The sequence below is a fragment of the Tenrec ecaudatus genome, chromosome 13 (genome assembly GCF_050624435.1).
Source record: "Tenrec ecaudatus isolate mTenEca1 chromosome 13, mTenEca1.hap1, whole genome shotgun sequence".
Taxonomy (NCBI): domain Eukaryota; kingdom Metazoa; phylum Chordata; class Mammalia; order Afrosoricida; family Tenrecidae; genus Tenrec; species Tenrec ecaudatus.
The window spans coordinates 127,788,964-127,861,052 of NC_134542.1; the positions used below are offsets into that span (position 1 = coordinate 127,788,964).

Here is a 72,089-nt window from a genome sequence, read left to right on the forward strand (position 1 = left end):
TGGAGGGCAACCAAGTTAAATGGCTTTCTAAGGCTGACCTCCTTCTCTCTCTCCCCCGCCTGTTGATTGGACCAACATGCTGTTGCCTGAACTAGTCCTTTGCCTCAACTGTGTGCTGCCCTACCTGTGGGCTGAGCCAACCCATGGATCGTGTCTGCTTGCCATGCATCACTAGAGCTTGAGGCTCCATCAGGACCTGCTGTGCTTCTGAGCTACTGGCCTGTGCTATGCCTCAACCTCTCATCTTCCTGCTGTTGTTGCCCCACCCTGCTGTGCCTGCTGCCTGCAGGCTCACTCTGTTCATCTTGCCTGAAGGTAGATTCTACTGTCTGTTTCCTTGACCTTGGACCAGCAACTGGTGTGAGTTGAAGGACCTCCAGTACATTAACTGTTCCATGAAAGTGAATTGAATTGAGGCCTCCGAACTGCTATGTGGACTAAATAGTTGTTGTATTGGTCATTATATAAACCTATTTTATATGTATGTATTCATAAGTGTTCTGGTTTTGTTAATCTAGAGAACCCTAACACACCCTGCCCCAAAAGAACTCCACATCCACACCCAGGCAACACACACACACACACACACACACTCACTCACACACACACACACACTCACGCACACTCACACACACACTCACACACACACTCACACACACTCACACACACACACACAGTTTGTTCCTTCCCCTTTTTCTGTCCTTTTCTTTCTTCTTGCTCTTCTTCCTTTACTTTCCTATTCTCCTTCCTTCTCTTTTCTTGAGTTTTCTATCTTCTTTAATTCTACTTCTCCTAAGCATATATAAGCACATGATGGCAACATATGTATAAATGTGCTTGACACAATGTTTGGATTGTGGTAAGAATTGTAAGAGTTCCCAATAAAATGAAATAATTTTTTTTAATTAAGCAAAAGATACCGTTTACAATAGCATCAGAAAACATGGACTACTTAGGCATATATCTAAAAAATGTGTAAGACTTGTATACTATAAAACATTCTAACGATCTAAAATTAACTGTGGTGATGATTTTAAAACTCTTCTTGTTATGATTAAACTGCTAATAAAACTGTTTAAAAAGGAAACACACACACACACACACACACACATAAATCCTTTCTGATCCAATCACAGGCTTACCCTAGTCTCTTGTCTGACCCACCATCTCTTTCTGCTCTCTTATTTTTCTTGTGAAATATATACCTATATAGATACCACAATACTAGTAATTACTTCTACCTTCTTGGAACACATTTTCCCATTACTTTTACAAGCTTCTTGATCCATTCAGATAACCCCGTATTATTCTTATAATACTTTTATTCTGTTCTCTCTTCTCCACCCTCATACATTCCCCACTTACCATCGCACTCTCCTTTTCTCCATTTCCCCACCACTCAACAGAGGCAACCACCCCACACCACCCAGAGCCTGCCCACGACTAACAGCTGCACCACAGTGCCATGCGAGCAGCAGTCAGCACAGCACATCCAAAAAATCAAGAAAAACAAACACAAACAACCCCAAATCACACAAACCCAGTGCAGCGCTCTAAAAAGAGGCCCTGGTGTGATCAGAAATGGAATTCAGAACAATGCTGTTCAGGTGGCGTCGAGACACAAGGAAACTCATGAGAACAGTGGGAGGAAAAGAAGGCATCATTTTGTTTTCCATGATCGTGTCAGGGAAGGAATTCACCTATTCGAAAACATACATTTCCCTCTACGTTTGTTTATCGCCTTGAATTAGGAAGAGTTGAGTGGCCAGAACTAATTGGCTAGAAAGTCCCCACCCACACTTGTCCTAAACCTCACTCTTTGCACAGCCAGCGTCTTTCCATTCATTCTCAGCGGAAACACCTTTCTATGGCAGAAACCTGCTGGTTCTAAATCAGCTCCATCTTCCTGGGATATGTCCCATCTTATTACTCTATTGTAACTCAACCAAAGCACTTACAACTTCCTGATACTTCCACTTGTTTGTCTCTTTCCTCACTGAGGAAATGGATGGTGTGGAGACCACCTCCGGCCTCCTCCAGCTCCCAAGGCTGACTGGCACACGGCAGGGGTCAGACCTGCCTCCACCCTTTAACTCTATTCTGGCACCACCTTTCCCCACAGTCTACTTTTCTTCTCGGTTCTATTAATTCATTGCATCAGCCATATAGCACTCACACATACGATACTTACAACTGAGGATGGTGAGGAAAGTAAATAGGTTATAATCTGTGTAAATGATAGCTCTTCAGTCAGGACCATTTCCTCTGTCCTACCTGCAGAAAGGCCTCTCTCTGGCCCTCAGCCTCTTGGCCTGGCCTCTGCCCAGCTTGGACAATGTGACAAAACTCTTTTGGGGATGAAAATTAAACAACCAAAGGACATGCCTTTCTGCTGTAAGCCTCAACCTGATGTCACTCCAGCCCCAGCTCTCGGGGTAAACAAAGCTCAGCTCTCCCAATTAGGTGCCCAGAGGCTCCCCATTCCACAAGCCTGTCCAAAAGCACTCAGCTTTACTTGCTATGGAAAGGGTAATCTCCTCTTCTGCTTCACTTCTCAGAAACCCACCACTCTGCTTCATCCTCTTGCTCCTGGCTCTGCTGCTGCTGCTCCTCTATCAATCTTCTGGTGCCAGCGCTGCCTCCCGGAACAAGGAGGTACAAGGAACACACATCTCAGGGTCAAAAGTACACAGTTTACTACTGGTTTTTCTTTCTTCCTGCTCCTGAGATGCTTCATTCAATACTCAGCAGGATAGCCATCACAATGAGCCCTGTTAACAAACCCTCGAAACGGAATCCCCCATCTTCTCTTATCTCTCAAGACATGGTCACTTGGTGGAAGTGATGGAGACAATGGTTAGAAGAGGCCCATCTTCTCGTATCTATCAAGACATGGTCACTTGGTAGAAGTGATGGAGACAATGGTCAGAAGAGGCTGTTAATAATTCACTGCGCTGCACTCACTGACGCCTAAGCATGGGGAGAGTAGATATCTTGCATGCCTTGTCCAGCACCCAGCACAGCACCTAGTATCAAATCGATACTCAACTATTTCTTGAATGAAGAATTTAGAAAAATAATGCTAAGATACAAATCTAGTCATTTAACAAGTAATTATACACCAAGTTTATAAATATCATTGCTTTATTATCCAAATGAATCTCATGTATGTTATTTTGATACAATCCAGTTTACTGATATCCAGTTAACTAATTCTAGAAATATGCTTATCGCATATACCAAGAATAAATTTTTATAGCACGAAATGATTCATACCATCTTCAATTAATTTTTGACTACAAATGACATCAAGGAGTTGGCACACCAGGCAGGGAAAAACCTTCTTTCAGGAAATTTAAGAGTCTAATGACCTTCAAGCTTTTAGGTTTTTAAATAAAATGAGCAGTTAGAAAGGATGAAGGAAAGATAAAGTTAAAATTACTGCTTTGCTGTTTATACGTATACTTTTATCCCCACAGCCCAATTCCAAGGATTGACAGAGCTAAGGCTTACCTATTATTGAACACCCAATTAGGAAAATAATGAATAACTTACTGCCAATTCCTTTAATATTTTCATTTCTCATGCAGGACAAATGATACAATAAAAAGGCAGGGAAAAGTGTACATATCTATATATTTTTATTCAAAAAAAGTCCATGATTTTTTTGGAGGGGATACAAGATTGTTTTTTGTCAGATCATAATTGCTACAATCCCTTTAATAACCATAAATTTGAAAGGTCCTGGCTCTCCCCACCCCAATTTCCTTTGGCACCCACACATGATATGTCACTTCTGAAAAGTATCCTGAGTATAGAGTTTTTATCACAGAACTCCCTGATGGATGACATTACTTCTGATTGCTGAATTTACAACACTGATATGAGAAATATTGGCGTACAACAATAGCTCACTGGTAAAAATCTTTTTCTAATTAAGCATGTGGCTCTCTCAGAGGAAAGCTACTGAAAAGAACAGCCAACTTTGAGCAGCTGCCGATCTTCAGACGTTGATGGGACAGGGGCCTGTCTTACCTTTTCCCACTTTTCTCTCTTAGATTTGGAGTGGCTGAGCAGCCGAAGAGGGGGGCACAACGTCTGGCACAGGCCTGGCGTCACGATTTTAGAGGACAACTTGAACTGAGCACGTTCTCCAGAAGAACTTGTGTTCCACTTTAAAGGAACAGAAGAGGGGCGGGGTATCTGCACACAGTGATGTCTCGGTGGCGGGCAGACTGCTATCATTAGGTAGTCACTAATGGAGGAGGAGGGCTCGACAGAATGTGGCTGGCAATTAGAAACGGATTTAGCCCAACTTACACACAAAAAAATCTGGATTAGAAAATAGTTTCATCTATAAAGTATACTACTCTCAAATCTTCACTTATCTACTAAAAAGAAGTTCTTACCGAAAAACAGGATACTACAGGAAACAAATATCCAATACTGTACAACTTGTAAATATAAAGGAAAAAAATGAAATTTTTTCATATTTTAGAAGGGTTTGTAGGCTTGGTGTTGACCGATGTGATCCAATTCGAATTTGTTTTTTAAGCTCTGCTTCAGATTCACAGAGTATGCCCAAGAAACTTGTTTTTAATCTTTGAATTTACTGTTAACCAGGGCTTGATGAATTTTCCAGATTACTGCTGAAGTGAAAAAGGAGCCCTGTCCACCCCCTTTTTGTAACATCTAATAAGATCACTTTAAAACAAAAGATGCCAATGTTATAAAACTAAGATAAAATACAATGTTGCGACAATACTTTTTCTTCTCCTAAGAGTACCTGCTACCTGTAGCATCACTCATGTGATTAGAGAGTTAGGAGGAAGTGAAAAACAAACCCCAACACTTCCTGGCCAAGCAGCCATTCCATCAAATTGTTCCTGGGTGGGAAGAAGTGAGCTGAGGGAGGTTGGGGAGAGCGGAGCACAATCAAGGAAGTCAAGCACAATCTTCTCATCAGGAACCCAGCCCTGTGTCCGTCGGGGCAACTGACTTATGTTCCACCTTCCGTCTCCGTGTTCAGAGTAAGCAACATCTTTCTTTAAAACTCTTCTTGTTCTTGCTGCTTTTCTTGCCATTCTTCTCTTTGTTTTCTGACAGCTTCTTGGCTCTGATTTCTCTCATCAGGTCAAAGAACACCTGGATGCGAGGAGGAGGAAGTGATAAAAAAACAAAAGAATAGGAACACAACAGCCATTTAATGATTTAACGACAGAATTCCACTGAGCAGGAAAAGTTAGTTATATTTTAAAGCATAAAGCTTTAACCATTATTAGAGACCATGTGTGATCAAAAGCAAATAGGACACAAAACAAGTAAGACTAACTAACCTTGAAACCGTATTCTAACTACTCAATGCAAACATTTCTGCTCACACTCTATCATCCCACTGGCCCGGCTAAGGGAAAAACCACCACATCATCTCTATCATCAAATGGGTCATTTCTAATTGATTAAGTCTTTTTGTACAATAAGCATAATCAGGGGTAAAACTATTTTAGCATACAAGAAAGTGACAACAACTTGTGAGAATTACAAATACAGAGAGTAACCAGATTTTCTAGCATTTCAAACCAGAAAAAGACAAAAAATGGTCTGAGTATCTGCTAATAGACACCACATATACTCAAGTACAAGCCGACCCAAATATCAGCCAAGGCACCTTATTTGACCACAAAAACGGCATTAAAAATATGCTGAAAAACTCAGCATATACATGAGTATATACGGTACTTTACTGCCTCCACTTCACAGTGCCACACTCCATCTCTATAATGATCCCATAATATGAAAGTCTTATTATGTGTGACAGTTTCCCAGAGAAACTTCCTGAGGGCAGAACCGGGGACGCTGGAGACAGGGGGATATGATGAATGAAATGAACGTGCCCCCACTGGGAAATTGAGAAGAGAGCTCCAGCCATAGGCACGGTGCTCCCCGTGGATCTACCACTACCCTGATTCTATTTTAGCTGAAGGAAAACTTTATCAGGAACTGAAGAGACCTGTTCTTCGAACACGTTTGCTATTTAGATATGAATTACAATTTGTTACAGTAGTTTGGATTTTGCCCTCTGCTGCTAGCAATCACACCACAAGACTGATTATGCCCAAGTAGACAAAATATGGCTCCTGTAATGAGACACTTAAGATTTCGCAGCGACAACGAAGAGATTGGGCAAGAGCTCTTATCGCTGGACATTCGCGCCAAACCACAAGCTCCTATCTCTTATTTTCACAGACATAATTTCTTCTTGGTGAAACACAAAACGTCTTTTCCTGTCCCTGGGACTGCGCTCCTTATGGGTGTGGGGCTGACATGCGGGCCCAGAGAAGTCTCTTTCCTTATCCTCTAGATACGGAGCCGTGAACAGTTTCGAATGTTACACGTTTTTCTCTTTTTGTTTGAACAATAAAAGTCAGGAGGGGCAGGGAAGGAATCCACCTTAAAATAAGGAGAGAGTCGATCATCAGCTGATCTGATCAACAACCCTCTTTGGTGTAAATTGTTTACAAGAAACTGTAACGCGGTCAGTCCCATATTTCTTATGGTTTTAGTTGGGCAAGTCAAGCAGTTACAACAGAGTGGGGGAGGGGGGGCGCAGATGACAAGCCACTGTGCAGTTGCCCCTCTTGTCCATTCCAGCCCTCTCTCTTTGGAGAAGTACACACTGATCTTTCCACAAAGAATGTCTTCCTGGGTTACTGAAAATAAAGTATACAGGGAGCTTCCCAATGGGGCTGCTAAGGTTTGAAATGGTTTGATAGAAAGGTGCACGGTTTCTAGGACTTTTAACTCAAATGTTAATCTTTCCGAGATAAAAAGTTTTTCTACTTAAAAAAAAAAGTAATGGAACAAATAAGTGTAAATAAGGGCATTTTAAAAAATCTGTGACACCCTTCTACTCCACCCCACCCTCCAAAAAAGCCAATGAAGAAGAAAGACAGACATGGAGACAAGCACCAGCCCACATAAAAGCTGAGGGAGCACAGGAAAGTGCCCACTGTGGACAGCAACTAGTCAGACTGTGGTGGGGTGGGGGCAGCCAAGACTACTTCTAGAGCAGTGGTCATCCACCTTGCTCAGCCGCCACCCTTCCATACAGCTCCTCATGCTGTGGTGACCCCCCAACCATACAATTATTTTCATTGCTACTTCACAACTATAATTTTGCTACTGTTATGAACCAGGAGACCCCTGTGAAAGAGTCATTCAGTCCCCAAAGGGGTCGCAACCCAAAGGTTGAGAACCGCTGAATCCAGGGCAGATGATACCTTAAGAATCAGGGGTGTGAGGGGTGATATGGGGAGGGTAGAGGGTGAGTGGGCTTGAAAGAGGGAACTGATTACAAGGATCTACATGTGACCTCCTCCCTGGGGGACGGACAACAGAAAAGGGGGTGAAGGGAGACGCTGGACAGGGCAAGATATGACAAAATAATAATTTATAAATTATCAAGGGCTCATGAGGGAGGGGGGAGCGGGGAAAAAAGAGAACTTGATGCAAAAGGCTTAAGTGGAGAGCAAATGCTTTGGAAATGATGAGGGCAAAGCATGTACAGATGTGCTTTATACAATTGAAGTATGTATGTATGGATTGTGATAAGAGTTGTATGAGTACTTAATACAATGTTTAATAAAAAAAAAGAGATTCCTTCTAATCCCATTGTCTACTTTCACTTCATATTGTTACGTCATTGACTCTGGTGCTTCTACCAAACTGTGCCAATGGGTAGAGCAACACGGAGATCTAGAGAGCACTTCAAGCTGGGATAAAAACCTGGTTTAAACCTCTCTCTCTTCAGATTTAGGAGAATTACATTCCCAAAAGAAAGGGAAATAGAAGAGACAGGGGGATTCAGAGGCTGCTGGTCACTAACACACAGTAGGCAGATTTGGAGCCCGGGTGGCACGTAGTCATGAATTGGGCTGCTAACAGTGAGGTCAGCAGACGGTCACCACCAGCCAGTCCTCAAGAGAAAGATGGGCTCTCTACCCCCGTAAAGAGTTACAGCCTCAGACACTCACAGGGGCAGTTACACCTGTCCTTTAGGGTTGCTGGGAGTTGGCTTGCACTCGATGGCAGGGGTGAAGTGAGGCACCGTTTGCTCCTTGGCTCCCCAGTGGAAAGTGGATAGGCTTTACAGCAGCATGGGTTATGAAGTAAAGGGATGAAGGCGGATGCCACAATCTCAGCTTTAAGGTTTAAGATGTGGCAACATCTTGAGCCCGAATTTTCCAAAGAAAAGACAAAGGCAATAACAACCAGGCCTCATAATAGGTGAGTTTGCAAATTGTGGCCAACATTTGTCATTGCCGAGGTCTCCCACTTACCAGTTTCAGAGAGTTGAGCAAGAAATGATGCCACAGGTGGAGGAGTGAGCTAGGGAACGAAAGCGAAAGAAAAGACTCCAGGGGGTGGGTGACGAAGTCATTAGGACAGCCGCTCAGAACCTAGGCTCTGACAGAGGACAGGCAGGCTAAAAGGAGATATCTAACCAGTAACTCACCAGGGCACAATCAAGAAAGCCATGTTTATGTCAGGGTCACTTCTAGGGCCGCCTCCTACAGAGCAACCTACAACAGCCAGCCCAAACAACCAGATTTGCAAGGATGAGAGATGCGAGCCCGAGGTCAGCCTTTCCAGCACAGTGCTGACCAGCCAGTGGTCTCATTGGATCACACTGCCAAGGACGATGTGAACACCAACTATAATCCAGCAGAGCCCCACGGCAAAGCAAAAAGGCTCTGGCTCAAGTTCCAGAGGCAAGCACACCCAGTGTGTCTTCTGATGAACGGCTTAGACAGCTAGAGAAATCAAAGTCCTTGCCTAGTGCCCATAAAATTAACCAAGTAAGAAGTAGACATTCTGCAGCTCCTCGGGTCTGTTTTGAGGAGATGCACGGAGTGCACGTGCCTACCTTGTCCACGTTGGCGCGCGTTTTAGCCGACGTCTCCACGTACTGCACACCCCACTCTTCGGCTTTACTTCTGGCCTCCTCAATGGGCACCTGCCTCCGCTCCTCTAAGTCCGACTTGTTTCCCACCACTAGCAGTGGAATTTTATCTTCTTCAGCCTTAACTCGGAGAATCTGTTCCCTGAGGTATGATATCAAAAATAAAACAGCAAAGAAAGCTGTCAGAAGAACCCAGCGTGGTCAGTGCACCTGAAATGAGAGGCTCTCCTACGGCATAAAGGAAACGTCCACATTTCCAAGGATGCATTCTTCAACTGCAGTCCTCGACAAGTGACTTCCCACCTGTGCTTTTCAAATTCTGGTTCCGCCAGCTTCCATCGGGATTGCCTGGTGTGCTTGCTATAAATGCACAGATGGCTGGACAGAACCCCCAATCTATAGAAGTTACTTAAATCAGACAAATAAAAGTAATCACCGGAGTGAAAATACGTGGTATAACTCTTCTATCCCCTGTGGGAGAATTCAACTAAGGCGTATGGGGCACGAAGGAGGGGACTGGTCAATGTGGCCATGCCGCTGGCTGTAAAGTGAAGCAGGTACAGTGAATTTCACAGCCACCAAGAAAGAAGAGCCATTGGAATGTGTGCACAATCCCTGCACAGGGCAGAACAGCGAGTTTCCTACCGACAGAATGACTCAAATTAAGTGCGCTCTGGCAGAAGAGTGGCTTGCAGGGTGGAGGACCCTTCAGGCACATGTACAAATGTGGTTGACACAATGGATGATTGGATTGTGACAAGAGTTGTACGAACCCCCAATAAAATGATTTATTTTTTAAAAAAGCAATTTAACTTAAAAATAGGCAGGAGACTTGAATAGACACTTCACCGAAGAAGACATTTAGGCAGATAGCAGCCACAGGAAGACATGCTTTTGATAAATAGCCACTAGAGAGACAGAAAGCAAAACAATGGGATATCTTCTAACCCCAGTATTTTTACCCAACAGTTTTATTGGCATATAATTTATATATCATACAACTCAATAGTTCAATCATTCAAAAATATCAAGAAGAGCTTAAAATCATTACCACATCAATTTTAGAACATTTCCCGCTGATGATTACACCTCCTTTAAATGAGTTGCGCAATCACTATCAGTTCTAGTGCCCCCCACCTTGCTGCCTTCATTGTTTACTCCCTAAATCCCCTTTCCTTCCTTATCACCTACCCCCACCCCTACATCCCCTGTAAACCCTTCAGTTATTATCACTATGTAGTCACTCTTCCTGTGCTTCACAAACTAGAAACCCAACAGAAACAATAATAATAACCATTTAAAAATCAACATCAAGTGGTAAGGATAAAATAATAATACAGAGACAAAAATACAAATTATGAGTAAGAAAAAAAAGACCCCCATCAACATTTTAAAAGTCAGGCAAGAGTGGCAGGGAGGGGGTAGGAGGACTGGTAGGGAGTGAGTGATCAAGGGCAAGGTAACCGAGAGGAATTACTGAAACCCAAATGAAGGTTGAACATGATAGAAGAACAAGAGGAAAATAAAAGGAAATAGAGGAAAAACCTAGGAGGCAAAGGGCGTACATATAGGCCTAAATACAGGCATATTCATATGCAAATATATTTATGATTATGGGGGAAATAGATCTATGTGTATACATTTATAGGTTTAGTAGGAGGGTAGCAGATGGACATTGGGCCTCCACTCATGCACTCCCTCAATACAAGAATGCTTTCCTCAACTAAACGGTCATTCCATGATACCCACCTTCCGACACGATTGCTGAAAACAAATATGTGCATAAGCAAATGTGGTGAAGAAAGCTGATGGTGCCCAGCTATCAAAAGATAGAGCGTCTGGGTCTTAAAGGCTTGAAGGTAAACAAGCGGCCATCTAGCTCGGAAGCAACAAAGCCCACAGGGAAGAAGCACACCCACCAGCCTGTGTGATCACGAGGTGTTAAAAAGGATCAGGTAGCAGACACCAAAGAATAAAACCATCACTGTGTGCTCACCTTCCCCATATAAACGCTGAAGACAATGTGTGCATAAGTAAGGGTGACGAAGAAGGCTGATGGTGCCTAGCTATTGAGAGAGATAGCGTCTGGGGTCTTAAATGCTTGAAGGTAAACAAGCAACTATCTAGCCCAGAAGCAACAAAGCACACAAGAAAGAAACACACCAGCATGTGTGATCACAAATGGTGGATGGGGCCAGGTTATCAAGCACCAAAAAAACCAAACCATATGATTGTGAATGAGGGGGAGTGCGTGATGAGAACCCAATGCCCATCTGTAGACAACTGGATATCCCTTGCAGCAGGGTAATGAGGAGGAGATGAGTCACTCATGGTGCAGTGTAGCATTGATGAAACTCACAACTTTCCTCTAGTTCTTAAATGCTTCCTCCCCACCCACTATGATGATCCCAATTCTACCTTACAAACCTGATTAGTGCAGAGGATGCACAGCGGTGCCGATAGGAACTGGAAACACAGGGAATCTAGGACAAATGAATCCCTCAGGACCAGTGGTGAGAGAGGTGATACCAGGAGGGAGGAGGGAAGGGGATGCAGAAAGGGGGAACCAATTACAAGGATCTACATATAACCTCCTCCCTGGGGGATGGACAACAGAAAAGTGGGTCAAGGGAGACATTGGGCAGGGCAAGACATGATAAAATAATAATTTATAAATTATCAAGGGTTCATGATGGAGAGGAGAGCAGAGAGGGAGGGGGGAAAAAAAGAAATAAAAATGAGGAGCTGACTGCAGGAGCCCAAGCAGAAAGCGAGTGTTTTGAGAATAATGAGGGCAACAAATATCTAAGTGTGCTTTACACGATTGATGTATGTGTGGATCATGATAAGAGTTGTATGAGCCCCAATAAAATGATTTTTTTTTAAAAACAGGGAAGAAATTTCTGTCATGGTACCAGTAAGACCCGAACAAATTCAGGTCAATCTATAGGGAGGTCAACTGGCCAAGTACCAAGTTTGACCCAGCATCATCAAGATGACAATGGTCTTTGCCTGACAGTGAGGCTGTTCAAGACTCTTGCCTGTGGCCAGAGCTGATCTGCCAGTGGCTCAGTCTGACTAGAAACTCTGCAGCTGGGTTTTGGACTCTGTCCTCGATAGCCTTCCACAAGTTGGGTGTTGACCCCAGTATTAATAGCGGTTTTCCTTTTTAAAAATCTAAAAGAGGACTTGATGCAAAGGGCTTAAGTGGAAAGCAAATTCTTTGAAAATGATGAGGGCAAAGAATGTACAGATGTGCTTTACACAATTGATGTATGTATGGATTGTGATAAGAGTTGTATGAGGCCCCTAATAAAAGGATATTTTTTTAAAAAAGAAATGTCTAGAAAAGAATGAGAAAAACAAATCTAGAAGACAATAAATGCTGGCAGGAGCGTGACGAGAGTAGAACCCGCATATTCCGCAGGATGGACTGTAAACTGATGCAACAACTACAGAAAAGGCAAGCCACTGCCTTGAAAATCATAAAATAGAAATACTACATGGATTTGCCCCCAACCTTAAAAAAAACTGTTCACTGGCATATAATTCACATATCATGCACTTCAATAGTTCAATCACACCAGGAAGAGTTGTACGATCGCCACCACACTCTAATTTAGAACACGTTCTTTCTTGTACTCATTGTTGTTAGCTCCCCATTTTCCCCCAACCGCCCTGCCATGACCAAGAAACCACTAACCCAGTTCCTGAATATACAGATTTACTGCTCCTGGATTCCATAGAAAGGAAAACATACCTCCTGCCCCCCCACCCCGCCAAAAATCGAACCACGATAAAGAGTAGTACAGGAGAAAGTATTAAACACAAGAAAGTTAACATAGGTCCAAAAGGAGATCAAATCACAAGGTGTTAAATTTAACCTAAGTGTACTTTCCAATGCATTCCTCACCATAGCAAGCCTATTCGCATTCCTGGTCTAGGGGCAGAGGGGATTCGTCCATGTGTATGACCTTTACTTTGTTTTGGTTTGTTTTTTAAATGAAACAACTTTTAAATTGGTCAAAAGAGAGCTCCAATGGTATCCCATCTGAACCTAAATGATAGCTGCTATGATGCTCTGTCTGATAACAAGGCTATTCGTACCCCTCACTACGCTCAGAGGGAATTCACGGAGGCCAGGTGTGGAGCCTGCAATTGGATTTTGGGTTTCCACTACGACCTATCGCCTCTGGAAATCAGGTGCTCATTGTGCCTATTTTCTATCTAGCCATCACACTAGTAGGCATACACCCTACAAAATGAACACATACACAAAGGGGGACCCAAAATGAGCCAGAAAAAAACTCTGCTGTGTGGAGCTTTCATAACCCTATGCATTGGTCCAGCTCGGCAAACACAGGGCAACCCGCTCTGAGTCAGTGCACCCAGTGGCGTCGCATGGGAAGGTTCTCTCTGGTCACAGTGAAATTTTTTGTAAAAGCAGTTTCACTTGAACCACGTTTTTTGTGTGTGTGTGTGTGATGGCTGATTTAAGAGAACGGTGTGCGGCTGTGAAATTTTGTTTCCTGCTCGGGAACAATGCTGCAGAGTCTGTTGGGATGTTGAACACAGCTTACAAGGACAACGCTGCAGGAAAAACTCAAGTGTACGAGTGGTTTTCTCGTTTCAAAAAAGGTGAAATGTTGACTGATGGCAAACCTTGCTCTGGACATCCGTCAACTTTCCAAATGGATAAAAATGTCAGCTTATAGTGCATCTGGACTTTGTTCCACCAGGTCAGACTACTAATCAAGCTTCCTAGTTAGAGGTTCTGAAAACACTGCGTAACTGCGTGCCACAAAAAAGGACTGATTTGTGGCACTGGTTTTGCCACCACAACAAGGCACCTGCTCACAAAGCCATTTCAGTGCACCAGTTTTTGGAATAAAATAGCATGCCTCTCTTGCCCGATGCACCTGACTCACCCTGACCTTGCTCCGTGAGACTTCTTTTTGTTTCCTCAAATTAAGAACAGAGATTTGATGACACAGAAGAAGTGAAGAAAAAACGAGCAAGGTGCTGTCAGCCATCTGAAGAGATGAGTTTGAAAAATGTTTCCAAGAATGGAATTGCAGATTTGACAAATGTATTAAGTGTAATGGAGAATACTTTGAAGGTGATAAGGGTGTTTTATTTTTTTAAAATGTAAATGCATAGCTCTGAAAGAAAAAAAACCTATTTTGGGGGGTACCCCCTTGCATGTACACCCATGTTTACAAAAGCTTTATTCACAACAGCACAAAGATGCATGGATGAATGGATAAGCAAGCTGGTGCATACACACACACGATACAATACTACTACACAATGTTAAAGAATAACAATGAATCTGTGGAACTACTTCACAGCACAGAAGAATCTAGAAAACAATACTATACGAAACCTCTAGTAGAGAAAGTCAAGAAGAGGTTTAGACTCGTGGAAAGGAACACTATTTGGAAATGATCAGGAGTGGGAGGGAAAGAGATTAAATCACAAACAGTACTCATGCCGACTCACAGTGACCTTGTAGGAGAGTGATCCTACAGGACAAGGTAGAACTGCCCCTGTAAGTTTCTGGGGCTGTACCTCTTTACAGAAGCAGCAGTCCCGTCTTTCTCCCAAGAAGCAGCTTGTGGCTTTGAACTGAGAACCTTGTGGTTAAAAGCCCAATGCATAACCACTAACCCACAAGAGTGCCAAGCAGGTAGATATGTGTTAACTAGGGTAAAGACAAGATACAGTTAAGGAAGAGGTCAGCACAAAACCATCAAGGCTAGCGGACACACTGGGACGGTGTAAGAGTTAGAGACAACAAATGCTATTACAAACCCAATATAGCAATATATTCTTATTGCTATGTCAGATTATGACAATAATCAGTGGCTACATAGACAGATAGGGCTGGAATGTGAATATAAATAAACATATGTTGGTAAGTTGGTATTTCTACATAGTAAGAAAAGTAAAAGAGTGTTGCTACAAATCATAGAAACTTTTAGGAAACAAAAATCTCAAAATATGAAGCTACTATTTCTTCAAATACCCCCTAACTAGGTCTATATCTTTTTGAGGGTGGTATTCCCATCTCTCTAACCCTTTCCCGAGGAATTCTGTGTCCTACCGACACCACATCAGAACAGCCGTTTGGGCATCCTCCAGGGATACCTTTGCAATGACCCTTGAATTTGGGGGCAAAAGTCGGGAGGGGTAAGATCAGGGCTGCAGGTGCAATGGGATATAGCTCCCTAACAAAATTCTCACAGCACAGCCTTTGCTAACCACCAAGTGTCATGATGGAAAATACAATTGCTCCGTGCAACTTCCCTCCATCAATGCAATCTTCGGTCTTCTTAAAACATCTTACAAGTAAGCCTACACACTCAACCTGTGTTCTTTGGAAAAACTCAACCATGATGATAGAACAAACAAACAAAAAACAGTTGCCAAAGCCTCCTGAATGGATCTCTTTGCCTTGGATTAACGGGCCCAGCAGATTCCCTCAGAAGCCACTGTCTTGATAGACCTTTTTGAAGTCCCCCTAAGAAAGCTAAGACAATGTATTACTCAGAGAGCACTTGCCTGTATCTACCCACTGATTACACAGACCTGTTTAAACATATTTTGTTTGGGATAAATCTGTGCATTTATGAACTGGACGACCAGTAGCAATATGTTCTGACTTAACCTCTTGGAAATTATTAAGCTGAAAATAGATGCATGCATGTGGCAAAGCACACAGAGGGCGAAGTCATGAAAATGTCAAAGCTGTCACCAAGCAGCGTGAGGAAATGAGTCACCAAGTCTGGGGCTCAGGGACCATAGCCTTGGGAAATGCTAAGGTCAAATGACACAGCAAAGTCCCCAGAGACAAGATCTTGTGGATCTCAGATTAACAAATCATAAATCGTGGAAGCCCAAAGCGATTAAAACAAGTGGTGAACAAAACAGAGAATAAAAACAAATGTGTCAAGATTCGGAGAGCCCCTAAGTGGAGAGCAAATGCTTTGAGAATGATTGGGGCGGGGAATGTATGGATGTGCTTTATACAATTGATGTATGTATGTGTATGGATTGTGATAAGAGTTGTATGAGTCCCTAATAAAATGTAAAAAAAGAAAAGGGGAAAAAAAAGAAAGAAAGAAAAGAAAATGATTAGGGCAAAGAATGTGCAGATGTGCTTTATACAATTGATGTATGTATATGTATGGACTGTGATGAGAGTTGTATGAGCCCCTAATAAAAAGTTTAAAAAAAAAAAAAGATTCGGAGAGCCCCATGAAAGCCTGTAGGCAGAATTTCTTTCTAAAAAGAAACTCGACCCTTTTCTCAGGTGCTGAGTGGCGGCACCCTGAGCCTCCCTCAGTCTCGGATGTGTCAAAGAAAGCAGGACCCACATTAGAAGCGCTGGCTGTTTCCTTTAAAGCATACCTGAACTCGGCCGTCGCTGTAAAGGACTCGTGTTCGGTGATGGAGAACACCAAGAGAAAGCCCTCCCCACTCCGAAAGTAGTTGTCTCGAATGGCCGCATAGTCCTCCTGCCCCGCAGTGTCCAGAATATCTATCTGAACTTCTTCACCGTCAAGAACCACTTTCTTTCTGTAACTGTCAGCTTTGGTAGGTTCATAGTCTTCCACAAACTAAAGAAAAAGAGAGAGAATGACTGGTAATCAATTGAGTTTTAAGGGGACTAAACTCTGTAAAATAAAACCAATAAATGGGTGCTTGGCCTTCAATGAGCGGAATATGCCGTGAGTATTTATAACTATCACACTGTTATCGTTGTTGTTAGGCGCCATTGAGCAGGTTCTGACTCACGGCGACCCTGTGCCCAACAGAACAAAGCACTGCCCGGTGCGGTGCCACAGTAAGGTGACTCCAAACCACCATGCACCACTAAATCCAACTAAGTGAATCCCTAGTTCAACTTTCCTCAACTACATCCCCAAAATACCTTAGTTTCTCTAATGCCACGTAGTATGTGCGAAATCTAGGTCTGATTGCACTTAGACATGTATCTTTTAAACCGTTCAGGAAACATTTGTCCGTGTAAACGCAGCCCAAGTAAGAAAGGCAATGCTTCGGTCTGACCTGAACTCCGCCTGCAGGCCAGCAAAGGGTAGGCAAGCAGGGGCTTTGGTTGTCGCTGTAATCAAAGCTGTGTTGTCACATGGACCCACCATCAGTTGCACTATTCACATTAAGTAAACAATGTAACTTCTGACGGTGCGGGAGGAGAGAAATAAAAGCCAAGTGTTACCTCGTTACATTAGAGAACTAGAGAGAGCTTAGAAGCCCATCACTTGAGAAAAGATCCAAGTTCTGAAGGCAACTCAGAAGCCCCATTCAATCCCTCCCCAAATTACCTAGCCACCTAGCTGAATAGCTGAGGGATTGTTTAGAAACACCTTTACAAAGATTCCTACCTCCTCCCCTGCACTTGGCCAAAAAGGAAATTCTAAGCGTAACAAGGAACATAAGGCAGGCTCCCTGCTCACGTAAAAGATTGTTAGTTATCATCTAACAGGCTATGAATCAAGAAGCCCCCATGTGTGCAGAGTAAAACTACTTCAGAGGTTACAGGGCTGTGACCTTCAAAAGCAAAGCGTCACGCTTCCAGCCAGTAGCCAGGCGCTTCTCTGTGTACAGCACTCGGGGCTCGTTAAACCAATGCCGACTTGCTGTGAACCTACAGGACGGAACGCAACTGCCCCAAAGGGTTTCCAAAACGGTAACTCTTTTGCAGACTGGACGGCCACATCTCTTGCCTGTACGTGGCTGGTGGTACAGAACTATCGGTATAGCAGCAGAGCACTTTAGCCTCCGTGCCTCAGGGGCTCATTATTGTCTGAAATAGCAATCCAGATCTTAGGCTGGGTAAGCTACATAGAACCTTCTAAGGCACGTGCCACCGCATTAACACAAATGTGCTCCATGATTCTCTTTGCATCTGGGGAAATGGGTTCAGAAACTGAGCTGGAGAAAGGACAGGACGCTGTTGCAGCCAAGGAACGACAGAGAAATTGGTGACGGATTTGCTTACCTCATCATACATAAACTGAAGAGTCAGGGCTGACTTGCCAACGCCGCCACTGCCAACCATGATCACCTTGTGGAGAGCCAAGGAGCTCTGGCTCTTGTTCTTGTTGGCAGCCATTCTGCTGGTTTGCTGGGGTTGCAGTCCGTGGACAGAAGACCCAGTTGGGGAGCTGCCTGCGAAAAGGACAGAAACTTAGAGTCAGTCTAGTTGCAACCAAATGGCTGCGTGGCTTCCAGAAAAGCCTCCTGAAGGCATTTCTACAGAGGTGATTCTCCTAGGCTCCGGGTGCAGGTAACTATGAAAGCCTTTCACCAGAACAGAGGCGGGACAGAAGGGAATCTAGGACAAAGGAAAAAAGTATCCAAAGGCCATGTCACCGGGAAGGGTCGACAGAACAACTCTTCACTGGGAGGCCGATGACCAACCAGCTCTGAGTGCCCCTGCCCTTGCCCCTACCCTAGTCATCTGCTGCCACAAGAACCCCAATTCCCATCGGTTTATGTTCTCTTCTGTCTTCTGGCCAAAGCTCACGCATGCCCAGGAACAAACACCACAAACCTCCATAGGGAGTAAGAAGGGGACTTTTCAAAGAAGGATAAACATCCCTTTATAACATCCCACAGAATTAAAAGAATGAGAGCTACATCATTTGCATGTTTATAAAAAGCAATATACTGAAATTAAATTTATAAAATAACAAACTATTCATAAAAAACGGTTTAATCTCATCCAAAATGAGTTCAAAGGAACGGGCCAATAACTAGCAACTCAAGACTACCAGGTGCTTGCCATTTTCATACTTTGCTTTCTGTGGTCCTGCAGACAGCTTGAATGAGCATTAATGAGATCTTTGCAGTTTAACCTGTACGAGTGAACATCCCATGTATTTTCATCTAAAAACCCTTTCTCAATAGTAATTTAAAATCTATACCAGGGTATAGCACTGGTGAAACACATAACTATCCTACAGTTCTTTAATATTTCCTCCCCTTACTATTGTGGTCTTTATTGTGTCTCATAAATCTTGTAAGCCCTGTGTATGTCCGTTGGTATAATTAAGATGGTTCAATGCATGAGAGAAATGATAGAAACCCCTTCAGAAACAGTATAGGGTACTGGAAGGTGGGGGAAGTGGGGGAAGAGGGAGCTAATAGCCCGGGTGACTGTATAACCCCACTAGAGGAGAATGAATAACAGAATTGCAGGTGAACAGACACATTGGATGATGTAAGATAAGACCAAATATATATATGTATGTATTTTTTATTTTATATATATATTGGTTCCCTATGGGGGGAGGCAGGGGACAGAGAGTTCAAGAAGAAAGAAAATGTTTTGAAACTGATGGTGGTAGTAATGGTACAATTATGCTTGATCTAATTGAATTGTGGGCTGTTATATTATCTAAGTGCTCCCAATAAAATGATTTTCTAAATCTATACCATTAATGATACTATTGTTAGAATTACTGAATGTCTCATGGAGGTTACTTAAATTACTTCTGATAATCCTGCTTCTAAAGTGAGCCAGTTGTATATAAACTTTACATAAACAAATACATTTTGATCTCCAATTAATCATGAGCCCTCTAAGAATAATTAGTGCTTATGAGATAGCCTTGTTTAACATGTGATCCCATGAGATGATCATTGGAGATATGCGTGCTATAGCAAAATGTGGGGAAGAAAGCACATGGTGCTTTCAGAAAGAGTAGGGCTGTCTTCAAACATGCAGCTGTCCCAGTGAGGAGTCATCTAAATCCACTTGGAAGGAGCACACCACCCTGGGTGACACAGGGAGTGTAAATACAAAACTCCAAGTTCGGAGAAGTGAAATGAATTACAGCTCACATCTAAGCACCTAGTCTGCAGAGGCTATGGAGGACACTGAGAGCCCAAGATCCTTTGTAGACTCCACACACGAATTAAGGCGCCATTGAATTCCCTCAGACTATTGAAGAGGGATGTGAAAAGTCTTGCCCTCAAGGTGTGTTGGAAAGTGGATTACTGCAGACATATTTAAGTTAAAATTTAACATATTATCATTTGCTTTCTTTTGAGCCATTTTTTCTTTTATTTTACTTAATCATTTTATTGAGGGACTCAAACAACTCTTCTCACAATCCATACATCCACCCACTGTGTCAAGCACATTTCTACATTTGTTGCCATCATCATTCTCAAAACATTTGCTTTCTACTTGAGCCCTTGGTATTAGCTCATTTTCCCCCTCCTTCCCCGCTCCCCCTCCCTCATAATATGTGATAATTTATAAATTGTTATTATTTTGTCATTATCTTACACTGTCAGACGTCTCCCTCACCCACTTTTCTGTTGTCCATCCCCCAAGGTGGAGGTTATATGTAGATCCTTGTAAGCAGTTCTCCCTTTCAACCCCACCCTCCCTCTACCCTCTCGGTATTGCCACTGAAGGGATCGTCTGTCCTGGATTCTCTGTTTCCAACTCTTAGCTGTACCACTGTACATCCTCTGGTCTAGCCAGATTTGTAAGGTAGAATTGGGATTGTGATAGTTGGAGTGGGGAGGGGAGCAGGAAGCATTTAGGAACTAGAAGTTGCATGTTTCATCGTTGCAACACTGCACCCTGACTGGCTCATCTCCTCCCCACGACCCGTCTGTAAGGGGGTGTCCAGTTGCCTACAGAAGGGTCTTGGGACCCCAATCTGCACTCCCCCTCATTCACAATGATTTGATTTTTTGTTCTTTGATGCCTGATAACTGATCTCTTCGACACCTCTTGATAACACAGGTTGGTGTGCCTCTTCCATGTAGGCTTTTTTGCTTCTGAGCTAGATGGCCGCTTGTTTGTCTTCAAGCCATTTAAACCTCAGACACTATATCATTTGATAGCCAGGCACCATCAGCTTACTTCACATTTGCTTATGCACTCGGTTTGTCTTCAGCAATCGTGTTGGGAAGGTGGGCATCATGGAATGCCCGTTTAATGGAACCAAGTATTCTTGCATTGAGGGAGTACTTGAGTGGAGGCCCAATGTCCATCTGCTACCTTAATACTAAACCTATAAATATATGCACATAATTCTATTTCCCCATTATCATATATAGTCAAGGTGTGATGTAGCAACAATGAAAAGTACAACTTTCCTCTAGTTCCTAAATGCTTCCTCTCCCCCCACCCCCCACCTCGCCCCACTATCATGATCCGAATTCTACCTTGCAAGTCTGGATAGACCAGAGGATGTACACTGGTACAGATGGGAACTGGAAACACAGGGAATCCAGGGCGGATGATCCCTTCAGGACCAGTGGTGTGAGTGGCGATACTGGGAGGGTGGAGGGAAAGTGAGTTGGAAAGGGGGAACCGATTACAAGGATCTGCATGTGACCTCCTCCCTGGGGGATGGACAGCAGGAAAGTGGGTGAAGGGAGACGTCGGACAGGGCAAGATATGACAAAATAATAATTTATAAATTATTGAGGCTCATGAGGGAGGGGGAGCAGGGAGGGAGGGGAAACTGAGGACGTGATGCCAGGCGCTTAAGTAGAAAGCAAATGTTTTGAGGATGAGGGCAATGAATGTATAGATGTGCTTTACACAATTGATATATGTATGGATTGTGATGAGTTGTATGAGCACCTAATAAAACGATTAATACATATTTACATACATATGCCTTTATTTAGACCTCTATAAATGCCCTTTGTCACCTACTTTTTTCTTCCATTTCCTTTGACTTTCCTCTTGTCCCACTATCATGCTCAGCCTTCATTTGGGTTTCAGTAATTCCTCTTGATTACACTGCCCTTGATCAAGCCCTACCAGGCTTCCTACATCCTCCTCACCACCAATTTGGATCACTTGTTGTTAGCTTGTCCCTGGGTTTCTTAACACCACTTCCACCCTCTCATGTCCCCCCAGAACTGTTGGTCCTGTTGTTTTCTCCTCCAGATTGTTCATCCAACTCTCTTATTTAGACAGACGTGCAGAGATAATAACATGCACAAAAACAAGACAGAGCAAAACAAAGCAAAAAAAGAAAACAAAACAGTAACAACAAAAAGCCAATGACAAAGAAAAAAGCAACAACAAAAAAGAGAAGCCTGTAGTTAGTTCAAGGACTGTTTGTTGGCCTTTAGGACTGTTTTCCGGTGTAGTCTGATGGGGTGCCACACGCTAGCCCCAAAGTCTATTTTTGGTATTCCCTGGGGACATCATTGCTCTGTTCCCCTTGCTGTTCTGTTGCATGCCCTTAGTGTTTTGCGTTGGTATGGTGGGATCAGATTGGGGCGCAATTCCCACACTGTCACCAGTGTTGTCCCCTGTAGGGTTATGGGTCAGTGAGGGATGTCATATCTCATAGTGGGGGCCAACCAAGTAGTCTTCTCTGTGGATTGGCTGCTCTGAGCCGGAACATCATCCTCAAGGCTTGGCAGGCCAGGATGTACTCCTCTCTCTGTTCCTCCCCTTTCATTTGTTCCTGTGTGCTCTGATATGACATGTCCCTCTCCCTGAGCGGCAGCTTCAGTGCTGTCCTCTGAAATAAATTCTTCTGGGGGGAGGGGCAGGTGTCCACTTAGTTGGGATTGGGGTCGGCCCCTCAAACCTCTCCACTGGTTCCCTACTCCATGCCGGCATGTTGCATTCACATCTTGGAGCACCAGATTTAACTCTGGTCCTTCTTTCCCTGTGGACATATAAACAATACCCTCCCCTTGTGTGGGTTAGTGCCCTGTTCCCCTGCTAGCCATTTCTTTTTTTTTTTCCTTTACCCCGCCTCCTTTTTAGTTGGCTACCATATATATCCCTGGATTTGGTCTGGCCCCTGCCGTATTCCCTGGCCCTCGTCCTAGGAATGTTTGTATACCGTAGCTTTTTCCCTATGTCGCTTTTGTTTTTTGTTTTTTTAAAGCTTACCTCAGCAGACTCAAGTTGTACTTGTCCTTTTGCGCTTGGCTTACTTCACTTAGCATGATTTCTTCCAGTTCTTCCCATGCGGCGATGTGCTTCATGCGTTCATCACTGCTTTTCAGCAGTGCGTGGTGCTCCATTGTATGTATGTATCACAGTTTTATAATCCAATCGTCAGTTGATGGAAATTTGGGTTGTTTCCAACTCCTTGCAATTGTGAACTGTGCCGCAATGAACATTGGAGCACAGATGTCTGGCCGGGGTTTCTTTTTTTGTTTGCCTCCTCTGGGTATGTGCCCAGTAGAGGGATTGCTGGTGGTCCTATGGTAGCTCGATTTCCATGTGTTTTAGGTGTCGCCAGATCAATTTCCATAGTGGCTGTACATACCTACAGGTCCACCAGTGGTGGATGAGAGTTCTTGTCTCCCCACAACCTCTCCAACACCTGTTGCTTTCTGATTTTTTGTATTGGGCTATCTTTGAGGGTGTTAGGTGATATCTCGTTGTTGTTGTTTTAATTTGCATTTCTCTTATAGCTAAAGATCGGGAACATTTTCTCATATGTTTATTGGCCATTCAGATTTCTGACCCTGTGAAACTTCTGTTCAGGTCCTTTGCCCACCTCCTCAGTGGGCAGTTAGTTTTTTCCTCTTTGGAAGCTAGCAGAGTATTGTAGATTTTAGTAATAAGGTCTTTGTCTGATGTGTCATTGCTAAAGATGTTTTCCCAGTCTGTGGACTCTCTTATTACTCTCTTGGTGAATTCTTTCGATGTACACAAGTGATTTGTCTTCAGGATATCCCACTTGTCAATTTGTGACTCTTCTGTATTTGTGTCCTTCCCTCTTTCTGATAGCCTGTGTATTCCCTGAGCCAAGGTTCTACCAGGTTTGTCCCAATTCCCTCATTGATGGCCCTAATAGTTTGGGGTTTTACTTCAAAATCTGTGATCCACCTTGAGTCTATTCTTGTGCATAGAGTGAAATAAGGGTCTTGCTTCATTTTTATGCAGATAGATATCCATTTTTTCCAGCATCACTTGCTAAAGAGGGCATCTGCTTCCCATTTAATATTCTGGGGGCCTTATCAAAGATCAGTTGTCTGTATGCTGATTATTTTATTTCTGGGTTTTCAGTTCTGTTCCATTGGTCTGAGTATCTGTCATTAGACCAATACTATGCAGTTTTGATAACCGTGGCTGTATAATATATGCTAAAGTCAGATAAAGTAAGCCCTTCCACTGTTGGACTCTTTTTTAATATATGCAAATCATGGTACATGAATAATGTCAAAAAATTTTTGTTTTTAAAGGAGTGGAGAAGGCCTGACATTGTGTAAAACAAAGTATTTCAAATAATAAAATTTAACATATACGTAGAGCTTATTCTAAGCCAAGTGGCACTGTTTAGTTTCACCAATTTGCACAGGAAAAGCTATTTCACATATGCACCACAGCACAGAAAAAGGACATGGGCTGTGGCGTCTCACATGTGCAAATCTGGCTCTTCCAGTTTAAGTCACATGGCACAAAACCAGTTATCCACTTTCTCTGAGCCAATTTTTTCATCTACAAACATTAGCAAGCTCCGCCACCTACCACGCAGGTTTTGAGAGGCTTAAACGAGATCGCAGGTGTGAAAAGCCTAAGCACAGTGTCTACCACACAGGAGCTTAATCAATGCTCGTTTCTTTCCTGTTTAGTTTTATGTGAAATGTTTACAATTACAACAATATGTATTTCTTTTTCAATGATTGCTTATGAGATAACTTGAAACTATCTCTACTCTGAAAATAAATATACAACTTTGCACTTCAAGGTGAAACTCCTGAATGTGAGAAGCAGCATAGCTACCCCAAGGAGACAGAACCAGAGGTCACTGGAAGGAGGTTCGAATCGCTTTCCTGGAGGGTGCTCAATGAATGTTGGGCGAGACTACCATAGATGGTAATGCTCTCCTTGCTTTATGAGGATATGTATTAATGTGGTAGGTGTGGCTCTGCCACTATCAATGAATATTATTTAAAGCTTTGCCCTGTTACTAACCCCATTGTTTGTGTAAGTAATGTTCAGTCAGAGTTTAATCTGTAAAAGTCAATAATTCAGATTCTGCTGTTTGTAGCCGGCCTATACGGAATAATTTCCTGTTCTCAACAGTGTATTAAATCCTATACGATTGTTATGAGCTATGAGGGCAGCTGAAAACTTAGATCGGTAAGTTCTACAAACGGCCAGCTATTGAAATAAAAATTTGAAGGCTTATAAAAAAATCTACACCATTGAGAAAATCAATGACACTACCAACAGAATTACTTTTATTCCACAGAAGGATAATTTATAATGTTTTCTATCATAAAATAATTTTGTCTCCAAAGGGAACCAGAAGGGGAGTGGGAAGGGAGGGTATAAAAATGAAGCACTGATGTCAGGGGCTTAAGTGGAGAGCAAATGTTTTGAGAATGATGAGAGTAATGAATGTACAAATGTGCTTTACATGATTGAGGTATGTTTGGATTGTGATGAGTTGTATGAGCCCCTAATCAAATGATTTAAATAAATAAATAAAGTGAACCAGAGACATATATGAACCACAGATGTGCTGAAAAGCTGGGGTCCGGCTTATACATGGATCAGTGTTACCCCAGCAGGACAAGCGCCTGTTATCTCGCGGGTGATTGCCATTTCTCCGCTGTTCATTCAAAGCCCCGCTGACACTGCAGGGCTTTGAATGTTTGTTTACTCACATCTAACCAATCAAAGCCGTCCTATGATGTGTATCTTTAAATAAGCCTTTTAAAGACCGTGTGCGAAGGATGTGGCATGAATGGATGTCATCTGGTCAAGCCCGACTAACAAAAGGAGGAAATCTCATGAAGCCTGACATAGAGTTAATAGCAAGGTGGGTTCGAGATGCATGGGAAGACATTCCAGAAGACACGGTGCGACGTGCCTTCCAGAAATGTAGTATTAGTAATGCTATGGATGGCAGTGAAGATTGCGCTTTGTATGAAAATGACAGCAGTGATGGTGATGACGGCGATCTCAGTGAGGACAGCGTCTATGATGACCTCACACCAGCTGAAGCTCTGCATTGCTTGGGATACGGATGATGATGAGGAATCCAGTTTTGAAGGATTTTAACTCTTTACATTTTAGCTTAGTTGCTGATTGAGCTCAGGGAATAGTACTCTTAAGGTATCATTGTTGATACCTTATTGTTTTTGTTGAACCTATTTTCCACTTACTGTGCGGGCTTACTAATGTCAAATGACTTGCTGTCCTTTTATTTGTTTTTTATTTAAAATAAATCTTTAAATACATGACCCCACTGATGTCTCAATTTTTAGTCATTTTATTTTCATGTTTTTTTATTATAGAAACTCACCAATAGCTTCTGCATTTTCCACCCTAGGCTTATGCTCGAGTCAATCAGTTTTTCTGGTTTCCCAGGTAATAATTAGGTACCTCGGCTTATACTCGGGTCAGCTTATATTCGAGTGTATATGGTAGTTCTAATGACATGGTCTGTGGGGAGAGGTCAAACCTTACAGACATCCTCCCCAGGGTAGTTAGTCACCAGACTACAGGGTAGGCCTCTAGGGCAGTTAGTCAACCAGACAATAGGGCAGGCCTCACTCCCTGCTACTGGGGACAATAAACTATTCCTTCTTGAGGCCTGAGACCAAGTGTTCACACCCTACTGATAATGGTTCCTATGGAGATCTAGGGAATAGGTCAAAGTTAGGCTGCCATCCTGAACCTAGGATCCCTCCCCTTCCTATTGCCTGTATGTCCCTAGACCACCCTCCTCTCATTACTGTATTGCCTCTAGTACAGCCCCTTCCTGTGACATATGTCCTCACCTGTAATTAGGGGGCTTGCACGTCCCCAGAGAATATAAAAGGGGCGGGGCTACCATAAAACTCTCTCTCTCCCTCCACGTGGACCATCAAGTGGGGCTGAGGTGAGCATGCTACCATGAAACTTGTCTGACTCCCATTTATTTCAATACTTCACTTTTATCTCGCATGCTCTCTATGACTTTACTATGATCTTTACTTATTATCGCTGTACAATTGTGCCTACCGGACCCGTAATGATGTGTTAGGGGCTGGCTTCCCCTGACGATGGTCACCCTCATGAAGAAGAGATCACCGAAGATATGAGTGTTATATCAAAGTATGGTAAAGCAAGCAGATGGTGCCGGCTGTCAGAAAGAACAGCACAACTGCTATGTTTGAACCCACTGGGGCAGCCACTCTATCAGTCCACCTTATCAAGGGCCTTCCTCTTTTTTTGCTGTTCCTCTACATTACAAAACACAATGTCCTTTTACAGGAACTGGGTTCCCCTGAATACACGCCCAGAGTACACAAAACGAAATCTTGCCATCCTAGTTTCTAAGAAGCATCTGTCTGTACTTCCTCCAAGACACACGTGTTTGTTCTTCTGGCAGTTTGCAGTTTAATCAATGTTCTTCACCAACCCCATAACTTAAATGCATCAATTCGCCTCCAGTCTTTCTAATTCACTGTCCAGCTCACATGCTTATGAAGACGCTGAAAATACCATGGCTTGGGCCTTAGTCCTCAAAGTGACATCCTTGTTCTTCAACCTTTCAGGAGATCTTGTGCAGATTTGCCCAATGCAATACACATCGTTTGATTTTCTTGGTTACTGTTGCCATGAGCACTGATTGTGGATAAAATCCTAGATAACTATCTCTTCTCCACTTATCATGATGTTGTCCATTGGTACAGTTATGAGGATTTTTATTATCTGTACATTGCGCTCACAAGGTCTATCTGCTTGATGGAGCCCAAGCCAAGGGGAGTTTCACCTGAAAAGCTGTAATGACTACGCTCCCTCAAAGCCAAGAACCACATCTAGAGCAATCCCAGCTGACTGCAGCCAAAGAGCAGGAGGAGAGCAACACCTAGTCTAGGGTATCTGAAAGGAAGCATGCACCTCCCACCACTGAAGAGTCCCCAAGTCCAAACCATCACACAGACACACTGCGACTTCAGTGAGCAGGCGGGTGTCAATGTCCTTGGTTAATCTTAACAAAGACAAGATCAAAATGTACGAAACATGATCTTTAAAAAAGACTAGGTGATGGAAAAAAAGCACTACTCTGGCCAATAGGAAAGCACATAAAACAAAAATAAAGCAAGATAAAACCAAATAAATGATGCTAATTATATATTTTTTAATTCACAAAAGCTAACTGTAAAAAAAGGGGGAAGTCATCGATGATCTCATCACGAGAGGTATTCTATTCATCATTAATAGTGTTTCTCTTCCAGTATTCTAATTTACATAATACTACATCTAAAGAATGCTCCTTAGAGGCAAGGATGGCAAGACTTCGACTTACATGCGTTGGACATGCAGGAGAGACCAGTCCCTGAGAAGGACATCGTGTCTGGTGGAGGGGCAGTGAAAACAAGGAAAGTGTTCAAGAAGATGGACGGACTGTGGCTGCAACAACGTGCTCAAGCGGAGCAACAGTTGTGAGGGTGGCGCACCACTGGGCCGCATTGCCTTCTTCAGCGCGTGCAAGGTAGTTGGTTTTTTGTGCCAACCGGGCTGATAAACACAGGTGGGGTTAACTGAAGGGCGGAGGGATAAATGGCTTGGTGAGCCTCGCCTTTCTAGTTCTCGGGTATCTTGTTTTCTGATGGTCAGACCTGGGTGCAGCTGCCTTAGCCAGTTCCCTGGTTTAGCTGGCAAGGCTCACTTCCTGCAAAACATCCCTGAGGAAAAGTCACATGGACCTACCCCAATGCAGTCCTGGGTACTGGAGCACCCATGTAGAGACCCCTGCCAGTGCCGAGATGCTTACACATTCACTGATTTGGCTTTCCTCCTGCAGTTGGTATCATTGTGTCTGTTTTTGAGATGGAGGAAGACTTTGTAGCTTGGTGTTGGACATATGGGCTAATGTTGGACTTGTGGGCTTGGGAAGCACTGGGTTGGGATATTTTCTTGATGCCAACTTCATCTTTATATAAAACTCTCTGTTATACATGAGTTTCTGTGGATTTGTTTCTGTAATGTAACCAGACTAACACACATAATTAAACCTTGCTTTGATGATTTAAGACTCAGCATACTTCATTCAATAGATATATGAATGATCCTGAGCTACCTTGAGTGGCAACTGGACATCCATCATCATACCTGCTAGGCATCTTTTCCACATTCCCTTCTCTAACTTTGTAAACTAAGCAATTAATACCATAATTACACACAGCTGGGCTAGGACTAAGCTATAAGGTGCTCCAGTGACATGGTGGGCCACAAGCTGAGCTGCTAAACTAAAAGGTTGGCAAGTTTAGGAATATGAAAAGATAGCCAGGCACTTAACCACTGTGCCAACTGGGTTCCCTTGCCTAGTTCCTGACATCTGTTAACTGAGATAATAACATCCCATTCATTTAATCATTGAATTCACTGATTATTGCTGTTATTGTACAAGTATTCTAGAAACACAGTCTTTGCCCACCAAAGAAACTCAAGGTCCACAGGTACAGACAGTATAATAAAATAAAGGATTATTGTTGTTGGTGGTGTTATTGTTAGGTGCCATTAAAACAGTTCCAACTCATACAACATAACAAAATGCTGCCCAATGCTGTGCCAACCTCACAATTGTTGCTATGTTTGAACGAATTGTTACAGTCACTATATTAATCAATGTCTCTAAGGGTCTTCAGGGGTTTTTCTGCTGATCTTGTACTTTACCAAGAGGATCCCCAGTAGCATAATGGCTATGAGTTGGACTGAGATCACAAGCTCTGCAGTTCAAAACCAACAGCCACTCTGAAAGAGAAAGACCTGGCTTTCTTCCCCCAAACAGTTACTTACAATCTCAGAGAGTCATGGGGCAGTTCTACCCTGTCTTATGGAGTCTCTCTGAGTCAGCATCAATTCAATGGCATTGAGTTTAAGTTTTTGAGTGCTTTACCCAAGATAGGGGCTTGTCTCTCCTGATGACCTGTCTAAAGTCCATGAGATGAAGTCTCATCATCCTTACTTCTAAGGAGCATCCTGGCTGCAATTCTTCCAAGGCAGATTACCGTAGTTTGTTCTTCTGACAGTTCATGGTATCTTTATTATTATTTGCCAACACCATAATTCAAAAGCATCAACTCTTCTTTGGTCTTCCTTATTCATTCTCCAGTTTTCACAAGCACATGCGGCAAATGAAAATACCACAGATTGGATCAGACACTTTAGTCCCTAACATCTTTGCTTTTCAACACTTCAAAAAGGATTTCTTCAGCAGATTTACCCAATGTAAGGTGTCATAGAGTGATAGCTTTACTCTGTAACATGTTACAATAATCTTTTGCACTAGATCTGCCCAACGCAAGTCCAACCTCATGGATTTTGCCTGCTGTTTCCATGGTCACTGATTGTGGATCCAGCCAAACAAAACCCCCTCTATCACACAGGTCCTAAACTCCATGGCGTAAGAATCCAGGAGCTGCTGGGAGAACCCAGAGCCATCGAAAGCAGACTAGAAGATCATGGGAAAGCTCCCAGAGGGAATGACTTGGAAAATGAAGTTTGAGGAGTTGATGTGATAAAGAGAGGAACATTCAATGTTTTTGTGGCTGACTGCTAACAAGATGGTCCACAAACTTGGTGAGCTCAGGTACAATAGAAGGAAACAATGCCTGGCCCTACACCAGCTGCATATCAACTTGACCACTGTGATTTTTCATTGGCTGATTATGAAAAGTAGATCACCAGCTCTCTCTTCCTACACTAGTCTGAAAGACCTGCTAAAACGTGTTGGAAGCAAGCCTCCACTGATAGATGGGTGTTGTCTGTGCACTGTCTGTGAATCAAACCCACGACTCTCACATGCAAAGCATGAATTCTACCACTGAATCACTAAGTCACCTATATCCCCTTCAAAAGGAGAAATAGTAGAAAGAAAATAAACCAGTAAATGATTTGGGGCTTACATTTAATCCTAGCCCCAATCTAAGAACTATCATTTCTTATGACATGGTCCTGCCTGATGCTCACCCCCATGAAGAGAATACTGAAGATATGGGTGCTCCAGCAAAGTGTGGCAAAGACACCACATGGTGCCTGGCGATCAAGAAGGTCTAGGATCTTCAAGGTTGGTCTTTAAACAAGCACCCATGTAAGTGAGGCATCAACTAAGCCCACACGGAAGAAGCACACCAGCCTGTGTGATCCAAGGATTACAAAAATAAAATCCAAATTTGAAGGAGGGAATGGTATCACAGGTTAAATTGTGAACATCCAATTTGTAGGAGGCTATAGATGACAGTGGAAACCCAAAATCCAATTACTGGGTCCACACAGTGATTAAGCCTCAGGTGACTCCTCTCTGACCACAGACCAGGGAGGTGGATAGCCTTGCTGTCATGCAGTGGTTTGTTTGGGGGATTTTGTATATATTATTTTGATATTATTTTCTGTATATGAAATCCAGGAGAGGCAATACTATCGACAGTGACTACATTGAGAGTTTCATGAGGCATTTGGTAGAGGAGCTTGAGGAGAAATGGGGAACGGAGTACACTGAATATAAGAAAGAAAATGTTCTAAAATTGATTGTGGAGATGCCTGTACAACTCTTTTTAATATTACTGAACTACTGAATTACATGATATTAATTATATGCCAAGAAAACGGTTTAAAAACAATTAACAGAAACCAGTAAAGTAACAGCCACACACACCTCCCCTATTTTTTATGATGAAAAGTTTCAAATATTCAGAAAGGTGAAAAAAACCTATATGCCCACCAGCTGGACTTTGCATTATACATTTAATTCAGTTTTCATGATCCCAAATGCCACTCATCAATCATCTACTTACTACCAATCTACCCTATCTTTTGATGTACTTCCATGTAATCAATCTACAGACATCAGTATACTTCATCGCTAAAGTGTACATCACTTTAGCATCAACATTCTTTTTTAAACAAAAATACTATAACACCCCCCCCCCGACTGACTTCACTAACATTTTTAGAACTGTAAGTATGAGACACCAACAACTTACAGTGAAATGCATTCCTTTATAAGGCCTTTTGCCTTGGTCTTAGAAAAAGACAACATAAAAGATTTTCTTCCTAAACCCTGAAAAGTTACCTATGCTCCCATTTTCTCGCTCAGAAGGTTGATTACTTTAGTCCAGGTTAACTGACATTTCCTAAGTAACTCTAAACCATTTTTAGTTTGATGTGTTTTTTTCTGGTCCTGGTTTGGTATACACCTTACAAGGAGCGGCCCATAGACTACAGTCTGCTAAGAAAATGAGAAAGCTGTGCTCCACTGAGACAGGACTGCTCAGTTTGTGGTTACTCTTTGACATAGACAAGGAGTTGAAAGGATGTGCAGCCAACTGCACAATGGTTTTTCAGAGAAAAAGAAGGAAGAAAGGAGGGACAATAAAAGAGAGGGGGAAGAAACCTCTCTCCTAAAAGTGCAGTAGGTGAGAAAACAGCTGTTAACATTTAAGGCAGCAACAAGTCCAGAAGGAGGCCAGTGGCAGAGCCAGTGGCAATTGGCTCAGAGGACTAAGAAGAGTCTGTCTTGAGGTGAACCAAGAGATACCTATTCTCAGGGGCTCAGAGGAGGCCTGCATGGCCAAGAGTAGTTGAGAGAGCTGTCCCGCACTGAAGGAGGAAGACTTTACCTGCCTGCTTCCTGTATCATCACCAGAGCTCCTGAATGTTAAATACAATGTCGAAACTGTAGAAGGGAGTCTCCAAAAAGTTGTTGGAAAAATGGAAAAGATAAAAATTATGTGTTATAGATGTATACACACACATTATCTCAATATAAGTGCCACCAAGTTTAAGATATTTTTATAAGTAATGGCACCAGCCATTAAGTTTCTCTCCTGAGAATTTGACTGTACAATGCAGTCTTTTAAATATTTACTGAATAAAAATTGGTGCCGTTTTAAGATTTTTTTAAGATTAGGAAACAGAAAGAAGCCAGAAGAACCTAAATGAGGACTAAAGATTTCTCATCGAAACTCTCACATCAAGATCACCATACAGATGTGTATATGTATGTGTATATGTGTGTATATGTATGTGTATATATGTGTATATGTATATATGTATGTGTATATATGTATATATATACCATATTAAATGAAGGGGGAAGTGCAGAGTGGAGACCCAAGGCCCAAGTGTCGGCCAGTGGAGATCCCCTCATAGAGGCGTTTAGGAGAGGAGACGGGTCAGTCAGGGTGCGAGGTAGTATCGATGAAGAGCACAGCTTTCCCCCTGATCCTGGATGCTTCCTCCCCACAACTACCATGATCTGAATTCTACCTTGCAGGGCTGGATAGGGCAGAGGCAGTACACTGGTGCATATGAGGGCTGGAGGTACAGGGAATCCAGGGTGGATGATACCTTCAGGACCAAGGGCGTGAGGGACGATGCTGGGAGAGTGGAGGGTGAGTGGGTTGGAAAGGGGGAACTGATTACAAGGATCCACATGTGACCTCTTCCCTGGGAGAGGGACAGCAGAGAAGGGGGGAAGGGAGACTCCGGATAGGACAAGATATGACAAAATAACGATGTATAAATTACCAAGGGCATGTGAGGGAGGGGGGAATGGGGAGGGAGGGGGGGGGGGAAAAAGAGGACCTGATGCAAGGGGCTTAAGTGGAGAGCAAATGCCTTGAGAATGATTGGGGCAGGGAATGTACGGATGTGCTTTATACAATTGATGTATGTATATGTATGGATTGTGGTAAGAGTTGTATGAGTCCCTAATAAAATGTAAAAAAAAAAAAAAAGATCACCATATAGAAAGAAAGCAAGATGCCATTAAAAAGAGAATAAAAGAAAAGGCTAAAATGGATATCAGAAGAGACTCTGAAGTTTGTCTTGAACACAGAGTAGCTAAAGCAAATGCAAAAATATGATGAAGTAAGAGAGCTGAACAGAAATTTCCAAAGGGTAGCTTGAGAGGACAAAGACCAAAAGATTATATATATACCACAAAGGGAGGCACTTAACCAACAGAAATGTATTCTCTCACAGTTTAGGAAGCTTGTTGTTACGCAGCATTGAGTCAACCCTATAAAACGCTGCCCAGCTCTCGGAGATCAGAAGTCCCACTTGGAGAGAAAAGCTTTCTCTCTAGCAGCTCTAGGGCAAATCCTTGCTTCCTTGCGCTACCTATAGGTGTAACTGGCATTCCCTGGAGATCTCCGTGTGTCTTGAAGCCCACTCTCCCCAGATCTGTTCACTTCACAGTGCAAAGACCCCACACACAAAAGCAGCACTCCACTCCACTCCACTCTCCACTCTCCACACTCCACTCCACTCCACTCCTGGACCTTCTCTCTTGGTGGCAGCAAGTTCCTTGGGTCTCTGTTCACTTCTCTCTCCTTCTATAGCTTACAGCAAGGGGTGTTGAAAGCCATGCCCGGGGAAGCTTCCCTCAAACATGAGGAAGGCTGTGACTGAATTAAGGGTGCTGCATGCTACCTTGCCCTCCTCTTACAGTTGACTGTCTTACCACATCAATTATTTGGCAGTGGTAGTGGTGGTGGTCTTCATATAAGGACTAAACTATTGGGAATCATGGCCAACCAAGCTGACATGTTTGGGGGTGGGAGAGACATAATTCAATCCACGGCACTATTTAAATGACAAATAGAAACACACAGACGGCACATTCCCATTTTGACCCTCCCTGTCCCTCCTGTAAGTAGCATATTTCCACTGTACCTCTACACCAGTGCTTCTCAAGCTTGAATATAGGCACAAACCCCTGGAGGAGCTGGTTCAAATGCACACTCAGCTTTAGCAAGTCTAGTTGGGGAGGGTGCCAGGATTCTGCGTCGCTGATTTTTTTTTATAGCCAGGCACCATCTGCTTTCTTCACATTTGCTTATGCACCCATTTTGTCTTCAGCAATCGTGTCAGGAAGGTGAGCACCACAGAATGCCAGGCTATTAGAACAAAGTGTTCTTGTGTTAGGGAGGCCTTGAGTAGAGGCCCAAAGTCCATCTGCTATCTTAATTCTTAACATATAAATATGGCCTCTATCCCTTTCCTCTATCCCATTGGACTTTGTCCCTTTCATTATAGGGTAATGTATTTACATATATACATACCTATAGCTACACCTCTATAAATAGCTTTTGCTTACGTCTTTCCTCCATTTCCTTTTACCTTCCTCCTACTCCACTATCATGCTCACCCTCAATTTGGGGTCTTTTCCCTCCTAGAACACACTTTTAAAATGCAGCCCAAGTCACATCACTTCCAAATGTCCCATTTGGATGTTTTGCAGGAATCTCAAACTTTGCATTCCCAACATAGAACTCTGGGTTCTTCCCCGCAAAAATCTGTTCCTTCTCCATCATTCCATATCTATATCCTTAATCTACTAGTTATTAAGGAATATATAATTAATTACTAGAGCCAGAAACCTAAGAATCATTTTTGGCTCCCCTTACCTTTTCCTAACACAATTTATGAACTAATTCTGATTCCATCTCAAGAATCCATTTCACTCAAGAATCCATCCAGCCACTTCTGTTTCCTCCAGCAAAGCCCTACTTCCTGCCCTTATCCACTGGAAGCAGCTACAACTTCCTAAGTAACCTTCTCACGGCCACAGCAGCCCCTCTCCAGTGTACAGTGCCCAGTAAAGAGTTTCTTAAACTATCAGTGAAAGTGTGCTTAAAGCCCCCACAGACAACATCAGTCTTCTAGTCACCATGGCCTACAGACCTCTAGACAGACCTTTCCCCAGCAGCTCTTCCGTCTCCTGAAAAAGAGAATGGCTCTACTAATTGCTGTCACTTGGCTTTAAAAAAAAAATCAATGAGGGAGAATGGAAGAAAGTCAATTAACCATGTTATTTCAGTTGACTTATAAAAAGTCTTGAAGTTGTTCTCTCAGGTGCAGAGCAATGCCAATGGATCATCTGGACCCTAATGATAACATCTGAACTCCAGGGGCTATCAGCAGCAGGAAAAACAAACAAACATTAAGTCCTTCAAGTGCTTGGAGGGGGCAGCTCAACCTCCTCGCTATACAAGAGATGACTTCAACTCCTCTTCCTTTTCACCCCCCCCTCCTTTTTACTATAACACTAGTCAGCTTGAGGTGAGCTGTTCAGGTGGCATTTTAGGGGCTTTACCGGCCCCCTTCTTAGATCACTTGTGAAGAGACTCGAAGCTTGTCCCTGTTCATTGGCTTAGTAGGGACACAAATACAGAGCTGTATATTCTGGTTTCCCCCACAGGTCCCTAAAGAGGCCAAGTTCTTTCCTACCTGGGATACTTTGCATATGCCCTCCCTTCTTCCTGGATTACATTTTTGAAGCCCCCAGGCACAGGGGAACAAGGCACAGTCAAGAAACAGAAGAAAGACCTTTGAGGATATCTGCAGCAGGGAGAAACAGACAGAGCCTAGCGAGATAGGAAGAGAGAGCTAATTTAGGTCGGATCATCAAGACCCAGTAGGAGTGGAACAATCAAAAGGTAAATAATGAGAATTTTGAAGCACTGTGAAGAACCCGTGTCACAGAACAATTTAGGTAGAAATTGTTAAAAAGGGAACCTAAGCTGAATGGGAACCCAAGACCATGGCTAAAAACAAAATAAAATAATATTAATTTTTAAAAAGAAAGAAACATTAGGACAATATTTAGTGATCTTAGACTTTCTCAGAGAGTACTGGAAAGTCACAGAACTGTTTTAAGCAAACTGATGACCATAACTAGACTTGCATGTTGAAAAGATCTTTCTAGCTAGGAAGGCCAGGCCTGGGTCTCAGTGGTTCTCAACCTTCTTCGTGCCACCACCCATTAAGACAGTTCCTCCTGTTGTGGCAACCCCCAACCATAAAATTATTTTCATTGCTACTTCATAACTGTAATTTTGCTGCTGTTATGAATCTTAATGTAAGTATCTGATATGCAGGATGTATTTTCATTGTTACAAATTGAACAGAACCATGGCTGAATATAAAAAGACTGATCAGCATCCAGATTAAGTTCCCATGGTACAGATTTTTTTTGCAGTAGTTGATGATTTTACAGTATGAGTTTACATTTATCCAGTAATTATAATTCATGAAGTGTCATTTTACCTCCAATACTGCTGCTTTCAACAGAGTAGCTGCCTTTAACAGAGTAGCTGCTTTCAACACAGCAGCTGCTCTCTACACGTGTGACTGCTCCGCATACGTACATATGGCGCCAACCATGTCAAATACACCTGTATTTGTACAGGGTGTATGTGATGGGGTTGGCACGATGATGTCATCACACTAGGTACTTGTATGTGGGCGTATCTGCATGTGGGGGGACCCGCCTGGAGATGGATAGAGGAGCAGTGTCTCAGTTCCTAAGACCATCGGGAATATGTGTTTTCCCCTGTGAAAACAGGGGACCCTGTGAAAGGGTCATTGGCTCCCCAGAGGGGTCGCAACCCACAGGTTGAGAACCTCTGGTCTAGGGGATGGTAGTGGATAAGGGGACAGTGGATAGATTTCGGAGCTATGGTTAGTAGCTGCTGTCAAGTCAGCAGAGGCCTCTTAAGGACCCTGCATGGTACAGAGCGGAACCACTCCACAGGGTTTTCTCAACAGTGGCTCTAACCTAATGTTTATGGAAGCAGTTCAATGGGCCTTCCTTCTACAGAGTTGCTGGGTGGGCCTGAACCACCAACTTTTAGGTTAGGAGTCAACAAAACAGCACGTACCACCAGGCTCCTTTCAGAACTTGTAAGTAGGTAAAAATATGACAGGACTTGGTGAATGGGCACGTAATTTGTGATAGCACCACATTGACTGAAATATATTCCTAAGAACAGCATCAGGAGTCTAGGTGGAACAAATAATTAAGAAGTGGCCTTCTACCCAAATGTTCGGAGTTTCAAAGCCACCCAAGGTGATGTGCTTCTGAAGGTCAAAGTCTTAAAGGGTGGAATGGAGTTCTCCTGTGCAACTCTGGGACTTCGGTGAGTCACAATCAACTCAACAGCAAGCGGTAACAGTAACAATACGACGACTGGTAATAAATCATACAGATCCTTTCCTGTTTTTGTTGGGTGGAGGAAAGGGGGAGGTGCAGGGCACTCACAGGGGTGGAAATACAAAAGGAAAGACACTCGCTCATAAATGAGCGCATTGGTGGGAAAAGAGCCAAAGCAGAAAGCAAAAAATATGTCAGTTTCTTTTGTCAAAATGTTGACTCTTCATCTCTGCCTAATGGTGACTCGAGAAATTTTCCTGGGGATTGTGACCAACAAACAAACAATGTTTCTCAGAGGAAATCATCGTCTGAGGCTGTAAATTAAAGCTGTTGGTATAGATACACTTGATCCACCGGATATTTGCTGTACAAAAGGTATTAGCGCCACAGACATTTAGAGATAAAAGGAAACTTTGAGATTTAATAAAGAAAAAACCTTTCCTTTTATATTTATAGAAAGTAAGGCTCAGGGGAGTTATATAACTCACCCAAGGTCAAGTGGCAAGGCCAGACTCGGGCTCAGGATTCAGACCACTTAATCGGAAACATCTTTGCATCTGCAGACGCCTCAGAAAGAGTTCCTAGAGTCTAACAGAATAAAGCTCTTCTTCCATCCAGATAGATAATTAAAATAGATAAGAGCTTCAAAAAGAGAACTGAAGATTTGGGCCCAAGGATAGGGTCTCTTACATTTTACCCAACGTTTTCTTTTTAAGAATACACAGGTGAATAATGACTAGTTTTAAAGTTGGCACCCAATGAAATATTTTGGAACCAGCAAGATTTCATTTTCAAAGCTGCATATTTGGCTAGTTAGCACTAGCATCTAGCAATGAAGAACCAGAAGAAAGAACATAATGCTTCAAATATTAAATGCTTCTTTAAAAAGTTTCTAGATGGCTGAACTAAGATTGTTATGATGTCTCTAAGAGCTCCCAGTGAAACGATTAAAAATTATTTGCAAAATGTTACTAGAAGGGTGAAAACGTCAGCTGTATTTTTAATCTCTACAGTATTACATATTTTAGCAAGCATCTGGGGGGTGGGGGGAAATTCCCAACAATGCCTGATCTAAACCTAAAAAGAGATATGGCAGTGGGTGGTCTACAAGAAAGTCGATGGTGTCCCACTGTCCCCCACATGCAGTCATCTCCCGCACTGTAGCGGATGTGTTCTGTGTCGTAGCACTGGCAGTGTGTCACTCTCAAGACTCAGCAGCTCCGTCTTGCTCATCCTGACTCTCAGATGGGTTGTTATAAGAATGTTAGCTGCCATATTGTAAACAGCAATATGGAGAGGACCACATAAAAAGAACTGAAAAACAGCCAATGCTGAGTGAGCTGTCTTAAAAACAGACCCTCCAGTCCCAGTTAAGTTTTCAGATGACAGCAACCACAGGAGAGCTTAAGCCAGAGGGACGAAGTCAAACTGCTCCCACATTCCAGGACTTCGGAAACTGTGTGAGATATATCTATTTTTTCACACCGCTTACTTTGTTATAAATTTTTACATAAGACTGGAAGATGCATCCACATAGCCAACTTTAGAGGAACCCGGCCACCTAGTACCAAACTACTCTATTTCCTTCAACTCATGCACTATCTCGGACTCTTCTAATATTTGCTATGCCAAAGGTAGGAGCCCTCCTAGGTTAGTGGTTAGGTGTTGGGCTGCTAACTATAAGGTCAGCAGTTCAAAACCACCAGCCTCTCCTTGGGAGAAAGACAGGACTTTCAACTCCCATAGACTTATAGGCTTGGACTCTTGGCAATTCTACCCTGTCCTACAGGGTAAGTATGAGTCAGATCGATTAGACAGCAGTGAGTTTGATTTCTTTGACTGATTTACAGACAATTTTTCTGTATTAGGATTTCAAATAATACAACTCCAAAGGACACTCATCTATAATTATGATAGGGAACAGTCAGGGGAATATGACAGCTTCAATCTTGTCACCATTTATCATGATGTTGTCCATTGCCCCAAGTATTCGGATTTCTGTTTTAAAAATCCACAGGGGCAGTTCTACCCTGTCCTACAGTCACTATGACTCAATGGCACTGAGTTTGGTTTGTGGTTTTATGTCAAGAGATGATCCACAGTGAAGGTTGTCAGCATATTGACATGTTGTTGGTTGCTAATGAATTTTCCTCTAATCCTCATGCTGAATTCTTCATATAGTTCAGCTTCTTGGATTATTTGCTCTGCATACAGATTGAACATGTATGGCGAAAGGATACCATACTAACACACACCCTTCTTGATTTAACCCTTGTTCTGTTTAAACAAATGCCGCATGAGCACAATTAAGTGCTTTGGAGCTCCCCATCATCACAACAGTATCCATATTTTTTTTATGATGCACACAACCAAATACCTTTGCACACAACCAAATGTCTATAAACAGTTAATAAATATAAGTAAACAGCTTTCAGTTATTCTTTGACATCAGCAATGAAACTTTCATTCTGTGTCCTTTTCTGAATCGGGCTTGAATTTCTGGGCGTTCCCTGTTGATACACGGTTGCCATTGTTTTTCAGTTATCCTCAGGAGAATCTTTATTTATGTGTCACATTAACTACATCGTCTAGTGATTTCTGCTGGATCCCCGTTCTTTGAAATAGACAAGATTACGGATTTCCTGCCAGTCGGTAGGCCAACTAGCGGCCTCTCTAATGTCATAGCACAGACAAGTGAGCTCAAGTGTTGCACACCCATTTCTTGAGAAGTCTCAACTGGTACTGCAATTCCCGGAGCCTTATTTGTCACCAATGCCATCACCACAGCTTGGAATTCTTCCTTCGACATCATCAGTCCCTGATTATAGGCCACCTCCTGAAATGGCTGAATTGTCCAACTCTAATACAGTGAATCTCGTGTATTCCGTCCTCCTTCCTCTAATGCTTCCTGCGTCACTCAATTTGCTCACTGCTGTCACTATAGTTGAGGGGTCCTGGTGGCATAGTGGTTACACATTGGGCTGTGAGCCACATGGTCGGCAGTTTGAAACTACCAGCAGCTCCTCGGGAGGAAGACTGGGCTTTCTAATCCTGTAAGGTTATAACCCTGGAAACCCACAGGGGTCACGATGAGTCAGCACTGACTTGATGGCAGTGCGTTTGGTTTTTGCTGTTGCTGGTTTAAATCGTGTTGTTAGGTGCTGTGAAGTTGGCTCTGCCGCATGGGATGAAATACTGCCTGGTCTTGTGCCATCCTACAATCGCCACGCTTATGCTCTTTGCCGCTGTCACTGTGTCGACACATCTCTTGCTCTTATTCATGGACCTGTTACTTACCTTCTCCAGGATGTAATCTCTTCTGGTAGTATGTACAAAGTAAGAGACACAAAGTCTCACCATCTTCCCTTCTAAGGAGTATCTGGTTCTATTTCTTCTGAGACGGATTGGTCAGTTCTTCTGGCAGCCCATGTTATACTCAATATTCTTCACTGTATCATAATTCAAATAGTCATCCTTCCTTTGTCTTCCTTATTCGATGTCTAGCTTTCACATGCGTAAGAAGCAACTGAAAACCCCACAGCTTGAATCAGGCGCGCCTTCGTTCTCAAGGCGCTGTCTTTGCTTTTTAGAAGGGTCTGTGCGGCAGTTGCTCGATGCAGTGCATCCTTTGATTTCTTGATTGCTGCTTCCGAGAGCACTGACTGGCACCAAGTAAAACAAAATGTCATCTTAGAATCCTTTAACAGGTCAACTCAAAGCTGGAACTTGAGTTGTGTCATAGGAGCACATGAAGGTCTCAAAAGCTTTGCATAACCCCACAATACCCAGAATTTTATTTCCCCCCAAAGCTATGTATTTAAATGTTTTTACAAAACAACCTAATTACCTTCAAAGTACTCTCCATTACACTTAACACATTTGTCGAATCTGCAATTCCGGTCTCGGAAACATTTTTCAAACTCATCAGTTTGGGTGGCTGACAGTACCTCCTCCCTCATTTTTTTCTTCACCTCTTCTATGTCGACAAATCGCTGACCTTTCATGTCCCTCTTCATCATTGGAAACAAAAAGAAGTTACGTGTCCCTCTTCATTAGTAGAAACAAAAAGAAGAGCAAGAGAGACATGCTGGTTTTTGCCCACAACTAGTGCACTGAGATGGCTGCGTGAGCAGATGCACTGTCGTGGTGGCAAAACCACAAATCAGGCCTTTTTTGTTGCACACTGTGACACATTTTCAGAGCCTCTAAGTAGAAAGCTTGATTAACAGTCTGACCTGGTGGAATGAACTCCAAACACACTACCCCCCTCACATCACACCTGGGTTTTTGGGGGGTACCTCCCCATGTATGTCTTCCCGACTCCTATTTTGGGCGCCTTCCCTCTGAGGGGCTCACCTTCCCACCCTATAGCAGACAATGCTACACTAGTCGTAAGGTTTTCACTTGCCCATTTTTTCAGAAGATCACCAGGTTCTCCTTCATAGTCTGTCTTAGTCTGGAAGCGTAACTGAAACCCATCCACCATGTTGACACGTGAGATACCAGTGGCATAGCAACTTGCTATAACAACAAACTGACAGGGAAGTGGGGGTGCACACATTGACTACTTGTATCCCTGCCGTCAAGTTGACTCTCCTAAGAACTCCTTTCTCAGGTTTTACAGTCCACAACTCACCCTGCAGTGCACCCGGGGCTCTTGATGCACACACAGACACCCATTTCCTAGTCCTAAGTAACAGAACAGCTGAGGAACTAAAGGAGGTGGGTATATAGTAAGATGGGTATGACCATTATCTTTAAAAGGGGGGTGGGGGGGCATAGTAAGTTCTGGTCCCTTAAGTGAAACAAATAAGTGGTGGATCGTACCACTAGTAAAGTTTCAAAAACCAGCATCACACCAAGGTCTTCATATGCAACTTCCCTGTTGTGGACAATGCTAACTTTCACGGTCACTGCATTAAGCCTGTTTGAAGTTGGGACATCTAAGCATCTCTCACAGGGCTCGTCTTACAGGGCCATCATTTACACTGGTAAAAGAGACTCTCTGCCCTTTGATAACTTGTGTCCACTATCTATCCCCACTCCTTCAACAAAAGGAATGAGGTTACGAAACCAGGGCAAAGCAGAAGGCTGGTTGTTCGACACAGGGGTGGGGTAGAGGCAGATAAAGCAAATGAGCAGACAACCAGATCTATTTCACTGGCAATCCCAAATTAGTCCACAACCCACAGAAACTTCTCAAAAGACACCTGGTAGGAAATTCTGTGTTTCTAATATGAGGAACTTCAAGAATTATGGGCAGGGGGGGTGGAATCCAACATCTCTGAGTCCATTTTTTCCATGGACATCTTGCAGCCCCCTCCTCCCCCATGCATCTACGAATGAGCACGGCGAGTACTGCTTAGATTAGTAATCCCTGCAACAGACAACCTTCACGAGTGGCTAAGGGAGGGCAAGGCGTGCTAACACCTGGTCCAGAAACAGGCCAAGTCCGCGGTGCTTCCTACAGAAAGCAGACTGCATTCGTACCAGCCCTTATCAAAGAGGAACTAAGGGGCGGCAGGGGAAAGGGGGACGGGGAGAGGGGGCGGGGAGAACAACTTTGCACTCATTTACGATACAGGGCAAGCAGCTTCTGGGACGTGACCTCTTCTCAGCACAAGCTCCGAAGGTACTAAGTTTCTGCAATACTTTCCAGCCCTTACTCTGCCCACGGCGGCTACTAATGGAGGGAGGAAGTGGACCGTCCACGCGCTGGAGGCCCCCACGGGCAGGAAGTGGAAGCAGAGGCCATTTGTGGGGCAGGAGCGGCAGAAAGGAGAGGCTGGGCCGCCTCCCCAGGGGCCTCGCGAGCAAGTGCGGGCCCGCGGGCCCAGGCGTCGCCCTCCCGCTCGAGCACAGGGCGCAAGCCGGCCACCAAGCGCCCAGCAAGTGCGGCCGCCCGGAGCCACCGGCGCAGGGCGGCGCACCCACTTCCGCAGCGCGCGCCCCACCCCCCGGGGTCCCCCGTAAGGGCGCGGGCAACCCTACCTGGGCCGCGCCCCGCGCCGCCTCGGCCGTCCGCACCCGGCGCGCTGCGCTTAGACCCGCTCGGCCCACTCTTTCTCCGCGTCTCGGGGCCGGACCCCAGCCGTCCCCCTCCGATTCGTCATGGAGCAGGCCCGGCTCGCCTCCACACCCCCCGGAGCGCGCGCCCGGCGTCGCCTAGGCAACCCCCCCCGCGGGAGCGCGCGCATCCTTCCGTTCCGCCTTCTTCCCGTAGCCACGCCCACCTTGAGGGCAGCAATCAATCCGAAGCCGAGCTCGCCCGCCGCGTAGGAAGGTAGGCCAATGAGAAGCCGCGTCAGCGGGAGAAGGCGGCCCGCAGGGGGGCCCCGCCCACCTCGACGTCCTCCATTCCCCGGGAGCCCGCGTTGTACGTGACCGCGCTGCACCGGAGAAGCTGCTGGCCCCTGGGCCGACGGTTCTCGCCGCCGGGGCATTGGATTTTAGAACGGGGCAAGCCCAGAGCAGGGGAAAGCAAGAGGGAACGCGTTAGGTAGGGTTGACCAATAGGAACCAAGACGCTTACTTTCCTGCGGTTTCAGTGCAAGGGTCGCCTGGGCGGCCCCTCCCCCCAGGCCCACGACTCGCAAGGCATGACGTCCCATGAGCAGAAATGTAGTTGCTGGACCAATGTCTAGCAATAACGATGCAAGTCACCCCCCAGTCCTGAGCATAGCCTTGAAGCGGGAAGGGCGGCGGGCAAGCTCGCCAACAGATTTTCACCCACAACTTGACCCCCTCAAAAACCTGGGCACTGGTCATTTTTCATCCAAATAGGGCTTTTTTTCAGATTGGCTTTCCTGACTTACTGCCCCTTCCTAGAGATCTCAGCACCAGCAGGTTTGCTGACCCTACACAAACCCATAGCATATCGCATGGCATCACATTTGGTTAAATACCCGCCTTTATCACCGGAGGAGGAGGCTTGGTGGTGTAGTGGTTTATACGTTTATACTGCTAACTGCAAGCTCGGGGTTAGAACCCACCACCTGCTTTGCAGGAAAAAGATGAGACTGTCTTCTGTAATGATTTACAGGCTTGGGAACCCGGGGGAGTAGTCTACCATGCCCTATTGAGTCACAGCTGGAATCAATTTGATGCCAATGCATACAATCTAAGAAAGGGAATGATCTCTGAGTCGGTTTTATATCTACAGCAGCTAGCACATAAATACTTTTTCCTTGTTGATAATTATGCATTAAGATAAATATCCAAGCCTTATTACCAGAGAGCATTATGGCAGATACCATTAGGTAAAAATGCAATATCATTTGATCTCCCTTTATGCATTTTTACAGTTAGGTTTAAAAATAAAAGTGAAGGGGAATTTTTTAAAAAGAAAACAAAACCTCACTGCCATCGAGTTGACACCGACTCATACAGGACTCAGAAATGCTGTTGTCTATTGGCAGGTCCAGCAGGAAGTCTGACCTCCTATAACCTAAAGAGCAGGAGAACAAGATGCCCAGCAAGACCCTGAAGGCTCCTTTCCATCTCTGGAGCTATGAGGAAAGCATTCTGGCCAACCCCACCCTTAAAATATTTACTAGATATTATACAAGTCTTTGGTGTGCCTAGGTGGCACATGCGGTTAACAGGTTCATTTGTTAGCCAAAACACTGGGGGCCAAGTTCATCGTGAGGCACTTCTACTTTTGAAAAGTCAGTCATTGAAAACCATAATTCTGCTCTAAGACACATAGGGTCAACATTAAGTCAAATCCACTCAAGGGCAATTGGTTTGCATTGGTGGGAGTCTTTAATGTTCTTTGCTGAATATTTCCATGGCTCCTACCTTCTGGACACTGGATAACATTGAACTTCCTAGCATTCTTGTGGTTGGGCAAGCCAATGTGATAAGCTTGGCCAATGAAATGTGATCAGAAGTGACTGAATCAACCTACACTATAGAAGGTAGCTGCCAATACAATTCCCTCCAGAGCTCCTCAACTTGCTTTCTCTCTGGCACTGCCATTAGAAGTGTTTGGGGGGGAGCTACTCCACCAGCTGGGGTCTCTAATGAGCAGAAAGCTCCCTGCTAACTGGGATGGACATTTAACATGACCAAGAAATAAACCTCTGTAATCTGAAGGCACTACAATTTGGACATTGTTTGTTCATACAGCACAAATTAGCATTGCTCAGATGCTATAAAACTCTACAGTGTGCCTATCCTGGTCTCCACGGTGAAATCAAACAAAAGAACAGATAATGAGTCTGCAACGTACAAGCAACTCAGTGATTGCAGATTGTATTGTTATGCGTTACATGAGAGCCCCCTGTCTCCTCTTCTCTCTCCTGGCTCTCCAAACAAGACCTTGACTCTTTTGAGATGTCTCCAAACTCTGCCAGCCCAATTAGCAAGAAATGTACACTATTTGGCAAGACCCTGAATTACTACCTGCAGCTTTGCCATTCCTCCAAACCTACCAATCTGAGGAGAATGTGGCTGCTAACTGGAAATCCAGAGCAGGCTGGAGATCCGTGAGCAGACTGGAGATATGGGGCCGAACTCTTGTCTTCCCTGGGCCATGGGTACCGAGCTAAGACAGTATCTGAGGACAATCCTCAGCTGATTGCAGCAAAGTGGTCAAACTGCCCCTTCCAACCCCAAACATCAGAAATACAGTCAGTGGGACCCTGAACAACAACACAAAAAAAGAATTACATTGTTGGGTTTTTTTTTTAATTCCTTTAGACTGGGTGGTCCACAAATATCTCTTCGGAAGTGAAATTTGACCTGGAACCTGGAAGGAGTCAGTCGTGAAAAACATCTGGGAGTGAGGAGCTGAGGAACATCCTTCAGGCAGAGGGATGAGCATGTACAAATTCCTAAGACAGGAAAATGCTTAGTACCCTGGAGAAGGAGACAGTAGTGGTTCAGGGGTAGAAGCCCCAGGTGCCATTGCAGCCGTCACACCTCATGGCAGCCACCACCTGCCTGGCAGGAAACGTGCATGGCGCTATGATGCCAAATAGGTTTCAGCAGAGCTTCCAGACTAAGACAACTAGAAAAAGTGCCCGGTGCACTGTTTCCAGAAATCAGCCAATGAAAACGCGATGGACCATACCAGTCCAATCCACAGCCAATCGCAGAGATGGTACAGACCTGGGCCACGTGCCCTTCTGTTGTGCATGAGCTCACCATGCGTCAGGGGTTGACTTGGCAGCAGCTAACGATGGCAACATCACCCTGGAGGAACGGTCAGGTGCTTTCTCTGCTTGAGAGAGCCTAGAGTAGTGGGCAAGTCTAGCCACAAAAGGGTCGAGAGGCAGGTGGCAGCCAGGGGTTAGAATGTAGTTGAAATGTGACAGGGGTTCGAGCCAGGAGGGGTGCAAGCTCTGATAGAGGTTAGAAATGCAGCGTCCAGATGTTGTGTGGAGAATGGACTATGAGAGGGCAGACCTGGGAGCCGAGAGCAGGTGGCCAGTGCTGGTACCCAGGCACAGTGAGGTCCACAGCCATGATAAATCTTCCCGACCCACCATCAGCGCTTCAGAAAACACTGCTCTTAGTTGAGAGAGTTCAACAGGCTCCCGCACTCGCTCCCATGGGGATTTGGTACTTGGTGACAGCCTCAGTTGGAGTGGGAAAGGGGTCAGTAACCCACAGAAGGCAAAAATAACCACATCAATAAAGCCATTCTCATCTACTGAAGGTTATTGAGAGAATCGCCTCTAAGCAGCCAAAGTAGGAGCCAATCTTCATCATTTCGGTTCTTTCTCTACCCCGTGTCTCTTCACCTTTCCGTGCTCAGAAGTGCTCTCTTCACTTCCTGCTGCCTATTCCAGCTTCCAGGAAGCTGCCTCTCAGTGTCATTCACATGCAGAAATAGATGACTTACACAACCAAGTGCATTCGCTCTCTCCTGGGCCTTTTTCACGCTCCATTGACCCAAACCTGAAATCAATCCTCCTAGGCCAGAGGACATTACGTAATTGGAGGAGGGTCTGAGACCTGAAGTTTAAAGTGTGAGAACGGAATGATTATTCCTCCTTGAGAAAAGTTCAAACACCTGAGCGCTGAACCAAGGCCCAGGTAAGGCTGATGTGGTACAGGAAGTCTCCCAAAAAGGCTCATCCTCCCAAGACTGCCTTTCCTTCTAGCCTTTCTGGCAACCAACAAAAGAAGCCGCTGCTGCTGCTGTTGTTGTTGCTGCTGCTGTTGTTGTTGTTGTTAAGAGCCTTCAAGTGGGCTCCTGCCCATAGGGGGCCCTATGTACAACGGGACAAAACACTGCCGGTCCTGTACCATCCTCACAAAGGTTACATTTGAACCTCTGTTGCAGTCACTGTTAGTCCATCTCCTTGAGGGTCTTCTCCGACCCTCTGCTCTACCAAGCGCAATGTCTGTTTCAAGGACTGGTCCCTGCTGATAACAAATCCAAGGGATGAAGTCGCCCATCTTTGCTTCTAAGCAGCATTCTGATAGGACTTCTTCCCAGACATATCCACTGGTTCTTTGGGAATTCATGGTACTTGCACTGTGCTTCACCAATAGAGTCCGAATATATCGATTCTTCTAGAGTCTCCCTTATCCATTGTCCAGCATTCACGTGTGTCTGAGGTGAGTGGAAAAGGCCTTCGTGTTTACTTATTTCCAAACATTTCCAAATCTTGAATTTTTTTGCTCAACTAGGTCATTGCCATGCAGCAAACTTCGAACCCCACACAAAAAAACAACCACATTGCCATGAGCTGGTCCTCCTCCCAGCAAGCCCACAGGGACGTGCAGAACTGCCCACGACTAGGGTTTCCAAGGCTGTCCTCTGTAAAGACTCAGACTGCCCTATTTTCTCCCAGAGAGCAACTGGCAGGCTCAAATGACCAACCTTCAGTTACCAACCCAGGGCTCCACCACTGTGCTACCCAGCGCTCCACTACTATGCTACCTAGGGCTCCACCACTGTGCCACCCAGGGCTCCACCACTGTGCCAACGAGGGCTCCACCACTGTGCCAACCAGGGCTCCACCACTGTACCACCCAGGGCTCCACCACTGTGCCACCCAGCGCTCCACCACTGTGCCAACCAGGGCTCCACCACTGTACCACCCAGGGCTCCACCACTGTGCCACCCAAGGCTCCACCACTGTACCACCCAGCGCTCCACCACTGTGCCACCCAAGGCTCCACCACTGTACCACCCAGGGCCCCACCACTGTGCCAACCAGGGCTCCACCTCTGTGCCAACCAGGGCTCCACCACTGTGCCACCCAGTGCCCCATCACTGTACCACCCAGGGCTCCTTGTCATAATCTTGCCTCCACTTCTGAAGCCCCTTTTTGCTGTGTGTTTCATGGAGAGCTGCTCCTTCCCCGCCCCCATCTTTCTATGTGGCCTGTACAGCCCACAGGAAGTGACCAGCTGACCCTGGGTATTGTTCTGCTGGAGCAAAGGGAGGCCCAAATAATGGGAATGAATTTTCATTTGCCAAAGACGTTTATCTAAGTGGGAAACACATTGAGGGGGTTGGGTAGAGACGCATTTCCATTTTAAGTTACTAAGTTAGCTGAATTTCTCTATCACCAAGCTTACAAGGTTATCTCCCAGAAATGAAGTCAGTCTGTCTCAAAATTGAAGTTTGTTTTCATCATGCCCCCTGTCTCCCCTCCCATCTCCATAGACTGTGTGTCGGGCTTCTTCGAGCCCGCACAGTAAACAATGGCTGTAGCTTGATTCCTAATCTCCAGATGACTAGAGAAAGATGGCTGAAAAGCCCTCCACAGGAAGATGAAACTAGATTTGAGCTTCTTGGTTCTACGAAGGTTTCTCCTCCATAGTGAATTGTGATTCACAGTCTTCCGGGATGCAAACCTCATTTGATAGCACAGAAAGACCCTGGCTAACCACTCTATCTCCCCCGGCCCCTCTTGCCAGGGTGGTCCCTGAGAGCCTCGGCATTCTCACGGCTGTAAATGCCCCCGGCTGGCCTTGACCACTCAGCAGCTTCTCGGTGACCTCACTGCCCCTTAATGTTGGCACTCTTGAGTTTCCAGCCTCGGTTTCTGTCCTTCCCCGGGCAGCAGCTGTATACGTGCATCTCAACCATCGAGTCCATGCTCAAGACAGCCAGTGGGATTTGCATCCCTGGACCGGCATCCTCCTGATCTGTGGCTGTCCACGGCCCATGATGTCTACCAGCTCTGGGCTGCTAGCTTAGACAGACAAGCAGAGAAAAGGACGGCAAAACTGAAGCTAGGAAGGGGGCTAGGGAAAGAAATGATGCTGGCTAGAGGTGGGCCATGTGCCTGGCACTGGGAAACAGTTGACATTCATGCCCTGAGGATGCCTCAGATCTCATGAGGTGGGTATTCCTCACCTTGAACATGAAGACACAGTGCCTCAGAGGGTCAAGAGGACACAGAGACTTTGGGTGAGCCTGACTTACTTTGAAGTTAAGCCAGCACTTGTCCCGCTCTTCTGCTTGTCCCAGCAGCCAGCATACTCGTTGTCTCCTCCCAGTGTGGTCCAGGCTCCTTTAGAGCCTGTCCCTACCCCATCTGCCTTCTGAGAGTTGTCCAGCTACCTAGGGAGAAGGGAGGCCTGGAGCCCTACTGAGGGGAGGTGCCTCCCACAGCTGCTTGCCCATTTTCCAAGCCTTCCTGCAGGACTGAGGCTGGCCCCTCAAGCCACTCCCATCCTGCCTCTATCATCCCTCCCCTCCCTGGAATAGTTTCATTAGCTACATTTACTTAAAATTTGGTTTTCTTTATTATTATGAAGAGCCAAATTCGTCCCTGCACCTGGTCAGGTGGCCTAAAGAGGAGAGGAACAGGTAGGCCAGGAAGGCCCTGCTTTGGAAAGAAAGCAAAGCTGTTGTCTGCAAACTCACACCCCAAGGCCCCTGATGCACCCAAGGGTCTCCTGAAGAAAGCCATCCAAAGAGGGAGCAGGGGAAAGAGGGGGTGGGGGCAGGCACAATTCCACCTCCTAGAATGTAGGGTTTGAAGCTCTTGCAGTTCTCAAGAAGGGACATAAGACAGGAACACAAATGATGGGGAAGGACGGTGGCATTGACCGATGCCAGGAGCTAGGTGGACTCAAAAGATTCTGAGTTTTATATCCACACGCATAGGAAAGGAGAAGGGGGATTCTCCTTCCAAATGCCTGTCTGCCGGTCCCTTGGTCCTCACAGGATAGAGACACGGGCTGAGTGAAACAGATCTTTCAGACAGGCACAAGCCAAGACAGGCACAAACCAAGAAACAACAGGCACAAGCCAAGAAAGCAAAGTTCCGTGTTAACACGTAGCTTGTGTTACAGAAATTCCATTACTTACTGTAAGTAAATTCACTGCCATCAAGTCACTGATGACGCATAGCTATCCCTGTGGCTGAGACTGTAATCGGAACAGACAGCCCGCTCGGGACTGCAGATGGCCACTTCAAGAGAGCGCAAAAACCCACGTGAGAGGCGTACGGGGACAAAGAGGACGTGGAACCAGAGTGTGGAGGCAGAGAGAGACCAACTGCCCCTGAGCCCTCTTTTATCCCCTCATACATTACTTGAGGGGCGGGGATGGGGGTATGGCTATTCCCAGTGTCTAAGTGTGCTAGTCTGGGCACTTTAGAGGAACAAATCCACAGAAACTCATGTATAGAGAATTTTATATAAAGGTTAAGTGCACATCAAGAAACATCCCATCCCAGTGCTGCCCAAGCCCTCAAGTCCAATGTTAACCCATTAACCCATATGACCAACACCAGCCCACAATGTCCTCCTCCATCTCACAAAACACACGCAATGATGCCAACTGCAGGAGGAAAGCCAAGTCAGTGAATGTATAAGCATCTCAGCGCTGGCAGGGGTCTCCACGCGGGTGCTCCAGCACCCAGGGATGCATCATGGAAGGTCCCTGTGGCTTCTCCTCAGGGATGTCTTGCCAGCTGAAGCAGGGAACTGGCTAAGGCAGCTGCACCCTGGTCTGACCATCAGAGAGCAAGAGACCCGAGAACTAGAAAAACGAGGCTCACCAAGCCATTTATCTCTCCACCCTTCAATTAACCCCACATGTGTTTATCAGCCAGGTTGGCACAATAAACTAACTACCTCGCTAAGTTAAGGTGCACCTGAGAAGGTTGACCTTCACCAGTGCCTAGGTGGCCTTAGTCTGTGCATGCTCATTTTTGGATGGATTTATGGCCAAGTTCAGGTGCACCTGTGTGGTGTATGATGTCCCAGGATCTGAGCATGGTCTGCTTTGGATTGTCCCCAGAGGTGTCTAGTGTGTGCCTGATTCCTTTCCAACCCCGTTATTGTGGCATGGCCAGCTAATTTTCCTTTAGGGTAAGCATTCATTGGAGACAACCCCTTTTATCAACTTTACCATTTACTGTCAACTTTACCGAGTATCCAGGTCCTGGCCTGCGTGAGAGGAGGGAGGAAGCCAGGATCACAGGATATGTTAGGTAGTTAGAGCAGGGACCAGGGTGTCTACTGGGCATGTTCAGAGATTCTGGCTCTGAGACAGAAAGGGGCGATGCACCTAGGTGGGGGGTACACCTGGATTGGCCCTCGCTCGCTCTCCAGAGTTCAGTGTGGCCAGGCCACTTGGGGTCTGTCTCTGGCCTGTGTTCAATTTACCGCAACTCCTGGAACGGCTTCTATCCTTTACCAAAAACACTTGGATCACGAACCAGACTTCGGAGTGAGTTCTTTCTCGCGCCAAAGACCAAGGTATTTCTCACCCAAGAAACTTCTCAGACAGACTCTCTGTGTGTGAGACAAGACAGAGGGGCCTACTTCAGGATCACAGCTATGGAGGATTGCTAGCGAAACAAAGAATATAATTCTCCTAACTACATTATAGTTCTGTCATAAAATAAGAGCGGATTGGCTCTCATTGCCCTGGAGCAGTGGGAAGGCAGGATCCTCCCAGATTTCCACTGGAGGACCACGCCCTGGGCATGCTCCAGGATGAGGGTTTAGCACCTGCCATCACACCCCTACAGTGCAAGGACGGCACATACCAGGCCTCCTCGCTCAGCCTGTGTGGGCACAAACCCATGAAGCCGGGGCTCGGCAGCAGTGCCACCTGCCCGGGCCAGAGACCTCCTCCGCTTTGGGAGAAGAGGAAAGGGGAGACCAGCTCCCTGTCCCTCTGGCCATGTTCCATCCAGTCCTCACCCAAGACACCTGGGGACTACTGCTTCCTCAGCCTGCCTGGCAGGCCCCAATCCAAGCCCTGCACCCATGTCCTCTCGCTGTACCCTCCGTCCCAAGGTGGCCTGTCTGGGGGGTGGGGTCACCTGTCTATCCGCAAGGCCAGTCAGGCCGACAGACTTTTGGCCTCTTCCTGGTGGCCACTGGCTTCCCTGGTCTTTCCACCTCCCTGGACGGGACTAGGAGGCTGTGAGCCTCCTCTAGGAAACTTGTTTCCTCATCTGTAACGTGGCTGTCAGGGGCTGGACGGAGCCCCGCTGGGGGGAAAAGTGCATCAAAGGGTCCGCCAGCCTCTACCCAGTGGAGAGGGCTCCTGGGCACCCTGACAAGTGTTCCTGGTGGGGAAACACCTCACTCACCTTTGGTAGAGCCAGACCAGCTCTCTGCTCTGGGAGGCCCCTCCCCACCACCCCCTCTCTACTTCAGCCTCCTAGTCACAGCCAAGAAGCCAGAGTCTAAAAGGCTGCAGCTAGAGGATCTCCCCTGAGATCACCTGACACTTGGGGGATTAGGTTCTTTGGTTAACAACAAAGTCTTTTCAGGAAGGCTGGTGTCAGTCATTTGCCATTGAACTAGAGTTCCTTTAACCCCTCCAGGCACCCTGGTGGCATTTGTGTATTTGGGGTTATACACCAGACTGCTAACCCCAAGGTCAGCTGTTCAAAACCACTAGCTGCTCCAAGGGAGAAAGGTGAGGCTTTCAATTCCTGTAAAGAGCTAGTCTCTGAAGCCCATAGAGGCAGCTGTCCCGGGTCATGTAGGGGTGCAAGGTGATGGCAGTGAGTGCCTGAGTGTCATACATGAAAGCGTCTGGCCCAGAAAGAACCCGCCACGGTCACTGTGCCAGTTCTAACCCACGGTAGACTTGTTTCTGTGTACTTCCAGAGTAAATCTATGCTCCCTGGGTTTTCTGTGACCGTAACCTTACAGAGTCATCGCCAGGATTTTCAAAGCCAAGAGCAAGCCAGTAAACCTCAATGAAACCTTCAAAGTGAGGGAATGAATGCTTGGGATAGCAGCCGGAGATTCGGTAAACCGAGGTCCCAGGATGAGGGAGCGCCACCCTAGGGAGGCGGGTCTGAAGCAGGGGGCATAGCAGAGTGCTTGGCTGTCGGAAGGCAGTTTGGGGTCCTGGGAGACACAGCAGAAGACGAAGGCTCCAGCGGGGTACACAGGCCCCGCTTACTCACAGGCCAGCCTCCTGCCACAGGGCCTCCTTGGTACAGCGCATGCCCAGCTTCCTCTCGGCGCTCTCTGTCGGCTCACATGGCATCCTGACTCGTGTGTCTCCAAGTGGTGTGCTCTGCTCAGTCCAGCCTTGATGGCCAATGCATGTGCCAGACCCTGGTTCTGCCTTCGAGCCCAGCCAGCAGGGCCGGGCCAGGAACATCCAGAGCATCTGTCCACCACCCCTCCTCTCAGTGACAAGACCAGGGCTGCCAAATGAAATGCCAGATGTCCAATTAGGTTGGAATTTCAGATGAGCAATACATATGTTTTAGTAATGTCCCAAATATTGCAGCGCTCTAATGACGTTATAAATAATTTGTTGTTTATATGAAATTCCAATTTAACTGAGCATCAGTATTTTACTTGTTAAATCGGACACCCTACCCCAGCCCCAGTATCTCTGGGTAGATAATTTTAGTGGTCCTCATGTGCCGACACTGTTTCAAAGACCAAGCTGTAAGGTTTTCCAAGCAGGCCTGAGGACTGGCTACCAGGCACTTGGTAAGGGCCCAGTAAAAATTAGCTGCCAAGGCAAGCGCAGGGCAGCTGGCAGCATCCAGCACTGCCCTTCAGTGAAAAGGGTGAGGAGGGTGCCCCCAGGCCAGCCTCTCAGGAACCTCTCCTGTCAGGGGCCGGAGAACAGCAGAGCATCATGGCCTATCCAGCCCCTCTCCCCTGAGAAACCTTCCAATGGCTCGGGTGCCTCTGCTGACCATGCGTTGTCACAGGGACTGGCTCGCCTCCTCCTGGGCTGCTGCTCTGTGCATGAGAGCTGTCGGCAGAAATCCTTCGTCCCTGCAGGCGCGGTTCTACAGCCCAACTGGGCACAATATAGCCAGTTCTCACCTCCCACTGCCGGGCCATGAGTCCTGCCTATGCCACCTCTCAGCCATCAGACCTTGGGCAAGTCATGCCATTCATCGGAGTCTCCGTTTCCTTGTCTGAAATGAGAGCTATCTCCTGGAGGTTCAAGGGAGGGGCCTGGTGCCCCTAGCACCCCTTTGGGACCACATCAATTCTTTTATTTGGGGACCCACAAACCAGGCAGAGCCTGCTTCAAGTAGACACTTTTATGCCTGGTCTGGTCTGAGCATCCCCCCTCCACCGCTGTGTTTTGGCTCCAGGCTGGTTTCTCTCCCGCAGATGTATCTTGGGCCCTGTGGCTTTGTGGGATGATTTAAAGCTAAGGTATCCACAAAGAGCCATGTGGCATAATTGTTATGCATTGGGCTGGCAGTTCGAAACCACCAATTCCAGTCTTGGAAACTCGATGGGCAGTGCTACCCTGTCCTGTAAGGCCACTCTGCATCAGCATTGACCTGGTGGCGGTGTTCAATTTTGAGTTTTAAGGCCTATTGGGCTGGGCAGATTCAGGGAAGAAGTCAGCCTTCCCTGAGGGGGGGACTACGAGGACCAGGTACTTGGCACTGGTTTCTCACTTGTGACAGATCTGCTGGTGAGTGGACATTAATGCAGGGCCCGGGTCAAATGCCAGCTCAGGACTGGGGCAGCCTGGCTCCTCTGTGGCTGAGATTGCCTCTCCCACTGTGGACATTGGCTCAGTTCCTATTTCCAGTTCCCACAGGAGAGGCCTTCCCTCTTCCTCAGGAGCCAGGCTTGCTCTGACAGAATGGGCCGTCATCTATGAGGGGGAGTCGAAGGGCATGTGTCCCACTGTTGAGCTCGGCTAAGCACTCACATGTAGCCCTGGAAGCAGACCTTTCCCTAACAGAGTGGCACAAATGGGAGCAGGTGCCCCTGGGGAGGCACCAAGGAGATTAGGAAGCCTGGCATTATCACAGGGGCCCTCAAACTTTTTAAACAGGGGGCCAGTTCACTGTCCCTCAGGCCCGTTGGAGGGCCGGACTATAGTTTTTAAAAAAAAAACTATGAACAAATTCCTATGCACACCGCACATATCTTATTTTGAAGTAAAATAACAAATGGGGCAAAAACACCCGGCGGGCCGGATAAATGTCCTCGGTGGGCTGCACGTGCCCCACGGGCCATAGTTTGAGGACCCCTGATTCTAGAACAAGGGTTCTCAAGCCCCTTTATCTTAAATCTCCCTACCTTTCAGTATCAGGGCAGATGAGACCATATAGACCTGCGGTTCTCAACCTGTTGGTCTGCGACCCCCTTTGGGGATCAAAAAACCCTTTCACAGGGGTTGCCCAATGCATAACAGTAGCAAAATTACAGTTACGAAATAGCAGTGAAAATAATTTTAGGGCTGGGGGGTGGGGGCACCACAACATGAGGAATTGTATTAAAGGGTCATGGCATTAAGGTTGAGAATACTGATCTAGAAGCAGCCTAAAAATGGCAGGCCAGGATAGGGCCCACAGCCCCTTTCATTTAGGGGGGACCTTTAACATGACTTTGAAGCCGTAAAGGGGTGGGTTCAAGTGCAGCTCAAACGCTGTGTGACCTTTGGGCAAGTCACATCACCCCCTGAGCTTGTCGGGCTTTATAATGAACATCATACCTGAGTCCAAGGGTGACAGTGCAGCTGGCAGGGTGACTGGGTACCACCCACCGCCCTACTCCGCAGGGGCCCGATTGCCCTGCTTCCCAGTGCTGATCAAAAGAGCACCTGCAGAAGGTTCAAATCCTGGTGGAGTCCAGACTCTCTCAATTCGGAAGGGTGGCTGAACCCCCAAAACCAGTTGTAAAGGGTGAAACTGAGGAACAGGGAGGAAGACGGACATGAAGGACAAGGGAGAGCAGAAACAGAAATAGCTTTATTGGGGAGCTCCTGGAAGAGGTTTTGTGACCTAGGCCAACAGGTCAGCTGGGGGCGAGAGTTTTTAAAGGGGTGGTGGGGAATGTATGGCAATTAGCATATGGGGTCTGGAGACTCCGAGAATTGCTTGTCCGCTCTTTGTGGCTTTCTTTGAACTCAGAACTTCTGGTTTCACTGGTTATCTTATCTGACAGTTATCTTATCTGGCCCGTCAGCTGTTGACCTTTGGGATGTACAGGGAAGCAGGTGTAGGGCCAGGTCCTGTTTCAGCTTAGTCCAAACAGGGCTGCCTAGTTCGGATCTGGCCCAAACACCAGTATCATGAAAAATCTCAACCTTAACCCAAAACTAGTACAACTGTCTTCCTTGCGTTTGTCTCAGAGAAGGCGGTTGTACTTCTTTTGCTGGGTAAACTGGGTGGAACAATTTATCAGGGAATTATCATTAAACAAAGGGAGAGTAGGCCCTGATGATGCTCTGACCTGGACTTTGACCTTGTTTCTATTCAGCCTTTGGTGAGCCAGGCTGCATGCTTTAGACAATTAAGACTTGATACTCTGGCAAGGCGCACAGTATCATTCAGACTGCACCAAAAGGATTTGATGTGGAAACTCCACTAAGCAAACTGGCTTTACCTTAAACTCACCTGCAGCAGATGTAAGGAACCAACCTCCTCCCTTGGACTTAAGGCTGAAACGCCCTTGTGGCTTTGGTGCTTGTTGGAGTTGATTTGGATCTCCTTCTTTGAGGGTACCCAATGAACGGTGGTCTGGGCCTACCGTATGGTTACTGTGTTGATGCTCTGCTTTTTTATGGCATGTTTAGTCTAGTGGGCATGCTCTGCCTTTGTGAATGAGCATTATTGAAATTTTTGTCCTATCCTCAACCCTCATTTTTCAGGTAAATAGAGTCCACTCACTTAAGTCTTTAATCTGTACAAGTCAGTTATTCGTGTATTGCTTTCGGAAAAACCAGCATGTACATGTATAATTCCTATTTCTTTTTCAGAACAAATGCATTTTATCTATAGCAGGTTTCCACATTTTCACCAACTTTTTTTTTAATCTCACAAAATAATCTCTACTAGATACAAACCAATTTTTTTGGTTGTTGTTTTGGGTTTTCTTAAAATCATTTTATTGGGGGCTCATACAACTCATCACAATCCATACAGACATCCATTGTGTCAAGCACATTTGTTCTCAAAACGTTTGCTTTCTACTTAAGCCCTTGGTATCAGCTCATTTTTCCTCTCCCTTGCTGCTCCCCCCTCTCTCATGAACCCTCGGTAATTTATAAATTATTATTATTTTGTCATATCTTACACTGTCCGATGTCTCCCTTCACCCACTTCCTTGTTGTCGTCCCCCAGGGAGGAGGTTATATGTAGGTCCTTATAATCGATTCCCCCTTACTACCACACCTTCCCTCCACCCTTCCAGTATTGCCACTCTCACCACTGGTCCTGAAGGGATCATCTGGCCTGGATTCCCTGTCTTTCCAGTTCCTAACTGTAACAGAGTACATCCTCTAGTCTAGCTGGACTTGTAAAGTAGAATTGGAATCATGATCATGGTGGGAGGGGAGGAGGAAGCATTTAATAACTAGAGGAAGGTTGTATGTTTCATCGTTGCTACACTGTACCCTGACTGGTTTGTCTCCTCCGGTGACCCTTCTGTAAAGGGATATCGAGTTGCCTACAGATGGGCTTTGGGTCCCCAATCTGCATTCCCCCTCATTCACAATGATATGATTTTTTGTTCTTTGATGTCTGATACCTGATCCCTTTGACACCTGGTGGTCACACAGGCTAGTGTGTATCTTACATGTGAGTTTTGTTGCTTCTGAGCTAGATGGCTGCTTGTTTACCATCAAGCTTTTAAGACCCCAGGTGCTATGTCTTTTGATAGCTGGGCACCATAAGCTTTCTTCACATTTGCTTATGCACCTGCTTTGTCTTCAGCAATCATGTCGGGAAGATGTGCATCATGGAATGCCAATTTAATAGAATAAAGTGTTGTTGCATTGAGGAAGTACTTGAGTAGAGACCCAGTGTCCATATGCTGCCTTAATACTAAACCTATAAATGCATCATTATCATATACAAATATACTTACATATGTACATGCCTGTATTTAGATCTCTATAAATGTCCTTTGTCTAGTTCTTTCCTCTATTTCCTTATACTTTCCTCTTGTCTCACTATCATGCTCAGCCTTCATTTGGGTTTCAGTAATTTCTCTTGGTTACATTGCCCTTGATTAGGCCTCTCACACCCTTCTTGCCACTAGTTTTGGATCACTTGTTGTTCCCTTGTCCCTGGGTTGGTCAAAACCACCTCCTTTCTGCCCCCTTCCCCCTCTCCCATGTCCCCCTGGAACCATTAGTTCCGTTGTTCTCTCCTCCAGACTGTTCGTCCAACCTATCTTATCAGTGAGGGATGTCCTATCTTGTGGTGGGGCCGGCCATATGGTCCATTGCGTGTATTGGCTGTTCTGAGCCGGGATATCGTCCTCCAGGCATGGTGGGCCAGGATGTGCTCCTCTCTCTTCCTCCCCCTTCATTTGCTTGCATGTGCTCTGATCAGACATGTCCGTCTCCCTGAGCTGCAGCTTCAGTGCTGTCCTCTGAAATAAATTCTTCTGAGGTAGGGACAGGTGTCCACATAATTGGTATTGGAGCCGGGATATAATTTCCTTTTATCAAAAGTGTTTCAAATTCTATGCTGTTGCCTCAATTTATGATACTACCATTCGAATTACTTTATGCCCCTGGGCATGCTTTATAATAGTCTCTATCATAAAATGATAATGATGTCTCAAAAGTGATCCAGACATATATATAAACCAAAGTTCGATGAATGGATTTGGGGCTTCCATGTATCTGTAGCCCTAATCTAAGAACAGTTAGTTCTTATGACATAGCCTTACTCAATACTCACCCTCACAAAGAGATCACTGAAGATATGGGTGCTATAGCCAAGTGTGGTGAAGAAATCATAGGTGTTTGGGCTGGGTCTGGACCATGCAGGTCTCCCGAAAGATAGCCTGCTGGACTGTGCAGCCCCTCCCCCCGCTTCTCAAGGTCATAGCTGGACTGTGCAGTCCCTGCCTCCAGCATTCCAAGGAGCTTTTCTCTCCGGGCTGGGACTGTACAGCACCTTCCCTCAGCATTCTAGGAAGCGAGTCTGCGAAAAACAAGATAATTTACTCAGACCACATCCTGACTCAGACACGGCAACTGCAGCACCAGAAGGCCTTCCTTCCCCTTATTAGTACATACGTCCTTGGCTCAAACCCATATATGTCCCACTGCCTCACTGCCAGGCGCGACTTCCCTGACCTAACTCATTGGGTCTCGAAACCGCCTGAGGGCTCAAGATGCTACTGTCCCTTTCTCTGCTCTCCCTTCCCTCCCAGTAGTTCTTTCCCTGCCTCAATAAAATCTTTCTCAACTTCATATTCCGGGGAAAATTCTATCTCTGTTCCATGCCTCCATCTCCAACCTCTCAATAGGGTGCCTTGTTATCAAAAAGAATAGCATCTGGGTTTTAAAGGCTTGACTTCAAACAAGCAGTCATCTAAGTGAGGAATCAATAAAGTCCACATGGAAGAAGCACACCAGCCTGTCTGATGCAAGGATTTTAAATGATGAAATCCAAATCCAAAGGAGGGAATGGTATCAGAGCTTACATAATCAACACCTGATTTGCAGAAAGCTATGGATGACAGTGGAAGCCAAGAATCCATTTGCATTAAAAATAAAAACAATCCATTTGCAGGGCCCATGCATGAATTAAGCCTCCAGTATATCCCCTCGGGCCACATTGCAGGGATGTAAATAGTGTTCCTGGCTGACAGAGGCAATTATGGTTAATGTGTTAGGTTAAAATGTAACACTTTATCATTTCATCTCCCTTTTGACCCATTTAAAAGTTGTTTTGGTTTTTAATATTTTCTGCTTTCATTCCAATCAAAGTTTTCCTTTGTTTTATTCTGTCATTGTTGGTGGGTTAGTTTGTTCCCTGCTTGTGATTTGTATGATTTTCTGTGTGTGAAATCTAAGAGAGGTAAATCTACAGGTCAGTAACTGGATTAACAATTCTCTAGGGGCATGGCAATGGAGGCTGGGGGAAATGGGTAGTTAACAACGAGTGTATGGAAGATGATGTTCTAAATTGATTGTGGTGATGACTGCACAAGTCTTCTTAATATGACTGAACTGTTAAATTGCATATGAATAATATGCCAATAAACTATCAATTTTTTAAAGAATGTCTTTCTTGAGCATTGTGCTTTTTTATGAGTATGGGATCAAACAATAGGAAACTTAGGGAGCAGTAAATGTACACCGCGGAACAGGTGGCTGCATGACTCAAAGAAGAACATCACTGTCCCTGAAATGACATGTGGAAACGGTTGAACTGTGAACATTCTGTTGCACGTGACCTCAACAACAACCAATAAGAAAAAACATTTTTATTTACAAAAATCAGAATCAACACATACACAAATGCCATGTGAGGACTGTCTGTGCGGTGGCAAGGCAGAGATTGCCGGCCGACATAAAAAAAAAACAGTGAGAGAGGCCTACTGACACAGCTTTGGACTTTTATCCTCCAGAACTGTAAGAAAGGGAACTTCTGTTCTTTGCAGCCAAAATAAACAAGTAACTACATAGGAATGATGGTCCAAAGAGAGGAAGAATGTTACAATGTTTTCCAGCGTGACCTGATACATTTAGCATGTGCTAACAGTGAAAAATAAAACCTTACAGAGCACATCTCTACTCTGACACACAAGGGGCCACCAAGAGTTGGAATCGACTTGATAACATCTGTTTGCCTGTTTGTTACCAGGGCCAGGTCAAGGGAATGTCAGGGAGGAGGGAAGGTGATGGAAAGTTTGAACAGATCGTGGTGAAGTTGAACAATACATCCACAATAGTGAATGTAATTAGTGTCTCTGAATTGTAGCTATTAAAATTGTACACACTGAAATAAATGGCACGTGCTTTGTTACAGTTATTTCTACCACAGCACATTATGAAGACTATCAGACATGACAGAAAGGAGACACAGCAGCTGCTCTGCATGAGAAAGATGGGGCGTCAACTCCCCAAAACATTACAGAGAACCTAAAGAGAAACATATTGTGTACTTACTGTGCTTAGAGACATGGAGACTCCAGCAACCAATGAGCATCCATTGAACAATTGTTGACCAGTTGGCAGGCACTGTCCTGGGTGTGGGGCACAGTAGACAGCCAAAGATGTACTCAAGGGGAGGCTGTGGGGAATGGGGTTAATAATGAGGACAAAAATGTTTTTAAAATTGATTATGGTGATGATTGCCTAACTCTTTTTTAATATACTCAAAGCATATGTTCCATGATTATGTCAATAAAACTGTTTAAAATAACTTTTAAAAAAGTGGTACTCCTGGGGCACATAGCCCAGTGGGCGTCCACTGCAGCATTGGGGTAGGGAGCACGGGGCGGGGTCTGGGCTCAGGCTTAGCTGGCTTCATGCCTTCTTTCTCGAGTCTGCGCCCAGGTCTGTACACTCCACCCTCTCAAAACTCTCTGTGAACCCACTGACAGGGAGGTGGTGCTGACTCATGGCAACCTCCTAAAAAAACTAAACCCCCATCTAGTCAAGTCCAGCTCCTAGCACCCCTATTGGACAGGGTAGCCCTGTCCCTCCTAGTCCCTGAGACGTTTCATCTTTCTCCTGTCGAGTAGCTGGTGGATTCAAATGGTGGATTATAATCTTTGTTACATTGATGTTACTTTGAGGACTACGGTGAAACTGGCCCAAGCCATGGTATTTTCAATTGCCTCATACATGTGTGAAAGTTGGACAACGCATAAGGAAGAACAAGGCGTATCATGCTTGGCAAAGCAGAGGGGCAGCAAGAAAGAGAAAAATCCTCAGTAAAATGGATGGGCACAGCGGCTGCGACAGTGAACCCAAACAGAAGAATGAATGTGCGGACGGCCCAGGATTAGGTCTTATTTCCTTCCATTGTTCATAGGAGGGCTCTCAGGCACCTAGCATATAGATAGATAGATAGATAGATAGATAGATAGATAGATAGATAGATAGATAGATAGATAGATAGATGATAGAAATGTATATCAAAAAATGGCTCATACAGTTGTAGAAGTAGTTCAGTCTTGTCCGGTTTCAATTGTGTGGGTCAGACGTTCAGCATGAGGCTTCTCTTGACTTGTGTAGCTGTGGGGGCTAATGAACCGAGAACCAGCAGGAACACCACGGGCTGAAGTGGCAGATGGATCCAGAGTACGCAGGTCAGGCGTGTGACTGGAAAGGTGAAAGAATCCAAGTTTGGCAGGTCAGCTGGCAGGCTGTTGAGCCAAGTCCAAAGAACCAGAAGTTGATGAGCCAGATGCAGGATCCAGAGCAGCAAAAAGCAAGCAAGTTTATGTAGATAGCATCCTTATATGGGAAGAGCGTGCAGGGGCAGCGGGGGGTTACTAGGCCTCGATTGCCAAACCACTGAGAATCCTGGGCCAGTCGAGTTAGCATACAATCTCACTGTCACACAGCCCAACACCTAACCCACATTTCCAGCAGAGTCCATAGGCAAGGAACAGCCCCACACAGACAAGCAAGGTGTTCTGGGGAACAATTTTATAACAACCGTGAGCGATAGGAAATGGAAATTGGATAGAGAAATAGACATCGGGGATCCAAAAAGGCTCATCCATTTGCCTCTCCCTGACAAAGCTCAACAACATTGGACAGTAATCCAAACTTTCCACCGTGTATTCCAGGAAGGGCAGCTTGAGTTTACAGGAAGCAGGGGGGTGTGGACCAGGGTAACTGACTAAGCCTGAGTCATCACCACTATCTGTACACCACCCTCTCCTTGGGTCTGCACCCTCCCTCCATCGAGCTCCTGGGCCTGTCTCTCCCTACCTGCTCTGCACCATCAAGATCAAGCTGTGCCCACTCACCACCTGACTTGACGACCTGCCCACAGGGTCTGTCTGTCTGAGGATTACCCAGTCACCAGCCATCTCTTCCGCTTCTCCCTAGATAGCATCTGAACACTCCAGACCCTTCCAAATAAGGGGCTCCCCTAATCATTTTATGCCTGTCCTCCCAGCCTTCCTGATTGCTAACCCCCCAGTATTTTTTCAAGCTAAGCCTAAGTAGTGTGTCCTTCCTGAAGCCTTCCCTGCCAACCTTACCACCTTTCCAAGTGGGCACGGTGCCACTCCTCCAGGCTTCCTTATACTCCAGCTCTCCTCACTCCTGGCAGGTGGGAAACCACGTGGTCCATCTGTACCCCAGCACCTGGCACAGAGCAAGGAAGAAATGAAACATTTACTGGGTACCTACTATGAGTCAATGAAACATGTACCGGGTGCCTACTGTGTATCAGTGAACCATGCACCGGGTGCTTACTGTGTGTCAGTGAAATGTGTACTGGGTGCCTGCTGTGAGCCACACAGTTTTGTGAAGGTCATCTCAAGTATCATGAAGCCATTACCATCTCATCTCACGGGTAAGGAAACTGAGGCCTCAAGAGAAGCGAAGGGATGTCAGAGTAAAGTGAAATACCCAACCAGCTGTTTCCTGGAAGAGGTGGAGCTTGGATAGGGCGCTCTGCTGAACACAGAATCAGGACAGAGAGAAACCCTGGGCCATCCAGACAGGATGTATCAGGATAAACCAAGTCCCAGAGGCAGGAAAGCCCAGAAATGTTTGACTTATGCTTGATGAGCAGAGGCGTGGAGGGGTGCGGGGTTGTTGGGGGAGGGGGGTAGGAAGAGGAAACACAGCACGGCAGGAAGCCTGGCCTGGAACAATGGACAGGAAACCCAGCCTCCAGTGGAAACAGGAAAGCATGGGAGATTCTAGAACCCCAGCCTCCAAAGAGGGTCCTGAGAGGCAAACCCACCCTAATCTCTTGGGCCTTGCTCTAGTACCTTGAAGCCCGGGGCCAGTGTGTGTTGTGTGTGTGTATGTGCGTGCGTGCGTGCGTGCGTGTGTGCAGACCTGCCCTTGCTGCACTCTGTGTCTTCCTATGACATTTACCTGTACATAGCTCTGGCCCTGGAAACCCAGCTCCCAACAGACTGCAGCCGCACACACCTGGAACTTTCTTACAGTATGGAGGAGTGTGAGGCTGCCTCACGGAGCTTGCAGACGCACCCAGAAATCATCAGGGAAGTAAGGACCATTAGCCAGTGACTGACGAAGAGCACCTGTCTGTCATTGGCTGCCAAGAAAACCTGTCCTGGAGACAGAAAACTATAGACGATTACAATCTGGGGACAAATCCCAACTCATGTCCATAGCACTTTTTCAGAGGACCTGGAGAGGGGGTTCTGTGCTCTCTGGCTTTCCTGGGCCACAGATGGCTCTCAGGGGCTCCTGTCCAACTCGGACCCTCTCACCACTGCCTTCTGTACACGCCTCCACGGCCCCTCAACTCCAACCAGACTCTCCCAGGTGCTTGCCAGGCACTCGCTTACACCTCATAGGCTGTGTGATGTGGCACCTTGGGAGCTGGGTTAGTCTGGGTAGACTAGAGAAACAAATTCATGGACACACATATGTAAGAAAGAGATTTATATATAAGAGCAAATGAACATTGAGAAAATATCCCAACCGAGTCCAGTCCAAATCCATAAGTCTGATATTAGCCCATAAATCCAATACCAATCTATAAAGTCTTCTTCAGACTCATGACGCACATGCAATGATGCCGAATACAGGTCGATCACAGGCCAGTGGGTAGAAAGTCTTTGGATCCAGTGGTGTTGTAAGCATCTCAGCGCTGGCAGGGGTCTGTCTCTAAATGACTTCTCCAGCCTCAGAGGTCTGGTTACATCAGAGTAGGTCCATGTGGCATTCCAGGGATGCCTCGCAGGAAGTCAGGCCTCTCAGTAGAGTCTCCAAGGGAGTGACAGAGAGAGAAAGTGTCTCCTGACTCCAAGAAGGAAGAACCAGATTTCCCAGAATGCTCAGGAGAAGGCCATGCCCACAGAAGTCTCATTGGCTATCTCCAGATTGACAGGCTAGACTCCACCCCTACCCTCTTAATCCTTAAATTAACACCAGACTAGGTGACTACCACAGGTACTGACTGTGGGCTGTACCCAGGCTGCTCCTTGGTGGTCGAGAATATGGAGTGTGGAGGTTGCCAAGAGGGCGCCCTGTCCTGCATACACATCACTTGGGAGGAAAGGCACTGTTGATGGGGATGAGGCATTGCTAGGGGGCTCTGCTACTTGGCAGCAGCCAGCCCGGAGCTGGAGCCACGGCCCACAACCTGGTTTTGTCTTACAACTGAGTGAAGTTTAGCCAAACCACCGGTCAGACGGATTTCCCCCAAAGCATCAAATTAATTGGTTTTTGGATTCTACCATCCACGCTCTGAGCTCCCGGATTTCCCACAAGGCCTTAGCTGTGGAGACCATGAATGACCCTGAAGCTGAAGCTGGAATGAGCAGATGTTTTCAATTGTCTCCCCTCAGGGGCAGCTGCACCTGGGCTGACAGCACCCAGGCCACTGGGGGGGGGGGGGGCTTCCTCGGCTTCTGTCCTTCTCCTGAATGAGTCAGCCGGGTCTGGCACACACATCCCTCCCTCATCCTGTCGGCACCAGCCAGGAGCTCAGCAGAGAAGGGCAGAGTGGCCTACTGTCCACACTTCCCTCTGGGATTTTCCTTGGATGGAGTTGATCAGGGATTTCAATGATGATTTCTTACATCAGCTTGGAACACAGTAGGTGCTTAGTGGGGGGGTGGGGAGAGAAATCACCTGAAGATTAAGGTTGCCTGGTTGGTTGTGATAAGTGCTGTCGGGAAGCTGCACAGCTGTAAAAAGTGGAATTGGCGAAAATGTATTGGCACCAGAATAGCTACTGAGGCAGCTGGTGTACAACCAAACACCTCAAGGGATTTAGTTCCTTGGTTTGAGGGTATAGGGTATTGGTTTGATGGGGCAACCTAGTTACAGGCCTAATAAATAACCGGTTCACGGTTTCTGTTCTACCAATAGTGCCTAGTGCCTTTTTGTTGTTGTTGATGCTGTGAGCAATACAATCATAGAACATCTCAAGTTTTCACACGTCCAGTTCATTGACATGGATGACACTGCAGTTGTCCGCCCCTTTTCACCCTCTTTTTCTGAGCCGTTCCCTCAATATAGACTTGCTGCCCCCTAAAGTTCTTACCTGGTTTTTCCAGTTGCTGTTGTCAAATTGGTCCCACACAGACAGATCTTAAAAGAGTACAATAGTCAAGGAAAAAATTTTAAATAGTTAAGCTAAACTATTATTTGGTTTAAAGGTGACTTCAGGGGTCTTTTGGATGTAAGGTTTAAAAATTGTCAAAGGACAATCATTTCAGGGCGTCAGCCAGCAAAAATATGACTCTAGGAATTCTGGAATTCATGAGGATTCTAAATTCTGTTCTGTCTTTTCCCTCTTTCTGGAAAGAATCTATAGATTCTCTGCTATAGAATCTCTGACCAAAATGTTCAGTATTGGTAGCCTCTGGTCTCCTGGCCAAGTGGGCAGTTAAAACAAGTCACCTCACATTCCACTTCTTCCTCCTCCTATTTCAGATCCCTTTTCCTTTGTGAATGGAGACCAGTTGTTGTGCTTTCAATGGTCATTTGCAAGCTCCTCAGATGCTGGACATTCTGGTACAATCTAGGAAGTAAACAGAGGCCCTACACATGCTGTTGGGCCATTTAACGGGAATGTCCCATGAAATGACCCTAAACCTCGAACCAAGTAGCAGCCTCGACAGCTACCCTTTTAATTGTGTTGTCATTGCTATAAATGTCTATCACACTTCCACTGATTCAAAATTTCACAGGTGCATACCATTGACAACACCAATCACAACCGACTGTACAGCCCTACCTTTAACCAATATGATTTTTCAACACCAGAAACCAAAACTTTGAGCTATATAAGCAAAACCCTCCCATTTCCTCTTCCCATCTACTCTTGATAAACAGTGATCTCTATCATTTGCCTTGTCTTTTTCTATAAGATATTTGTCCTTTGTGATAGACTCAGTATTTCTTTAAGCTCCATGCATATTGTGGCATGGATCAGGACATACTTTCTCCTGACGACTAAGGAGTGGCCTGCTGATCCATTCATCGATGGCTGGACATTCAGGTGGTTTCCATTTTTTGGCTATGGTGAATACTGGTGTATGAATCTCTATCAGAGTCTCTGATGCCAAATCTTTGGGGTATATGAGGAGGTACTCCCCCCACCTCCAGAAAAGCAGTTGTTTTTTTTTCAAAGCTATGTATTTAAAATGTTTTTTTATAAAACAACCTTATCAGACCTTGGGCCTTTACTGAAGCACTCCCTCAATGTATGAATAATTTCTTCTGTTAAATTGGCATTCTAGGATGCTCACCCTCCCGACACAACCACTGAAGCCAAAGCGGGTGAACAAGCAAATGTGAAGAAAGCTGATGATGCCCGGCTATCAAAAGAGATAGCATCTGGGGTCTTATAGGCTTGAAGGTAAATAAGCAGCCATCTAGCTCAGAAGCAACAAAGCCCACATGGAAGAAGCACACCAGCCTGTGTGATCATGAAGTGTCGAAGGGATCAGGGATAAGGCATCATCAGAAAAAAAAATTACCATAGTGAATGAAGGGGGAAGTGCAGAGTGGAGACCCAAAGCCCATTTGTTGGCCACTAGAGACCCCCTCACAGAGGGGTCTAGGGGAGGAGATGAGTCAGTCAGGGTGCGATGTAGCACTGATGAAGAATACAGCTTTCCTCCAGTTCCTAAATGCTTCCTCCCCAACTATCATGATACGAATACTACCTTGCAAGTCTGGATAGAGTAGAGGATGTACACTGGTGCAGATAGGAGCTTGATGCACAGGGAATCCAGGGTGGGTGATCCCTTCAGGACCAGGGGTGTGAGGGGCGATACTGGGAGGGGAGAGGGTAAGTGGTTTGGAAAGGGGGAACTGATTACAAGGATCTACATGTGACCTCCTCCCTGGGGGATGGACAACAGAAAAGGGGGTGAAGGGAGATGCCAGATAGGGCAAGATATGACAAAATAATAATCTATAAATTATCAAGGGCTCATGAGGGAGAGGGGAGCGAGGAGGGAGGGGGAAAAAAGAGGACCTGATGCAAAGGGCTTAAGTGGAGAGCAAATGCTTTGAAAATGATGAGGGCAAAGAATGCACAGATGTGCTTTACACAATTGATGTATGTATGGATTGTGATAAGAGTTGTATGAGCCCCTAATAAAATGTTTAAAAAAAACACCTTATCATCTACAAAGTGCTCTCCATTACAATTAGTACATTTGTCAAATCTGTGATTCCATTTTTGGAAACATTTTATTAAACTCATCTGTTTCGATGGTTGACAACACCTCCCTTGATTTTTTCTTCACCTCTTCTGTGTCATCAAATTGCTATCCTTCCATGTCCCTCTTCATTCACAGAAACAAAAACAAGAACCACAGATCAAGGTCAGGTGAGTCAGGTGTGTGGGGCAAGAGAGGCACGCCGTTTTTTGCCAAAAACTGGCACAGGGAGATGGCTGCATGAGCAGGTGCCTTGTTGTGGTGGCAAAACCAGTCCCGTCTGCCACAAACCAAACCTTTTTTGTCACACACTGTTACTCTATCTTTTCAGAACCTCTAAATAGAAAGCTTGATTAACCATCGGACCCAGTGGAACAAACTCCAAATGCATCATCCCCCTCACATCGGTAAAACAAAAAGCCTCATTTGATCTTTGATTTCACTTGACAAGCTTTTTTGGGGGTGAGGGGACAATGGCGTCTTCCACTGGTTTGATTGATGTTTGCTTTCGGGGTCCTAAGAATAGCACCTGTCTCCTCACCAGCAATGACCTTGGAAAATGAGTCTGGGTCGCTTCAGAACTATTCTTTCAAAGCACAGCATGTTTCCACTCGATGCTCTTTTTCCTGGTCACTCAGAACCTGAGACACAAACTTCACAGTGACCCTTCTCCTTCCCAAATCTTCCATTAAATTCACTGAACTGAGCTCCACCATAGTCCAGATAACGTCTCCATCTCTTCAACGGTCCGTTTTCGGTCTTTCAGCACAAGGGCATGATTTCTGTCGATGTTTTCGTCCATTCAGGAAGTTGACAGATCCAGAACAAGGTCTGTCATCAATCGCCATTTCACCTTTGTTGAAATAAATAAAACACTCCTGTACAGTTGAATTTTTCCCATAGTGTTGTCCTGGTAAGCTGTGTTTCATATCACAACAGTTTCTGCAACATTTTTCCTGAGCAGGAAACAAAATTTCACAGCCACACGTTGTTCTCTTAAATTGGCCATCACAAAAAATGAGGTTTGAGCAGAACTGCTTTTACTAAAAAATTCACTGTGACTGAAGAGAACCTTCCCAGGCAAGGCCACTAGGTGCACTAACCCAGAGCTAGTTGTTCGATGCTCACCTAGTGGGAAAACTGTGCCCAGTGGAGCTTGTTTCTGTTTTTTTGTGGGGTACCCCCTCGTATACTTAGGAGTAGAATTGATCAGTCATATAGTGGAAGTCCTGGTGGCTTAGTGGGCTTATGTATGCACTAGGCTGCTAACCACAAGGTCAACAGTTCAAATCCACCAGCCACTCTGTGAGAACTAGATGGCACTTTCAACTCCCACAAAGATTTACAGTGTTGGAAACTCTCTTCTTTCCTAGAGGTTTTCTGTGAGTCAGAAGCAGCTCAATAGCAGTACATTTGTTTGGTTTTTGTTTTTTCATTTAAATGCTAGTTCTAGGGACCCTGATGGCACAGTGGTTAAGCACTCAGCTGCTAACTGAAAGGTCAGCAGTTCAAATCTACCAGGCACCCTATGGGAGAAAGTTGTGACAGTTAACTTCTGTAGAGATTTCACAGCCTTGGGAATCCCACGGAGCTGTTTTACTGCGTCACACACAGTCACGGTGAGTCGGAACTGATTTGGCAGCAGTGGACGTAGTTTTGCTTTTTTGTGCCTGAAAAGCTTGCAAGCAGCCATCTAAGGCACCACAGTCGGAGCAACACCAGCAGGAGGAGAGTCAGGAACAGGGGAAGAAGAGGAAATAATGACCCCCGTGAACAACTGTCTCCTTAGCCAAGAGACCAGAGGAACCAGCGAACATTTTGATAAAGATTCTATAGAGAAGTCTTCTTCCGTAGGTGGAAAATGGAAAAGATAATTTCAAAGTCTTGTGGAATCCAGTCTTTCTGGACCCAATGAAGATGGATGAATACCCAATGGCCTTGAGGAAATCTTTAAGCTCTTAGCCAGAAAGACCCCCGGCAAGTATTCTTTACACCAAATACCAGTTTAGCATTAACAAGTACAAGATGTCTGTCTTCACTGCTGGTTTGATAGAGATAGAGACTGAGCGAGATCAGAATTATGACTCCTGTCACCCTTCAGGTCTGAAACTGAACTCACCCTGGTGACTTAATTGTCAGCAATAAGGGGAATTAAAGTGGTGTTGTTAGGATAATTGACCACTTGGAATCAAGGGAGCAGAAACTGCTCAAGCACAGAGTTTAGAAGGGTCTGGAAAAGAGGAGGAATGGAGACAGGCAACACAGGGAGACACAGAAGAGGCGATGTTACATGGCGGGTATGTAGTGACTGGAAAGGATTGTTTCATGTAAAACTGATGATCTGCGCTGTAAACTTCATCCGATCGAATGCACAACAGGCAGATTTAAAAAAAAAAGAGGGGCAGGGGAAAATCTGCCTTGAGCATTGTGCTCCTAAGAACTAGCTCTGAGGGACCAAGTTAACAAAGCTAACTTGAAAGCCAAGTTAGGAAACTAGGTATGCTAACGATGGAGGGGCCACTTGGAAAGGAAGGCTGACAATGACTGCAGAACTTGGCCGGGCCGTCAGTGACACTGGAGAATTTGTTGAGTTGGTCAATGTTCATATTGTTGTGAACATGCTCAGCCACAACAAGAACGAAAATAAGTAAATACACAGAGTTCACAGGTGAGCCCTGGAATCAGCCCGCCGGTGGGTCCCATCTCTACCACTTTCA

At 45.4% G+C, this 72,089-nt stretch overlaps 1 protein-coding gene across 1 annotated transcript; it reads right to left on the reverse strand.

Moving 5' to 3' along the window:
• Positions 1 to 3,624: 3,624 nt before the first annotated feature.
• On the reverse strand, positions 3,625 to 44,037 carry RALB (RAS like proto-oncogene B). Its single transcript, XM_075530238.1, has 5 exons — positions 43,876 to 44,037; positions 17,988 to 18,157; positions 16,376 to 16,584; positions 8,927 to 9,104; positions 3,625 to 5,145 (listed from the first exon to the last, which is right to left on the reverse strand). Exons 2-5 carry the CDS (start codon positions 18,099 to 18,101, stop codon positions 5,026 to 5,028), a joined length of 621 nt encoding a protein of 206 aa, XP_075386353.1. The 5' UTR covers positions 18,102 to 18,157; positions 43,876 to 44,037; the 3' UTR covers positions 3,625 to 5,025.
• Between the last annotated feature and the right edge of the window lie 28,052 nt (positions 44,038 to 72,089).

Excerpts from the sequence above, each read along its gene's own strand:
- RALB (XM_075530238.1), bottom strand. The coding sequence starts at position 18,101 with ATGGCTGCCAACAAGAACAAGAGCCAGAGCTCCTTGGCTCTCCACAAG. Across the intron at positions 16,585-17,987 it reads TTCAGTTTATGTATGATGAG|TTTGTGGAAGACTATGAACC; the intron begins GTAAGCAAATCC and ends CTTTTTCTTTAG. Across the intron at positions 9,105-16,375 it reads ACAGCGACGGCCGAGTTCAG|GGAACAGATTCTCCGAGTTA; the intron begins GTATGCTTTAAA and ends ATCATACCTCAG.